Source organism: Vitis vinifera, chromosome 7 (genome assembly GCF_030704535.1).
Source record: "Vitis vinifera cultivar Pinot Noir 40024 chromosome 7, ASM3070453v1".
Taxonomy (NCBI): domain Eukaryota; kingdom Viridiplantae; phylum Streptophyta; class Magnoliopsida; order Vitales; family Vitaceae; genus Vitis; species Vitis vinifera.
This window is the reverse complement of record NC_081811.1, coordinates 10,238,574-10,310,662: the sequence shown is the minus strand read 5'-3', so window position 1 is coordinate 10,310,662 and position 72,089 is coordinate 10,238,574. Positions and strand designations below refer to the sequence as shown.

The 72,089-nt window shown below is 35.9% G+C and overlaps 2 protein-coding genes across 3 annotated transcripts; both read right to left on the bottom strand.

The window, feature by feature from the left end:
• Positions 1-33,675: 33,675 nt before the first annotated feature.
• LOC100252818 (protein SULFUR DEFICIENCY-INDUCED 1) lies at positions 33,676-36,945 on the bottom strand. Its single transcript, XM_002265712.3, has 4 exons — positions 36,753-36,945; positions 34,714-34,926; positions 34,480-34,635; positions 33,676-34,214 (listed from the first exon to the last, which is right to left on the bottom strand). Exons 1-4 carry the CDS (start codon positions 36,864-36,866, stop codon positions 33,804-33,806), a joined length of 894 nt encoding a protein of 297 aa, XP_002265748.1. The 5' UTR covers positions 36,867-36,945; the 3' UTR covers positions 33,676-33,803.
• A 2,539-nt stretch (positions 36,946-39,484) lies between these two features.
• Positions 39,485-47,832, bottom strand: LOC100257974 (uncharacterized). Of its 2 annotated transcripts, none has more exons than XM_010654179.3 (8): positions 47,604-47,832; positions 41,293-41,373; positions 41,088-41,176; positions 40,926-41,000; positions 40,508-40,614; positions 40,348-40,425; positions 40,164-40,241; positions 39,485-39,946 (listed from the first exon to the last, which is right to left on the bottom strand). In XM_010654179.3, exons 1-8 carry the CDS (start codon positions 47,724-47,726, stop codon positions 39,843-39,845), a joined length of 735 nt encoding a protein of 244 aa, XP_010652481.1. In that variant the 5' UTR covers positions 47,727-47,832; the 3' UTR covers positions 39,485-39,842. The 2 variants fall into 2 exon arrangements, with proteins under 2 accessions (XP_010652481.1, XP_010652482.1); XM_010654180.3 differs by lacking the exon at positions 47,604-47,832 and adding an exon at positions 45,644-46,829.
• Between the last annotated feature and the right edge of the window lie 24,257 nt (positions 47,833-72,089).

Genomic DNA, 72,089 nt, shown 5'->3' with positions numbered 1-72,089 from the left:
TAAATCTATGTGTAGCTATTGTGGACCCGCATTTTTCACGTGCGTCCCCACTCGATCGGCAAGACTCGTTTTTTATTTGTGAAAAATTAATTTTAGGAAAGTTGGAGTCGCCACCTATTTTATTTTTATTTTGAAGGGAAAATAAAACAAGAAAGAAAAACCCTAAAAAGTGACTCCATAGTTTTGGAAAAAGCATGTCTTTGAGAAACCCGAGTTTAGGTCCGGGGATCAGGTTACCTATTGGGAAGGTACCTTTGAAAGGTAGCACCCCTCTAAGCCCTATAAAGGTCTCTACTAACAAAGTTAAGGGAAGTGTGGCCATTAATCAGTTAATTATGGATACCTAAGTAGGCTAGGTGATTTCAAATATTGCATGCCTAAAGAGAAAACAAACCATAAGAGAGAGTCGAAGTGCGTACCTGAATGGCTTCTCAAGCGCTATCATGAAACATAAGAGATTAGTTTGGAAATATGACACAACATTTGTTTTATCTAAGCAAATCAAGCATATATCAAAACACCCAAAAATCACATCATGTATGGATATAGTCATCAATAACACATGTGTCCATGGAATTCTCAAAAATAGGTGTGAAGGAGCGTACCTGGATAGCAAGCTAAAACGCCACTATGGGAAACAAGATTGCTTAATAATAGGTGCATAATAATCTCACGTATCTCAAAGAGAAAGCACAATTAATCAAATGTCAAACAAACATTATTGAAGAGGATATCATGAATGTCGGGCCCCCACCAAAGCCCTAATTAATTTCGCATGAGTTGATTCTATGAATTCCATTATTTGGAATCATGAAGTTTATTCATGCTTGAGAAAATCGAGAAAATCATGAAAATAGTTAAAAATCGGATAAAATAGTGAAAGTGCATGCCCGGAAGAAAATGGCAGCAAATAGCATGTTAAAATTGGGATTTCATACCTAGATGCTTCTAAGATGGATTTTTCAAAGTTGGGAATGTTTAGTTGAACAATGGTTTTGAAATTCAATTTAAAACAGTAAATTCTCAATCAAAGAGGTAAGTAAGGGAGAAGGTGTATGTAGCAAGGTAACCATGATGGAGTGGAGTTTGGGACTGTTTTTTACTGGATTGCTAGGGTTGCCTGAGGATGATTTTATAGGTTGCTGAAATAGAATTCTGCATACTGGCATTAGGTGTCACTGTCAGCAAACTCATTTCACTCAAAACAAATGTGGAGAAGCGAATTTCATTGCCATCTCTTCCGAAAGTTTCTATTCTCATATTACTGCCATCACAACCCAAACCATATTGGTACACTCCAACTGATGTCTTCCAATATTTCTTCTAATTCAGATTCAGAGAGTGATGAGAAGTCATTTTGATTTATTACATTGGAGAAAGCAGGACCACCGTTATCATTCTAAGGGTACTTCACCATGGCGGAAGAGAGGGAATGCGGGCAGAAAGGCAATTTCAGCTTCTGATCTGGAAATGTGTATGAACAATTTCTCTTACATTAACATTTGAGTTCTGTTTTCTGTTGTCAACTTGCACAGACATTTTCCTCAACTGAGTACTCGTGTTTTTAATTGATTCTCCAACATTCAATTTACTGAAATAACTTCTCATTCTCTAGGCGTATCGAATTGCTCAGAATCAGAAATTTACCCTCAATCAACGAGATTCAGCAACTTCGTTACCTGGCGGGATCTAAAATCAATGTCAGCATCTTGATAGTGCCATATTAAGGCATTCTCCTTAGTCTCTATGTAGGAGCCATCAATTGCCTCAGTGTATAATTGCATCACAGAATCTGCAATTCTTTTTCAGTCAAAGTCCATGAGTAAAGGACTTGATTCCCGATTAAAATTCTGATTCCACTTAATGAAGTATCCATGCTCTGATGCTGTTCCTAAGTCCTCAAGGCCAGGAGTTTTAACAATGGAAGATTGCAGAACTACAGTCCCATCATGGTCCAGAAGCGTCGCCCTTCTATTCGCCCTCTTATATGTTTTGACAAAATGGTCCAAGGAAAGATTCTTAAAACTGGGAGAAAGAGCAACAATTCTGAAACTCAGGCTAAAACCAGTGCTCCAGCAACGTTTACTGTAGTGATCTTTGCATGCCCGCTTCAAATCCGGCATAAAACTACGTGTCCAATGTACCACATCATGAGAGCTGACATACCGATAGCGCTTCCCATGCCTCAACTGCTTCCCTAAACCAGGCATTGTGATGGCTCTGTTTAACGTATCAGCGACACTAAACAACATACTTGGTTCACCACATTTGTAATCGGAAAGGAGATCGTTCCCAATAATGTCATCATACATGGAGTTCCCATCAATGGATGGGCCTGCAACAATCATATCAGAATTTTTTTTAAAAAAAAAAGAAGTCTGGTACATTGCAAGTTTGATAGCCAAATGAGCTTCTACTGTTATTCATCACTATCATCAGTTATTAACTGTGCCAAATTAGGTTCATTGTAACTCTTCCTGTTGTTAGATAAGTGCCTCCAGCTTCTTGTAAACTCGTAGGTTTCAAACTTCACACTTGGCAGCTCAGGAATTAGCATTTCCAGCTGAAACACCAACTTTCTCAGTATGCAATCGAGCCAAAAGAAATCACTTCTCTTACAGCAAAGGGTTTAGCTACAGATTCAGAAACAGGATCATTTCCGGTGTCAAATAAGACCTCTCGGGAGCCATAACAGAGGGGAGAAATATGGTGATTCGAGTTTCAACTTATTCAACTCCTATTGGACGGATTTGGGGACAGGTCTTTCTGAAAATTTGTGGATCTCAGTAGCAAGAAAAACTAGAGCGCTAGCATGAAGAGTATGACCATCACCTGCGTTGGGGATTTCTAAACCAGAATTCACCATCTCACAATTATTGGACTCATCATCCATTCCCGAAGATATATCAGAATTCCTAGGCTCAAATGGTGAACTGTACAGATTTGCAAGTATTTAAAGACTGCCTAGGCATTGCCAACCACTATGCAAGTCTGTAGACAAAGTGACCAATTCTGGCATTCTTTCCACCTGTCCACTGGAAGTGCCAATTCTATCACTGATTTTTGTACCATCATGCACATTTGATGTCTCATTTGGCACAAGAATTTTCCTTATGTTCTTATCTTCTAGATGTGAGTGACCGGGAGCCATGGCGACAGCATGCATGTATGCCTTAGGTTCAGATTTTAGTGAGGGAAAAATGAGATGGCAAAGGTCTTTAGTTGCTGTCAACCTTCCTGCTCATAGCGATTGGATTGATTCAGATAATGGAAACTTCCTGCTTTTCCCAATCTGGACCTTTGAACATTCTCCGCTGATGCATCACAAAGCATGTAGAAGCGATGATAATTTTTCAGGACTAGGCACTTGACAAACACAGGATCTTTCCGGAAAATAAGTCCTGATAGTTGCTCTTGAAATCCTTCTCCTCTGATCAAATTGAATCTCCACAAACTTACCAAACCGGTCCACAGCAAGAATTAATGAATTTTTGAGACACCAAATTCCATACTAAAGATGACGAACTCTCTTGTAATGAAACTCACCGATTTCGCCTTTCAATCTAGAATGATCAGATAAAAAAACAATCTCCAGAACTTTCATGAAAAGAAATACCCTCCGGAAGCAAACTGTTCAATGTCCTCGGTGCTGATTTGACCTCCTTCAATTTTAACATCTAGCATGTACAACACTGTTTGTCACACTTTCACTATTAAAAAAAACAGAGTCATTCAGAACCTTGGCTTCAGATATGGCGTCTTTGTTGCTTCCAACAGACATTTTTCTTTTTCAACTTCAGATTTTGATTTCATCTTAGCGATGACATTCGTAGGCGGGTTACTTGTAGTTGACCATATACTGGCATTCCTTTCCTCACTAGTTTCTGCAATCAGCAAATCACTAGACTAGGTGTACTCATTGTATTGATAAGCAATTCTATCCGGATGAAGAAGAGAATGTAAAGTGGCTCATGAGAGCTTTGCTTTCATGCCAACTCTGTGATCAAGAACTCCTTCCTCAACAGCATACACCCCAAGCTTAACAGAGATGTAAAAGGCTTCAGGTGCAGCTGCGAAGGTGGATAGGGTGGCAAGGGGTTGAATCTCATCATTAGTATATTCAGAGACACTGGTAGCTTCGCATGCCCTTGCTGTAACGTAAAGTGGACTGTCTCTTAGCTTCAGCCCAAAAAAAACTGGAATTCTGGACCTTTGCGATCTGGATGGCAAATCGGCTCACGGGATGTAAGTCTTCAATTTTGCTTTAGCATAGAATTTTAATTCGAAGAGTCCTCATGGTAATGGAGTTGACAGAAGGTTACTGTCATAGGGTTGCTTGTCCTCTAATGGAGCATCTCGAGAGATTCTCATCTGATTGATTATTATATAGAGAAGGCTCTCCCAATCGAAGTATTTGAGACTTGCTTATCCACAGAAGATACATCAGTTTCCTTCTTTCTGCTGTTGACTACTTCTCAAATCAAGTGTGATATGACATGGAAACGAGCACCATCATTTAGCATTCCATATTGTGACTTGACAGTCACCAGAGCCCAGATGAAAAGCTGAGATCAGCTCCTGCTAATTATTCATCATTCAACAATCTCTTAAATAAAAGAAAAACGCCAAGTTCTACAACTATGCTGATATCAGATTGTATCAACGATAATAAGGGGTTCTATGCATTCAGAGGCCATCAGCAAAGCTCGAATTTTGGAATTTTAAATAAAGCAAAGCAGAGTTGTGTAGCATTTCCCTTTAGTTCCAGAATTCTGCATCAATTAGTTTCCTAGCTGGACAAACGGGCAAAGTCTGTACGTGATTCTCATTTATTCGTCAAGAGCAGACTGAAAATATCCTTGATGTCATATTCCAAACCTCATCCCATCCAAATCCTGCTTTTATGCGTTGAAAAGTATCTCAATATCAATCTCTTCAGCTTTGAGACCAGAAAATGCACCCGCCTTCAAGAGGGAGTGAATATTTGCAATAGAGTGGCCTAAAATGAAAGGATAATGCGTGTTCCCATTGTTTTCTATATCAGTCCTAACAGTCGATGACCTTCTTCTAAGCTCCGATTTCAACACTTTCACCTTAATCACAACTTCACACTGACATCCGAGTATCACCATCTGCATCTATAAACTGATAGGCACTCTACCACACAACTGGACCCAGCAAACCTCAGTTAAGACATCAACACTGCATCTTGACATTCCAATTTAGACAGTCTAAAGTCTTTCATTCCATTTAAAAATGTGCTTTTCATTTTCCGAAGGTCATATCCGCGTGCCCAAATGTTTGGAATGCATAATTCTGGTCAGAATGTCTCTACTGACAGCTGCAGAATCTGAACCAAGCCATTTCGAAAACCAGGTATCTCTTGGTCCCCGATTAAACCATGTCTCTTTCTATTATACAGAAGTTTGAGCAAGTCTCATAAAGCCTAAATTTTTGCATGTAGCCACTGCCTGTGTCGGGTTTATCCAAGCGTGCTGCCTCATTTCTGATGCCAAATTTCAGATTCCTTCTACACGTTGACAGACCAATATGTTATCCTTACCAAGAAGCTGATATTCGATAGTATGAGATCGATTTGATGTCTCCACTGAACTCACTGTTCCTCAGTAGTCTTTAGTTTTACTGCTCCCCATAAGAATCTCAAAAGTACTGTCCTTTGACCCAGATGGTACAGTTCGACCTTGGCGAGCAAGGCGACAAGCGTGAGTGATTTAGCAATGATAGGCCAAAGTTCATCTCCAATTGAGTCTCATATCGAATCCTTGAATCATGTCACTGGAAGCACAACAATCCTTGAGACATTCTCATCTTGTGGGCAGCTGCTCTAAAAGTTGTGAAGATAGGCTTATGTGCTTTGAAATATGAATTTCTAAAGTCCCAATCCTATGTGCAGCAGAAACTGTGAAACTAGAAGTAACATGATCACCAACATCGAGATCCTGCGGGATGAACTGCTGCAATGAAGTAATCTGGCTGACCTGCTCCCCATTCTGACTCGCATCGCCATTCCCTTTAAATTTTTTCCATCAAGAGTATCCATTAATACCATTGAATCCCACCCACGTATGCAACCACTTGAACTCCTTTCAATCCTCTACTGAATTCATCCATAAAAGTCGTCTTAAATAGCCACTGAATTCTTTTAGATTTTCCATTGAATTTTTAACTACCCAGATTTTCATCCAAGCCACGAAGATAAGAAACATTTACAAAATGACCTACATAAAGAAGAGTGCACCAAGAAGAGAAGACGAATCCGGCTTGAGTGGAATTTCAGGTTTGGGCATTTCTTTAATGAAATCAAGTATCCTTTTGACACCATCTCCTTGCAGGAGCTGAATATAACTCGATACCTTTCTTGACCGCCCACAATACGCATATCTCGAAATCATTGCATTCCACACAACAGGGTCTTTGTGGGGCATTTTATCAAACAGCTTCCGAGCAAAAGCAAAATCTCCCGTCTTGGCACATGCACTGACCATTGCAGTTTGATCCATCGAATCTGGCTCACCAATTGATGAAAACATCCAATGGCGAGCAGCCCAAACCACCCAATCCTGCGTATGTATAAATCAAACCACTTTGACCAAGTGGGTCATGCTCGAACCCGTATTTCAGAACAGCACCATGTACAGACGAATTGAAACCTTCACACGGACAATACGAAGCTGGATACATCGCTCGCCACTGGTCCCTGCCTCCAATCATCCTCCTCTGTTTTTCTTCTCAAATTTAACCCCTGATTCACTCGGAGATAGTAAGCAGAGGTCCTCATGATTCTGTGATAAACGGGTGCAAAACTCATCCACCATATTTACTATCATTCCCAAATTCGTCGGAAAACTCGGCACCATTAAACTCATCCCTTATATTGACTCTTCCGTCATATTCCAATGTAACCCAAATACAAGGGCAAGGCTCGAACACCATGCGAGGAAAAGAATATAGATAAAAGATAAAAAAAAAAAGATAAAAAAAAAAATTGAAGTAAAACTTGGAGAGGGAAATGGCAGAAGGTGTTGATCAGTAAACATGGATAGCCCCCACTTCAGATATTAATCCATGGGCTAAAAACAGAGGGACAAATGCAGGATATGATTTAAATGAAGAACAGAATATGATCACATTCAGGCATGGAGTTATACGCTTCCGAAGACATCAATGACATCCAAAACCAAAACAAGGTAAACAAGCAAGCAACCAATCTCAACAAAACAAATTGTGGCCCCTTTCGTCCACACAAAATCAACAATACCATTAAATATTCACGTGGAAAAAAAATCAAATATAGGTCAGAATTCCAAAAGCAACGAGGTGCATACTTGGACAGCCTTGGTTGCAATTGCTCTTTTCGTTTCCTCTGTTCTTTTCCCCGACAAATTTTCCTCCAATGCCTGCTGCTCCAAAAAGAATCTTCTCCTCCTCCTCAAAAAAGCTTTTTCCACATATATATATCACCTCCTAAATCCTAAATCTGTTCCCGAAAGGAAAAAATCCCCTATTTTCTCTCTTCTTTTCTCCTTATCCTTTTTTAAATCTTCACAATTTCAAATTCCTCTCCCAAACCTTCCAAGGAGAGTCCCGCCTTCCTTAAACTCCAATAGTAAGTTTCCTGGACAGCCTTGGTTGCAATTGCTCTTTTTGTTTCCTCTGTTCTTTCCCCGACAAATTTTCCTCCAATGCCTGCTGCTCCAAAAAGAATCTTCTCCTCCTCCTCAAAAAAGCTTTTTCCACATATATATATCACCTCCTAAATCCTAAATCTGTTCCCGAAAGGAAAAAATCCCCTATTTTCTCTCTTCTTTTCTCCTTATCCTTTTTTAAATCTTCCAATTCAAAAGCAATCTTCACAATTTCAAATTCCTCTCCCAAACCTTCCAAGGAGAGTCCCGCCTTCCTTAAACTCCAATAGTAAGTTTCCTGGACAGCCTTGGTTGCAATTGCTCTTTTTGTTTCCTCTGTTCTTTTCCCCGACAAATTTTCCTCCAATGCATGCTGCTCCAAAAAGAATCTTCTCCTCCTCCTCAAAAAAGCTTTTTCCACATATATATATCACCTCCTAAATCCTAAATCTGTTCCCGAAAGGAAAAAATCCCCTATTTTCTCTCTTCTTTTCTCCTTATCCTTTTTTAAATCTTCCAATTCAAAAGCAATCTTCACGATTTCAAATTCCTCTCCCAAACCTTCCAAGGAGAGTCCCGCCTTCCTTAAACTCCAATAGTAAGTTTCCTTGCAAAAACATGAAAATTTTCTAAGTTAAATCATTGAATGAATAAATAAGCAAGTAAATAAATTAGGAAACGGTAAAAATAAATAAATAAATAAATAAAAATAAATAATAAATAAGTTAAGGAAAATAATATAAAGAGGAGAATAACTAATAAAAAGTGAATGATAATCATAAAATTAAAACTAAAATAAAATAAAATAAAATAAAATAAAAATAAACCAATAAACAAAAGTCGAGCCCAAAAGCCATGTAACCATGCAAGTCATACAAGTCACGCTAAGAATGTCCAAATGGGCCAAGTGTGCCTAAACGGGCCTATGATGAGGCTAAGTGGGCCTAGGGTGGTGCCTAATGGGTCAAGTGTATCTAAAAGCTATCCTAAAAAAAACAAGAAAAGCCTAAGTCTAAGTTAGGACTGCCAAGGGTCACAATAAGGGATCAAATAATCCCTCAACCAAAGTCTCCGAGGTGACTCAAAAAAAGGTAAGTGGTATGAGTAGCCATGGGCCACCAAGGAACTACTGTGGAGCACTGAAAACGAATTTAAAGACATGTGCTAAAGGGACAAAATTGAGGGTCTACAAATATGCCCCTCTTCGGTATAGATCACGAGTGTAGAGAATGTGAGTAGAAACACGAGTAATGAGCAGACTGAAGTGAAATATACCGAAGAATTAGAGAAGGACCAGAGATTTTGTCCTAGCACATGAAGAGATAAGGTCAAAAGATGGGGTCTCAATGAGATGGAAATAAGTGAAAAGGGTAACTCAAAGTCATGAATGAGATAAATGACTATGGGTCAAGGACAAGATGAACGAATCTAGATTTAAAATAGGATAAACGAATCTGGTTCATAGGCTTAAGGCTCTAAGTGAAAAGAAATGACTCTGGGTCAAGATAGAAAACAACTCTGGGTCGAGGGCTCCAGGCTCTAAATAGGAAAGAATGACTCTGGGTCAAAATGGAGAGTGACTCTGGGTCGAGAGCTCCAAGCTCTAAAATAGGAAAGAATGACTCTGGGTCAAAATAGAAAGTGACTCTGGGTCGAGAGCCTTAGGCTCTAAAATAGGAAAGAATGACTCTGGGTCGAAATGGAAAGTGACTTTGGGTCGAGAGCCTTAGGCTCTAAATGGAAAGGAAATGACTCTGGGTCGAAATGGAAAGTGACTCTGGGTCGAGAGCTCCAAGCTCTGAAATAGGAAAGAAATGACTCTGGGTCGAAATGGGAAGTGACTCCGGGTCGAGAGCTCCGGGCTCTAAAATAGGAAATAATGACTCTGGGTCGAAATGGAAAGTGACTCTGGGTCGAGAGCTCCGGGCTCTAAATAGATAGCCGATCAGGATACTTTCCGACTGAAGATGTCGGGTCGAGGCCACTCACAAGTGGCTAGAATGATGAAAACGAAACATCTCAGGGATGTGAATAATGCAAATGACTCCGGGTCGTGAGCTCAGGGCTCGGGGTGCTATGAATGACTCTGGGTCAAGATGGAAAATGACTCTGGGTCGATGAATAGCTCTGGGCTATGAGCTCCGGGCTCTATGACTGATCGGCTAGAAGGAGAATGCGATACGCAAACTCCAGGTCAAACCACTCATGGGCGACCAAGTGATGAAAGCTCAGCTAAGAGCTGGAAAGACTCTGGGTCTATAGGAAATGATATCTCAGGGCTAGCGGGCTCAGGGCCTAAGGGAAAAAAGATAGCTCAGGGCTACAAGACTCAGGGTCTAGAAGGAATGGATAACTCATGGCTACGAGGCTCAAGGCCTAAAAAAGGGATAGCTCAGGGCTAGCGGGCTCAGGGCCTAAGGGAAAAAGGATGCTCAAGGCTATAAGACTCGGGGTCTAGAAGGAATGAATAACTCAAAGCTATGAGGCTCAGGGCCTAGAAGGGAATAATAGAGAAGACCAACTCGGAAGTGGACATGAAATAAATTGGCTCAAAGCCACATACTCAAAATGTCAAGGGTCGGACTACTGAAACCAAGAAGGGAAATATGCCCCAGTATCCAGGGTGCTCGCACTGCCGAAACAACCAGTAAATCAATCATCCGCTGAAATCAATAGGTCAGAAACTGATGCATCGTGACAAACCTCTGAAAAGTCTAAACTGAAGGAACCCTCTATGTCTGAAAAGCTGCTCTGTCGATGAATCTCAAAAGGTAAATCTCAAAGAGTGTATATCATGGCTCATCTAAAAGTAAAACCTCAAAGTGCGTAAAATGCTGCTCATCTGGATAATCCAATCTGCAAGGTAACAATGACGAAAACAAATCTGTCTCATGAACATCTGGCTAAAGGATCTACCCACACTCCTCGGGTGAAACCTGATGCGATCCATCTCTATCTCAACAAATCCATGTAGGGAGGCCCTGATACAGTCGATCATCGGAAGCTCTGGGCTAGTGCTCAATCTAAAACCAAGCTGGCCACTGTCTCAATCTCAAGGATACTCAAAGAAAATGGGGGAAATATGCCCCAGTATAAGATCCGATATCAAAATCATGATGTAAACAACCGACACTAATCATCCATCCTCATACCACTGCCCAAACGCAATCTCATCGAGGAGAGGGGAATATGCCCCAGTGTGGATAATCTAATGTCGAAGTCATGGGATAAACAACCAACAATGATCATCCATCTATACACCGCTGCCCGAACATAATCTCATCATGGAGAGGGGGATATGCCCCAGTATGGATATCTGATGTACAATAAAGAATCCGTCAAAATCCATCAAGCATCTCTATAACCATGAATGAAGATAGTCATACCGCCCAATAACAGATAGGAACCTCGGAGGAAGGGGGAAATATGCCCCAGTGTGGATATCTAATACACAACCAAAGGATGAATCCAACATCATCAATCAACTATCCTCAACTCAACAATAATCTGCTAAGAAGTCAAAATGAAGTATCGACCAATGCCTCAAGGGGGACATGCTAAATCTAATCTCAAATGGATAGCCAAAATGATGAGGGACGTGGTAATCTCAGGAGTAGAAGCATGTCTCTGATGAAACCCTAACTAAATCTGATAGGAATCCGGTAACCTCAAAATGGGGAAATATGCCCCAGTATGCCAGATCTATACACTGCACTGAAAACTGCCTCCAACTCAGTAATAATCCACTAGTTTATCTCAGAAATACTCCGCGAATGGAACCGCTAGGGGCTCAACGATGCTCCACTAAAACTGATATAGTCTCAACATACCCTACTAGGGATCTCTGATCGGTGAAAATGCTCAGACTCAAAGAAAGTGCTCCACTAGGGGCTCATCTCAACCAAATGAAAGGGGAATATGCCCCAGTATGGATATCTGATGTGCAGTAGAATGGGAAGCCAAACAACGTCAAATATCATCCATAAAAATGAAGCAATCGTCTACATCCAACACTAGATCACCTCCAAGCATCAAAGAAGCATCTCCTAGAAGAAGAAACAGAACGACGTCTATATATCAACCAAATCCCAAACACCAGCCTAAGTAGAGGCTGTCAAAGATAACATCTGATCTCATAGCCTCAGGGTGGTCTTAAGACACGGGACGTAACGTAGGCCAGGGTGATAGGGTGAAAGAAATGAAGGGAAACTAGGCTCAAATACCCAATGATCAAACCCATACCCTCATGTATAAGATGTAATGCATAGAAAAAATCTCATGAGCCATGGACCTAAAGGTAACCAAAGGAAATGTCGATGGCGAAATGAGAGAAAGATGAGTAGTCAAACCATCAATGAAACATGTGAATGATGTGAAGAAGGTATCAAAACAAAAATGTGTATCAATATGTAGGAAATGGATAAAAAGTGGAACGAAGATCTGGAAATGGGTGAGGAGATACAAAGTAAGGCAATAAGAAAGGGGAATGAATGATGATCAATCCATATCAGTACAATAAGGGAAAGTCATATCGCCAATGATGGAATGGTGGGTATAAGACAATGATCCGGAGACCCTAGTAAAAGGTCACTCATCTCTCATACCTAATATATATCAAACATGATCCAAGAAGCATAGGATCTCATAGAACTCTCATATAAACCCTCGGCACTCCAAATGCATAACAAGAGTGGCTCAAGGAGTGAAAAACTCATAAAAAACTCACAAAAACCCACAATGACAAATATACCCAATAAATGAACCTCAAAAGGTGGCATAAATGCCCAATGGAATGAGATACCATACATGAGCATATCATTGCGCTTTTCTTTTCTTTTCTTTTCTTTTTTTTTTTTTTTTTTTTGATTTTTTTTTTTTTTTTAGCGCATGCTCTAATCATCAATAAGTCAAACTCCAATGGAAAAGATACAAGAAATGAATAAACCCTCTCAAATCACTGATGAATACATGAACCCCAACCCATGAGACAACCTCTCAAACTAAAATCTCCGAATTAATGTCAAATGATGGGATGAGTGGAGTGATATGACTGCCCTCTTTGCACTAAGATGTGAAGAATCATCAGCCCAAGGAAGAAAAGAGATAAAATGAAGCAAATAATGATAAAAGCAAGAAAGAGAATGGAAATGTGATGATAGCAAAATAGAACAAACGGGGTGATAAGGAAATGATGACAAAATGAGAAGATAGGCCTATAAGTCTAAAGCTCATGAGACTTTCATAGCAAAGCATGCATATACACCAAAGGGTCCCAACCCGAGTGTAGAAATGGTAATCAAGGCTATAAGAAAGAAATAAGGCTATAACATACCATGTGAGGCTCAATGGGCTAGCAATGGTTTAATATATCAATAAAGGTGATAAGGTGTAAGGCTAACCGAAATGATGGCCACCCATCCTGCGACCATGGTCTCAAATGTAATACTTCTTCAACTAATCCACATTGGTGGGGTTTGAGAACTGGTCTCTATCCAGATATGTCAATCATATTTCCTCTCTGGGGTCAACTCTCTAATGACAAGTGGTGTACTCCAAGTAAGTCCCTAGGGTCTCCTGGAATAGATGAATCTCCATGACCATAACCGGGCTAATATCGTCCTCGAACATATCATCAACATGAGTGGAATGTCCTAACATAAATAAAGTGAATCTCTCCTGAACTCTCAACGATGAAGATCTCAAGCATATCAAGAGAGTGAACTATCTTTGGCTAATCTGTGCTAACCATCCAACTATCATCTGACATGTCCATCTCAGGCCCATCGTGAAGAAAACCATGTCAATCAAATCTCCCATATGAGAAAAACTAACGTCCTCTATAAGAACTCTCATCTGATAAACTTTGACTCATAATCCACTAAACTCATCATATGTACGAAGTCACCCTCAACAATGTCACTGGCTAACTGGGTGGTGGGGGTGGGTGGTAATGAATCATACGACATCTCATCCTGAACTGGATGCTATCTATCTCACTGTCCATCAATCATCTGGCTCAAACCTGCTAATGCATCCTGAATAGAGTCATGGTGACTGTAAGTCGATCAACTGTATCATGCTGAGGATCCATACCTGACTGCTTTGAAACCTTGACCAATCTATCTCCAACTCTAATATAAAAAGTCAAATCCAAACTGAAGCGAGTAACATTCCTATAAGGTACAAGGACGTGGAAAGAGAAATGACATGAAGGAAGCTCAGAAGAGGTGGAAACACACTAATCACAATGTAGAAAGGTGGCCCAACTGAGACTCAAACATGTACCAATCTCTGAGCACACCAAAAGGAGACCATGAAGAGGACAACTGAACCCAATTGTGACCAAGGCAGCTTTGAAGGTCCACAGATGCACCCACGTGTAGGAATGAAATCTTAATTGGGTCTAGGCTAACCTACAAGGTTAAGGTGGCTCTATAAGATAAAATGGGCGGGTCAAAGGATCCCTAGCAGAAGCGATCGTACCCTCCGGCGGTACGCAACCCTCTGCACGCCTCCAAGGAGACGGGGTGCTTCCATGCAAGGTGGTCATCACCTCCACACATGCACTTCCTCGCGTTCCCAGGGGTTTTCTTAATGGTGAAGGCTCTCCCATCTCTCAACACTCAGGGATAATCTAAAGTGCACAATGAAGGATGTGGGTGCATCCGAAAAACCTAAGATCTAAAGTGAGATAGTGAATGAAGACAAGCAATCATACGAACATGCAAGAGAAAGGGTTGTCATGCAACAAGCAGCCATGCGTAGCAGATAAATATCAAACAATCAAAGTCCTATCTAGCATATGTGAGAGTGAATCATGCTAAGTGAGCAAAACAATCAAGTGATCACTTCAAACAGTCATGCGAATCGAATAAATATCAAACAAACAAAGTCCTATTTAACATATGTGAGAGTGAATCATGCTAAGTGAGCAAAACAATCAAGTGATCATCCAAGGCAATCAAACATGTTAAGATAGCAAACCAAACAAGCAAGCAAATCGAACCACCTTGCTTAGAAAAAAGGAGTACCCTCTAATAAACCAATTAAACGCCACATTTTCCTTAACTAGTGTTCAAGCTTGATCCTCAAAAATCCCCAGTGGAGTCGCCAATTTGTGGACCCGCATTTTTCACGTGCGTCCCCACTCGATCGGCAAGACTCGCTTTTTATTTGTGAAAAATTAATTTTAGGAAAGTTGGAGTCGCCACCTATTTTATTTTTATTTTGAAGGGAAAATAAAACAAGAAAGAAAAACCCTAAAAAGTGACTCCATAGTTTTGGAAAAAGCATGTCTTTGAGAAACCCGAGTTTAGGTCCGGGGATCAGGTTACCTATTGGGAAGGTACCTTTGAAAGGTAGCACCCCTCTAAGCCCTATAAAGGTCTCTACTAACAAAGTTAAGGGAAGTGTGGCCATTAATCAGTTAATTATGGATACCTAAGTAGGCTAGGTGATTTCAAATATTGCATGCCTAAAGAGAAAACAAACCATAAGAGAGAGTCGAAGTGCGTACCTGAATGGCTTCTCAAGCGCTATCATGAAACATAAGAGATTAGTTTGGAAATATGACACAACATTTGTTTTATCTAAGCAAATCAAGCATATATCAAAACACCCAAAAATCACATCATGTATGGATATAGTCATCAATAACACATGTGTCCATGGAATTCTCAAAAATAGGTGTGAAGGAGCGTACCTGGATAGCAAGCTAAAACGCCACTATGGGAAACAAGATTGCTTAATAATAGGTGCATAATAATCTCACGTATCTCAAAGAGAAAGCACAATTAATCAAATGTCAAACAAACATTATTGAAGAGGATATCATGAATGTCGGGCCCCCACCAAAGCCCTAATTAATTTCGCATGAGTTGATTCTATGAATTCCATTATTTGGAATCATGAAGTTTATTCATGCTTGAGAAAATCGAGAAAATCATGAAAATAGTTAAAAATCGGATAAAATAGTGAAAGTGCATGCCCGGAAGAAAATGGCAGCAAATAGCATGTTAAAATTGGGATTTCATACCTAGATGCTTCTAAGATGGATTTTTCAAAGTTGGGAATGTTTAGTTGAACAATGGTTTTGAAATTCAATTTAAAACAGTAAATTCTCAATCAAAGAGGTAAGTAAGGGAGAAGGTGTATGTAGCAAGGTAACCATGATGGAGTGGAGTTTGGGACTGTTTTTTACTGGATTGCTAGGGTTGCCTGAGGATGATTTTATAGGTTGCTGAAATAGAATTCTGCATACTGGCATTAGGTGTCACTGTCAGCAAACTCATTTCACTCAAAACAAATGTGGAGAAGCGAATTTCATTGCCATCTCTTCCGAAAGTTTCTATTCTCATATTACTGCCATCACAACCCAAACCATATTGGTACACTCCAACTGATGTCTTCCAATATTTCTTCTAATTCAGATTCAGAGAGTGATGAGAAGTCATTTTGATTTATTACATTGGAGAAAGCAGGACCACCGTTATCATTCTAAGGGTACTTCACCATGGCGGAAGAGAGGGAATGCGGGCAGAAAGGCAATTTCAGCTTCTGATCTGGAAATGTGTATGAACAATTTCTCTTACATTAACATTTGAGTTCTGTTTTCTGTTGTCAACTTGCACAGACATTTTCCTCAACTGAGTACTCGTGTTTTTAATTGATTCTCCAACATTCAATTTACTGAAATAACTTCTCATTCTCTAGGCGTATCGAATTGCTCAGAATCAGAAATTTACCCTCAATCAACGAGATTCAGCAACTTCGTTACCTGGCGGGATCTAAAATCAATGTCAGCATCTTGATAGTGCCATATTAAGGCATTCTCCTTAGTCTCTATGTAGGAGCCATCAATTGCCTCAGTGTATAATTGCATCACAGAATCTGCAATTCTTTTTCAGTCAAAGTCCATGAGTAAAGGACTTGATTCCCGATTAAAATTCTGATTCCACTTAATGAAGTATCCATGCTCTGATGCTGTTCCTAAGTCCTCAAGGCCAGGAGTTTTAACAATGGAAGATTGCAGAACTACAGTCCCATCATGGTCCAGAAGCGTCGCCCTTCTATTCGCCCTCTTATATGTTTTGACAAAATGGTCCAAGGAAAGATTCTTAAAACTGGGAGAAAGAGCAACAATTCTGAAACTCAGGCTAAAACCAGTGCTCCAGCAATGTTTACTGTAGTGATCTTTGCATGCCCGCTTCAAATCCGGCATAAAACTACGTGTCCAATGTACCACATCATGAGAGCTGACATACCGATAGCGCTTCCCATGCCTCAACTGCTTCCCTAAACCAGGCATTGTGATGGCTCTGTTTAACGTATCAGCGACACTAAACAACATACTTGGTTCACCACATTTGTAATCGGAAAGGAGATCGTTCCCAATAATGTCATCATACATGGAGTTCCCATCAATGGATGGGCCTGCAACAATCATATCAGAATTTTTTTTTAAAAAAAAGAAGTCTGGTACATTGCAAGTTTGATAGCCAAATGAGCTTCTACTGTTATTCATCACTATCATCAGTTATTAACTGTGCCAAATTAGGTTCATTGTAACTCTTCCTGTTGTTAGATAAGTGCCTCCAGCTTCTTGTAAACTCGTAGGTTTCAAACTTCACACTTGGCAGCTCAGGAATTAGCATTTCCAGCTGAAACACCAACTTTCTCAGTATGCAATCGAGCCAAAAGAAATCACTTCTCTTACAGCAAAGGGTTTAGCTACAGATTCAGAAACAGGATCATTTCCGGTGTCAAATAAGACCTCTTGGGAGCCATAACAGAGGGGAGAAATATGGTGATTCGAGTTTCAACTTATTCAACTCCTATTGGACGGATTTGGGGACAGGTCTTTCTGAAAATTTGTGGATCTCAGTAGCAAGAAAAACTAGAGCGCTAGCATGAAGAGTATGACCATCACCTGCGTTGGGGATTTCTAAACCAGAATTCACCATCTCACAATTATTGGACTCATCATCCATTCCCGAAGATATATCAGAATTCCTAGGCTCAAATGGTGAACTGTACAGATTTGCAAGTATTTAAAGACTGCCTAGGCATTGCCAACCACTATGCAAGTCTGTAGACAAAGTGACCAATTCTGGCATTCTTTCCACCTGTCCACTGGAAGTGCCAATTCTATCACTGATTTTTGTACCATCATGCACATTTGATGTCTCATTTGGCACAAGAATTTTCCTTATGTTCTTATCTTCTAGATGTGAGTGACCGGGAGCCATGGCGACAGCATGCATGTATGCCTTAGGTTCAGATTTTAGTGAGGGAAAAATGAGATGGCAAAGGTCTTTAGTTGCTGTCAACCTTCCTGCTCATAGCGATTGGATTGATTCAGATAATGGAAACTTCCTGCTTTTCCCAATCTGGACCTTTGAACATTCTCCGCTGATGCATCACAAAGCATGTAGAAGCGATGATAATTTTTCAGGACTAGGCACTTGACAAACACAGGATCTTTCCGGAAAATAAGTCCTGATAGTTGCTCTTGAAATCCTTCTCCTCTGATCAAATTGAATCTCCACAAACTTACCAAACCGGTCCACAGCAAGAATTAATGAATTTTTGAGACACCAAATTCCATACTAAAGATGACGAACTCTCTTGTAATGAAACTCACCGATTTCGCCTTTCAATCTAGAATGATCAGATAAAAAAACAATCTCCAGAACTTTCATGAAAAGAAATACCCTCCGGAAGCAAACTGTTCAATGTCCTCGGTGCTGATTTGACCTCCTTCAATTTTAACATCTAGCATGTACAACACTGTTTGTCACACTTTCACTATTAAAAAAAACAGAGTCATTCAGAACCTTGGCTTCAGATATGGCGTCTTTGTTGCTTCCAACAGACATTTTTCTTTTTCAACTTCAGATTTTGATTTCATCTTAGCGATGACATTCGTAGGCGGGTTACTTGTAGTTGACCATATACTGGCATTCCTTTCCTCACTAGTTTCTGCAATCAGCAAATCACTAGACTAGGTGTACTCATTGTATTGATAAGCAATTCTATCCGGATGAAGAAGAGAATGTAAAGTGGCTCATGAGAGCTTTGCTTTCATGCCAACTCTGTGATCAAGAACTCCTTCCTCAACAGCATACACCCCAAGCTTAACAGAGATGTAAAAGGCTTCAGGTGCAGCTGCGAAGGTGGATAGGGTGGCAAGGGGTTGAATCTCATCATTAGTATATTCAGAGACACTGGTAGCTTCGCATGCCCTTGCTGTAACGTAAAGTGGACTGTCTCTTAGCTTCAGCCCAAAAAAAACTGGAATTCTGGACCTTTGCGATCTGGATGGCAAATCGGCTCACGGGATGTAAGTCTTCAATTTTGCTTTAGCATAGAATTTTAATTCGAAGAGTCCTCATGGTAATGGAGTTGACAGAAGGTTACTGTCATAGGGTTGCTTGTCCTCTAATGGAGCATCTCGAGAGATTCTCATCTGATTGATTATTATATAGAGAAGGCTCTCCCAATCGAAGTATTTGAGACTTGCTTATCCACAGAAGATACATCAGTTTCCTTCTTTCTGCTGTTGACTACTTCTCAAATCAAGTGTGATATGACATGGAAACGAGCACCATCATTTAGCATTCCATATTGTGACTTGACAGTCACCAGAGCCCAGATGAAAAGCTGAGATCAGCTCCTGCTAATTATTCATCATTCAACAATCTCTTAAATAAAAGAAAAACGCCAAGTTCTACAACTATGCTGATATCAGATTGTATCAACGATAATAAGGGGTTCTATGCATTCAGAGGCCATCAGCAAAGCTCGAATTTTGGAATTTTAAATAAAGCAAAGCAGAGTTGTGTAGCATTTCCCTTTAGTTCCAGAATTCTGCATCAATTAGTTTCCTAGCTGGACAAACGGGCAAAGTCTGTACGTGATTCTCATTTATTCGTCAAGAGCAGACTGAAAATATCCTTGATGTCATATTCCAAACCTCATCCCATCCAAATCCTGCTTTTGTGCGTTGAAAAGTATCTCAATATCAATCTCTTCAGCTTTGAGACCAGAAAATGCACCCGCCTTCAAGAGGGAGTGAATATTTGCAATAGAGTGGCCTAAAATGAAAGGATAATGCGTGTTCCCATTGTTTTCTATATCAGTCCTAACAGTCGATGACCTTCTTCTAAGCTCCGATTTCAACACTTTCACCTTAATCACAACTTCACACTGACATCCGAGTATCACCATCTGCATCTATAAACTGATAGGCACTCTACCACACAACTGGACCCAGCAAACCTCAGTTAAGACATCAACACTGCATCTTGACATTCCAATTTAGACAGTCTAAAGTCTTTCATTCCATTTAAAACTGTGCTTTTCATTTTTCGAAGGTCATATCCGCGTGCCCAAATGTTTGGAATGCATAATTCTGGTCAGAATGTCTCTACTGACAGCTGCAGAATCTGAACCAAGCCATTTCGAAAACCAGGTATCTCTTGGTCCCCGATTAAACCATGTCTCTTTCTATTATACAGAAGTTTGAGCAAGTCTCATAAAGCCTAAATTTTTGCATGTAGCCACTGCCTGTGTCGGGTTTATCCAAGCGTGCTGCCTCATTTCTGATGCCAAATTTCAGATTCCTTCTACACGTTGACAGACCAATATGTTATCCTTACCAAGAAGCTGATATTCGATAGTATGAGATCGATTTGATGTCTCCACTGAACTCACTGTTCCTCAGTAGTCTTTAGTTTTACTCCTCCCCATAAGAATCTCAAAAGTACTATCCTTTGACCCAGATGGTACAGTTCGACCTTGGCGAGCAAGGCGACAAGCGTGAGTGATTTAGCAATGATAGGCCAAAGTTCATCTCCAATTGAGTCTCATATCGAATCCTTGAATCATGTCACTGGAAGCACAACAATCCTTGAGACATTCTCATCTTGTGGGCAGCTGCTCTAAAAGTTGTGAAGATAGGCTTCTGTGCTTTGAAATATGAATTTCTAAAGTCCCAATCCTATGTGCAGCAGAAACTGTGAAACTAGAAGTAACATGATCACCAACATCGAGATCCTGCGGGATGAACTGCTGCAATGAAGTAATCTGGCTGACCTGCTCCCCATTCTGACTCGCATCGCCATTCCCTTTAAATTTTTGCCATCAAGAGTATCCATTAATACCATTGAATCCCACCCACGTATGCAACCACTTGAACTCCTTTCAATCCTCTACTGAATTCATCCATAAAAGTCGTCTTAAATAGCCACTGAATTCTTTTAGATTTTCCATTGAATTTTTAACTACCCAGATTTTCATCCAAGCCACGAAGATAAGAAACATTTACAAAATGACCTACATAAAGAAGAGTGCACCAAGAAGAGAAGACGAATCCGGCTTGAGTGGAATTTCAGGTTTGGGCATTTCTTTAATGAAATCAAGTATCCTTTTGACACCATCTCCTTGCAGGAGATGAATATAACTCGATACCTTTCTTGACCGCCCACAATACGCATATCTCGAAATCATTGCATTCCACACAACAGGGTCTTTGTGGGGCATTTTATCAAACAGCTTCCGAGCAAAAGCAAAATCTCCCGTCTTGGCACATGCACTGACCATTGCAGTTTGATCCATCGAATCTGGCTCACCAATTGATGAAAACATCCAATGGCGAGCAGCCCAAACCACCCAATCCTGCGTATGTATAAATCAAACCACTTTGACCAAGTGGGTCATGCTCGAACCCGTATTTCAGAACAGCACCATGTACAGACAAATTGAAACCTTCACACGGACAATACGAAGCTGGATACATCGCTCGCCACTGGTCCCTGCCTCCAATCATCCTCCTCTGTTTTTCTTCTCAAATTTAACCCCTGATTCACTCGGAGATAGTAAGCAGAGGTCCTCATGATTCTGTGATAAACGGGTGCAAAACTCATCCACCATATTTACTATCATTCCCAAATTCGTCGGAAAACTCGGCACCATTAAACTCATCCCTTATATTGACTCTTCCGTCATATTCCAATGTAACCCAAATACAAGGGCAAGGCTCGAACACCATGCGAGGAAAAGAATATAGATAAAAGATAAAAAAAAAAAGATAAAAAAAAAAAAATTGAAGTAAAACTTGGAGAGGGAAATGGCAGAAGGTGTTGATCAGTAAACATGGATAGCCCCCACTTCAGATATTAATCCATGGGCTAAAAACAGAGGGACAAATGCAGGATATGATTTAAATGAAGAACAGAATATGATCACATTCAGGCATGGAGTTATACGCTTCCGAAGACATCAATGACATCCAAAACCAAAACAAGGTAAACAAGCAAGCAACCAATCTCAACAAAACAAATTGTGGCCCCTTTCGTCCACACAAAATCAACAATACCATTAAATATTCACGTGGAAAAAAAATCAAATATAGGTCAGAATTCCAAAAGCAACGAGGTGCATACCTGGACAGCCTTGGTTGCAATTGCTCTTTTCGTTTCCTCTGTTCTTTTCCCCGACAAATTTTCCTCCAATGCCTGCTGCTCCAAAAAGAATCTTCTCCTCCTCCTCAAAAAAGCTTTTTCCACATATATATATCACCTCCTAAATCCTAAATCTGTTCCCGAAAGGAAAAAATCCCCTATTTTCTCTCTTCTTTTCTCCTTATCCTTTTTTAAATCTTCCAATTCAAAAGCAATCTTCACAATTTCAAATTCCTCTCCCAAACCTTCCAAGGAGAGTCCCGCCTTCCTTAAACTCCAATAGTAAGTTTCCTGGACAGCCTTGGTTGCAATTGCTCTTTTTGTTTCCTCTGTTCTTTTCCCCGACAAATTTTCCTCCAATGCCTGCTGCTCCAAAAAGAATCTTCTCCTCCTCCTCAAAAAAGCTTTTTCCACATATATATATCACCTCCTAAATCCTAAATCTGTTCCCGAAAGGAAAAAATCCCCTATTTTCTCTCTTCTTTTCTCCTTATCCTTTTTTAAATCTTCCAATTCAAAAGCAATCTTCACAATTTCAAATTCCTCTCCCAAACCTTCCAAGGAGAGTCCCGCCTTCCTTAAACTCCAATAGTAAGTTTCCTGGACAGCCTTGGTTGCAATTGCTCTTTTTGTTTCCTCTGTTCTTTTCCCCGACAAATTTTCCTCCAATGCCTGCTGCTCCAAAAAGAATCTTCTCCTCCTCCTCAAAAAAGCTTTTTCCACATATATATATCACCTCCTAAATCCTAAATCTGTTCCCGAAAGGAAAAAATCCCCTATTTTCTCTCTTCTTTTCTCCTTATCCTTTTTTAAATCTTCCAATTCAAAAGCAATCTTCACAATTTCAAATTCCTCTCCCAAACCTTCCAAGGAGAGTCCCGCCTTCCTTAAACTCCAATAGTAAGTTTCCTTGCAAAAACATGAAAATTTTCTAAGTTAAATCATTGAATGAATAAATAAGCAAGTAAATAAATTAGGAAACGGTAAAAATAAATAAATAAATAAATAAAAATAAATAATAAATAAGTTAAGGAAAATAATATAAAGAGGAGAATAACTAATAAAAAGTGAATGATAATCATAAAACTAAAACTAAAATAAAATAAAATAAAATAAAATAAAAATAAACCAATAAACAAAAGCCGAGCCCAAAAGCCATGTAACCATGCAAGTCATACAAGTCACGCTAAGAATGTCCAAATGGGCCAAGTGTGCCTAAACGGGCCTATGATGAGGCTAAGTGGGCCTAGGGTGGTGCCTAATGGGTCAAGTGTATCTAAAAGCTATCCTAAAAAAAAACAAGAAAAGCCTAAGTCTAAGTTAGGACTGCCAAGGGTCACAATAAGGGATCAAATAATCCCTCAACCAAAGTCTCCGAGGTGACTCAAAAAAAGGTAAGTGGTATGAGTAGCCATGGGCCACTAAGGAACTACTGTGGAGCACTGAAAACAAATTTAAAGACATGTGCTAAAGGGACAAAATTGAGGGTCTACAGCTATGTCTTCCTTTTGACAAAATGAATTAAAATCATTTGATAGGAATTCAAGCCCATTATCCGTTCTCAACTTCTTCACTTTTCTGCCTACTTGAGTTTCAACCAGAATTTTCCACTCTTTGAACTTTAAGAAGGTTTCACTTTTATTTTTAAGAAAATAAATCCACACTTTCCTAGAGTAATCATCAATAAGAGTTAAGAAGTACCTTGCTCCACCTATTGACGATACCCGTGATGGTCCCCACAAGTCAGAGTGTATGTAGTCCAGCTGGTTTTGTGTTTCATGTACTACTTTGGCAAACTTCACCCTTGTAGTCTTGCCAAACACACAATGTTCACAAAAAGTCAAATTTGTCAGCTTGTAGTTTCCCAGCACTCCTTGCTTCTCCAACTCTTGTAGTCCCCTGTGGCTGATGTGACCAAGCCTCTGATGCCATAGCTTGGTTGTCCCCATATCCTCCTTTAGCACAGTAGAAACTTTGCTTGTCACAGTCTAGCCTATAAGAGTATACAACCCAATTTTTATTGTCCCTTTCATGACAGTAAGTGAACCTCTAGCCACTCTCAAAGAGTTAGGTTCTAACTTGAATGTATATCTTGACTTGTCCAGCATTCCAAGTGAGATAAGGTTCTTTTTTAACTCGGGTATATACCTGACATCTTCAAGAACCCTTTCAATGCCATCATAGTGCTTGATCCTGACGGTACCAGTACCAAGATTCTTGCAATGTTTATTATTGCCCAGCAGGACATGACCTCCATCAACTTCTTTAAAGTCTTTAAACCAAGCTTTGATAGGACACATGTGAAAAGAGCACCTTGAATCAAGTATCCACTCCTTGCCCGAGTCCATCTCTGCCACATTCAGCACCTCAACACTGTCATATCCATCCAAAATCACAGTAGCATCACCCTCATTCACGGTTTTTTTTACTGTGTTTTGTCTCCTATCCGAGCAATCCTTCTTGAAGTGTCTTTCCCTATGACAAATAAAATACTTGAACTTCTTGGTCTTGGATTTTGATTTGGAATTTGAATTATTGCCCTTCTTTTCTCGTTTTTCATATTTGCCCCTAATGTTTAAACCCTCACCCGACTCCTCCTTGGATTCTTCTTGTTTTTGTAATTCTCTAGCATGCAAAATGGATTGCACCTCGTCAAAGGCCATGTTATCTCTCCCATACATTATGGCCTTTTTCATATTAGTATATGATGCATCTAAAGAAGTCAGTAATAGAATTGCTTTATCTTCATCTGATACTGTAATATCAATATTTTCCAAATCCAAGATTATCTTATTGAAGTGATCAAGATGTTTTTCAATTGACATACCTGGGATCATCTTGAATGTATATAACTTGATTTTCTTATGTAATCGATTTGCTAATGACTTGGTCATGTATAGGCTCTCAAGCTTAAGCCACAACTCAGCTGTAGACTTTGCTTTGGCCACCTCTCTCAGCACAGTATCACCTAAAGAAAGAACGATAGCATTGTGAGCTTTCTCCAATAGCTCTATTTTCTGCTTTTCTTGCATGGTACTGGGCAGGTTTTTCTCTCTAAGTAGGGCATCTTGGAGCCCCTGTTGAACCAAAAATGCCCTCATCTTTAGTCTCCATAACCTGAAATCATTTTTGCCCATAAACTTTTCTACATCGAACTTTGCAGTCCCCATTATGACCCAAAGGCTCTGATACCAATTATTGAAGAAGAACCAGCCTTGAACTAGGGACTATTAGAGCAGAAACTAAAAGGAAAAACAACCAGTTTGCAAGAACTTCTCTTAGGAATAAAATCAAATAGTTGGTACGCAATCAACCAAGATCAAGAACACAAGAGAATTTTTATGGTTCAATCAACTTGATCTACATCCACACTGATTTCCTAAAGCCTTTATTCAATTGTGCCAACCAGAGATTACACAAGAATCAAAAACAAAGAAATTACAGTTTTTCCCCAAGAACCCTCCTCACCTCTGTTTCTTTCTATACAAGATAACCTAAACAGACCTATGGTTATGGATTTGCAAAGCTCTCTTGATTTCTTGCTCTTTGTTCTATACAACCGAATGCCCTTGTTTTGTTTTCCCGAGACTACACCTTTTATATCAATCACAAACCTCTAACTAAATAACAATACTCCCAGTCGTTATTTTCTACTTAGGTCAGCCAGCTTTATTGTTTGCTAGTTGAGCTTAGTCAACAGCCTTGCAAGTGTCACTTGATAGTTGGCAAACTCTACAATCAGTAATTCCAATGGGGATAGTAAGAAAGCTTTAAGACTATATATCCACTCAAAACCCTGATATAGATAATTCCGAACTCTCCTTTTGTTAATGCAGCCAGCCTCATTTCTATCATTCTGTTTAACATATTATGCAGCATCCAGATGGCCTATTAATTTTCCATAGCTAGTTAGGAGACTATAACCTTTGGAATTCCATCATTTCCATCATTCAAACACCATAGATCATTAACAATAGATACGATTAATGTTACTCGAAGTGTTCTCTATCTTTCCACAGGTTGTTGGTCTGTCTTCTTCCAGAATCCGAGTACATGGAACTGTTGGTAACAATGAAGGCCATGCAGACATGGAAATAGGAGAGGTGGTAGAAAGTCTTGATAAGTTCACCAACAAATGACAAGCCAAAAGTCTCAGTGATAGGCTTTCTCATATCCATTATGTTTCAACATCAGTAACACATTTCAATCATCTTCTTGTGGAGGTCAATGGCATAATTCACAGCTTCTAAAGGATCACCCATCTTCTAGTGCAATCTATCTGTCATAAGAGAAACAAATTGTCTTTCCCACAATCCAATCAAATAATTTAAAATACACGATTCTGGCCAAAACATCTCTACTGACAGCTGCAAAATCTGGACCAAGCCATTTCAAAAACCAGGTACCTCTTGGTCACTGATTAAACCATGCCTCCTTCTACCTTGAATCGAGACCTTTCTCTTATACGGAGCAAGGAGTCCTCTTTATAAGACCTTAATAACTACCTTTAGCAAGGCCATTCCCAAAATTGAGAAAGCACCTTCTAATTCACCATCTGAAGAAGTGTCTAAATCTGAATCACTTGATGAAGAGCCTAAATCACCATTGGAGGTACTAGGACTACTACATCCATCTACTCTTGAACCTGAGACTAAAATTATCGTCTTGCATGGTGCACACATGAGTTGAAAGTAGATACTCCACAACATCATTTCTCAATTCAGAAAGTAAGGTTCGGAATTCAACATCAGAAGCTTTAAAGGCTAAAATGATTGAATGAACATGAGGTTGGATCAAACGGGTGGCTTAAGAGAACCATCTCATTCCAGTAATAATTGTCCCGACAACTCAACCAAAAAGTAGCAGATGTCACCACCAGATTTAAACACATGGCAATAGAGCAATTGCAGAATCTAAATGACACTCTTGGATTTCGTTACGTAGGGCAGAGTATTCCCATCAATAAACAATTTTGTATCAATATTCCCTTTGTGGCATTCATTTCCTAGACCACTTGGAAGTGATTTTCTCCCTAGATTCCTCAATAATATAGACCACCACAAAATCTGACATAGCTGAATGTTTCAAACCTTCAATAGGTTTAGGAAGGTCAAGTGCAACCCTGCCACTATAGCATGAACAATAGGGGAGACGGAGAGCTTCATACTATGATTGGATGGGCATCAACTTCCTTCTCATTGATGTCTCCTTTGAACTTCTTCTATCACAGGGCCTCTCCATCTTTATCCTCCCAAAATTTCAACTCATATGAAACGTTTATAAAACAGTCACCAAAAAATTAGGAGGAAGGAGCAAAAACAAGCATAATGGAGAACAGAGAAAACAAGGGGAGAACAAACATACAGGATTGAAATCAAATAAAGCCACATCTCATGATCTTTCAATGGGCTCAGGCTAGTGGGGAAGATCATAAACAAATTCAAGGCAAACAAGTAAGCAACCAATATCAACAAAACAATTTGTGGCATTTTCTGTCCACACCAATCAATAGTATATTAAATATTCAAAAACAAACACGCAGAGAAATCGAATATGGGTAAGAATTCCAAGAGTAACAAGAAGCATACCTAGATAGCCTCGGCTACAATTGCTCATTTCCCATTCCTGTGTGCTTTTCCCCAAAAACTCGTCCAAACCCCAATTCTTTTTCCTTTTCCCTTTCTCTCTTCTCCTTCATCCCGCAATATTTCCAAAATCCGTCTTTTGCGTATTTGTATCAGCCTCCAAGAACTCAATCTGTTGAAGAAAATCTACTTTCCTTTCTTCCATTTCCCTTCCTTTTTTTTGAAATTCAAAATACCTCTCTTTTTCCTTTGGGGAATCTTTTCCTTTCATACGTATGCATCTAAGTTGATTTCTTCCCTCTAAAAATTTTTTTGCTTGTCTTCTTTTAGTCTACATGCCTTTGTAAGAGGTCAATAAATAGTTGAGATTTCCTTGCAAAAATAATAAAATAAAAATTAAAATAAAATAAAATATAAGTTAGAGATCTTGCAATATATATATATTATAGATAAATAAAGCAAAACTATCAATCCCATGCAAATTTTTTTTTTTTTTTAAGGATAGGTAAATTTGTGAATATATAAATAAATAGATCAGACACATGCAGACTGTACAAATTATGTGGGCCATGCAACCATACAAGAAAGTGAGTTAAAAAGTGCCTAAGTGACCTAGGGCAAACTTAGTGGGCTTATATAAATCTAAGTGGGCTTAGGTGGGCCTAAATGAGTCTAACCTAAAGTGCACCTAAGTGAAACCTAATCTAAACTTGAAGGAAAAGCCTAAGTCTAACTTAAGGCTGCTAAGAGTCACAATGGGAAGCCAGATAAACCCCTCAAACAAAGTCTCCAAGGTGGCCAAAAAAAGGTAAGTTGTATGAGTAGTCATGGGCCACCAAGAGACTACTATGGAGCACTGGAAATGAACTTAAAAACATGTACCAAAGGGACAAAATGGAGGTTCTACAATTACCAAGTGAAGAGTTTCGCCTTTAGGACTGGCCACTTCCACTACAAACATATATAGTCTTGTCCATAAAGGATAGTTCATATCCCTTGATTCCTTGGGTCACCCCATCTTTAGAATGCTGATGGGCCCAAAATCAAGATGGGGTCGATCTTGGAGGCTATGGGCTTGCCTATGGCTCGTTCCCACTTAATATTTTGGAAGAGAGACTTTAAGATAATTTTGGTAATCATCTTAAAATAAATTATCTATCATGAGAATTTCCAAAACTTTTATTTATTGCTTGAATTGGGACTCCTATGCCAAATAAGGATATCTTTCATATTCCTTATCCTTGAACTTTCCTTTTCAAACTAAACGGCTTCCTCCTTCTCTCAGAGTGGGAGAGCCTGGAAGATCAATTTAGGTGTCATTCTCCTTCTCTCTAGGGGAGAGAGCCTAGAGAACCACCTAACCCAAATAAAAGAAAGTCCGAAAAGGAATTCGAAATTTCAAATAACAACAACCAATTTCTTAAATAAATAATAGTGGAAATAAAACTCATGAAAATTTATTCTTTTAAGAAAATCCAAAAGTACCATTTTAATTTATTTTATTTGTTTCCAAAAATAATTTATTTCTTTAAATTAGAATCTTGTGCTAAATAGGAAAGATTTAATTTCATAAAGACTTGAAAAAATAAAACTTCTTCCTTGAAATAAAAAGATTCTTGGAGATCTAAAATCTAAAAAGATTTATTTGATAAAAAAAATATCTCTAAGAGCTTAATTTTGAAAAGGAAGTAAGTTCTTTATTTCTTTCCAACTTGTCTCTACCTAAAATAAAATTTTCCTAATTCTTAACACATTTCAATTTAATAAATTATCTAAAAAAAAAGGGGAAAAAATACAAAAATTCATTAACTTAAGACTAAAAATATATATTTTATGCCAAAAATAAATAAATAAAACATGAAAGACATAAAAGGAAATTAAATAAATAATTCACATGGTCTTAGGGATCTTGTTGCAAATTTGGTAACTAAAACTTAGATAAAATCCAAATTACCAAAATGGCCTTACTACCAAAGATATGGTTAGTGAAAAAAGAAAAATCCAACGGGCCCAATTGCCACAAAAAGAGGCCCAAAAATTGAGCCCAAACAACCAAAAATAATTTGGCTCGAACTCAATCCCGTAATTGCATGCCCTTTGAGCAGTCTTGCTTCAATCAACCATATCTCCCTCGTTTCGACTCCAAATTGGAATCCATTTGAAGTAATGGATTTTTAACTTCCTAAACTTCAAAACCATATATGGTTTTCCCTAAAAAATTCACAGGAGGTAGCCCCAATTTTGGGTTGAAGTCAACATCATTGTGCTGCCATGCTCTCTGCTCAGCCTAGCTTCAATCAGCTATAACTCCCTTGTTTCAACTCCGAATTGCGATCCGTTTGAAGCATTGAATTCATGACTTCCTAAGCTTCAAAATCATAGTGGATTGCTCCAAGAAACTTACTAGAAGTCATCCCAATTTTAATTTAAAGATGAAGAAACTATGCTACCAAGGATCTCAAATCAAAAACTTCTAAGATTCTTTTTTTTTTCCCTTAAATCACCATAGGAACTCATGAAAGAAACTTCAAGAAGCCTTATTTTCTCTTTTCCAGCAAGGGAATGTACACAAACACTTTGTGATGCTTTGGATTGCTTCCATACTCTCCATAGGTTACAAAGAATGATAAAAATAAAAATAAAAAATAAAAAAGTGGATTTTTACAACAAAATCCTATACTCCAAAGATTTGGAGTTCACATATCAGTCTAAGATATATATATATATAAAGGATTTTTACAAAAACAAAAAAAAAAAAAAAACAAAAATCCTATGCCTCTTATGAGACTTATAACCCATCTAGGAAAAGTAAAAACCAATCCAAGTAATTGTTACATCCCCAGTAAAAAAACAATCACAATTATAATCATCATATTATAATAAGATCATAATAAAAAAAAATGCACATTAATTATCCCTGGGGCCATGGGATAAACAAAAATCCTGCAAAAACAAGTTAGCACACCCTAGAATGGTTCTAGCATGATTACTAACCTATGGCTCCAATACTAGTTGATGGGAAAAAAACGGATCTCTTTGTTTTCCAAGTCCGAAAGGTTAGGAACATGCATAACTATCCTAGGCTTTTTCTAAATCCTATGCACAACGGAAAAATAACACATTTATACTTTAAAAGGATTCAAAAAGTGCTAACGAAAACCATACCTGAGATTTGGATGTTCCCGAATCAAATCCACATGGTGAAAATAAGGATCAAAATCATAGAATTCTTGTAAACCCAAAGTCTTCTGCCCAATGACTCAAACCTTGATCTTGGCACATTTCCGGTGGAGAGGAAAAAATAGAGGCTAAGGCTCTCAATCTCTCTGGATGGTGAAAGATAAAAGCTATTGGAACCCTAACCCCTATAGGATATTTATGGGGTTCCTAAGTGGGCTTAAGTGACTTGAGCCCACATGGGCTTGGGTCACTTAATCTAGCCCAAAATGGGTTCTAATTCATTAATTAACCCAATAGGGTTTACTAATTAATCAATTAACCCAATCTAGAGACCTTGTTCACTTACCCCTATGCAACCTTGCACAATTATCAAAACATCCTTATGCACAAAAGTGAACGTAGAGCCAATCCGACCCTTATAACCCATGCCAACAAGGTATATGAGCTCAAAACAGGAACCATTGGGACCCATAGGAATACTGGTTCCATCATAATCTAATTCTAAAGTTGATTCAACACACCATTACAAATAATCAACCGAACTCTAATATCCTATGTAAATAACAATGAGACACCAAGTGTTCAGGTCTATGACCTGCTATCCATTGTGTTCAGTCTCCCTATGAACTGGTGTCCGTAATCTAACAAGGTGAAAGTTATCAGTCTTTCAAAACTCCTCTACTATCCTTGAGTTATAGATCCTCCTATTGTGTGTTCAATTAACATGTCTTAGTTTTCAAAAAGCCTATGTCAAGTTCTACTTAAGGAACTACTATGGTCATAGTTTCCATGAACACACCTCTTTAGGATCACCCAAGGGGTCACACTGTCTCAATCCCAAGAGATATCATGGTGCCTTTATTGAGAATACCTATTGCTATCGGCTTCCATCAACAATGACCTAATCCATAGGGAATATATAATCAACTTACGATCTCACCCGTAAGTCAAAGTAATTGCTAACTTTAGCACAAGCTCAATATTCTCTCAAGGTTGAGAGACAACAAAATGAAGTAGTTGGGTGAGGTCATGACTACTTGATAGCCTTAAGTCATGACTCACTATAGGTCTTGTCCAATGTGTAACCATACACACTAGTGCACTCACCATGAGAAGCCCATCCCGATAACCAAGACTAACCATCCCTCCAATTAGGAAGTGGTGCACTATAACCTCTAATGGATTGCCTAAACCCATGAACCGGTTGTGAACAAGTCATCTATTTGCAAGGAACCCATAACTTAAATATTCTATGCAACTCCTAATACACTTAATTCATGTACAATGCAAAAGATGCAGGCAAGAATGCTCATAAAGTATAATACATGGAATAAGGATAGATAAAAGTGACATTGGAACATCATTAAATAAATAATGAATTCTAAATTTATTCCATCATGTCATGCTTTTAAGGGCTCTATCCTAACATGTTGAATACTCCAAAATTGCATATGATCTCATAAACTCAACAATCTTCCACTTGATGACTCCTTCTTAAGTTTGAGCATCAAGATGGTTGAGATCTTTAGGTTGGAAGCTAGGGATCTCTCTTTGGACTCAAGGGAGAGAATGGTTAGCCTAAAGCCCCTAATAAGGGTATTTATAGGCTTCTTATTGAGCTTAAGTCTAACATAGGCTTGAGTTGCTTAATTTAGCCTAAAAACATTGCTAATGGATTAATTAATGTAATAGGGCTCCAATTAATCAATTAGCTCAATCTAGAGATATTGCTCACTTACCCCATGTAGCCTTACATGATTACCAAAACACCCTCTTGCACACAAGTGAAATAAGAACCAACCAATCCTCATAAATTGTGTCATCAAGGTATATGAGCTCGAGTGGGGACCATTGAGATCCATAAGACAATTATTGGTTCCCTAAAAATCTAATTTTGAAGTTAACTCAATATTGCACTATTGTTGAATTAATTAATAAATTAAGACCCAATTTGGACTAGATTAAAATGGTGTTTTTTTTTTTTTTTGTTGAATAGAAAAAGTTAAAATATTTGGCTTTTTCTATTTAGTTAAAAGTAACATGTTGATATCAACCAACCTAATTAAAATGATTAATTAATTAAGACCCAATTTAGACTAGATTAAGGTGTTGTTTGTTTTTTAACTTAATAAAAAAAGCCAAAATATTAGGTTTTTCTATTTAGCTAAAAGTAATTTGTTGATATCAACCAACATAATTAAATTGAACTTATTGATAATAAGTTTATTTTAATTATGTTGGTTGATATCAATAGGTTACTTTTAACTAAATAGAAAAAGTCAAATATTTTAGTTTTTTCTATTCAACCAAAAAACAGACACCACCTAAGTTACCTTTCTTGTCATGTAAAAAGTGCATTGTTTCGCATTTTTCTTGTAGTAGTCTATTAAATCCTTTTAAGAAAACATTTCATTAAATTTTCATTTAGATTATTAAAAAAAATGGAGGAAAAATAGAAGAAAAATAAAATAAGATAAAAAAATGAAGTATGGTAAGTTTAAGATCATTAATAACTTTTTATCATATTTCTTAAGGAAAAGAAAATAAAAAAATTGAAGAACAAAGAAAAAATAATAAGATATTTAGACTTAGTGGTAATTTTTTTATCATATCCCTCACATTCTATCCATTTTCATACAAAGAAATAGCAATCTAAATATATGTAAATTCTTTTATCTTTTTCTTTTGGTATTTTTTTACAAAACAAATAAAAGCTTTTTCTTTATAAGTTTTTTTTCATTGATACTTCTTTTCCATGATTCAAAGTGATCATAAAAAATTATGAATGCACCAAACATAGGGTTTATTGTAGAAAAATGACCTTTATTTGTAAGAATTTACGTCTTCTAGTCCATTATTTATACTAAATACACCCTCCAATTTATCATCTCCATATATACTTTATAACCCAACTAGGCTTAAACGAAACCTTAGCATGCTAATTGGTTTCTATATGAAGATATCTCTTCAAAGATTGGAAGCCTCTTTGTTCTAGATGGAGCCCATTCATTCAATAACTTCTCAAGCCCATCAATAAGATCATCCTCAAGATCAAATCTTGCAATCTTCATCTTCGTCGATGGCGGTAGCCACCTAGGCTCTACCTCTACCATCAATTCTTGGGCTCGATTTTGGGCCTTGCAATCTTCGGAGCCTGGAATGTTACCTTGCAATACTTCATTGAGAATCGAACGGGCCTCGCTGTTTCGGGCCTGCTTGATGAGGCAAAGGGCCAAGTTACAAGCCTTGTTCGCATCCGGATCTATCATTTGGGCTTTCTTATACACCACCTCAGCTGCCATATAGTTGGATTTTTGCATGTAGGCCCAACCCAAATTACCCTGTGATATAAGCCAAAATGCTGTTAAGTATAATATATTTGTTATATAGTTTTGTTGCACTCTTTGGTTTTTGTTCATTTCCATGAATAAAGCTATCAAGTAATAGGCCAACCATGCCTTACCTCACATGGCCTTATATTCGGGCTCCATAAATAAGGGAAATATATAGACAATAAGGTTCCAAATTCTGAGGCTATAACCCTAAAAATGTAAATGAAGCTATAAACTTGATTAGCAAAACTTACATTCATTAAAGGGGACTTACTAGTATTCTAGAAGTTTCTTGTTTAATAGAAACTTGGAACTTCTTGCCATGGGAGCGAGCAGTCTTGGTGGGTTTTCCATTGAAGGCCTCTCCTTGGTATATCAACCTCAGCTTCTGCTTTAGCAAATCAATTTGTTCATCTATTCTCCCGCATTTCTACACGTATCATACAATATTGACTTCCATTATTAATATATGAGAAAGTTTTTGTGGAAAAAGACTTAGCTAGTGCACCTTGTATAAGTCAATGAGGACGTTATCCAGTGATTCTTGTGCCTGTTTGGAGCAAAGGCTTCTAAAAGACTTGATGGCTTCAATGGCCTCTTCAGTTCGATCTAGCTGTTTCATCACTACTGCCATGTCCTTAAGCGCACTATCTACTCTATCTCCTGCATTTATTGCCTTCCAAAACAATACTATAGCTACTTCAGGATCCTTCTCAACCAGCTGTCCTACCATGAAAACAAAACAAAATTGTATATATTAATCCATAACACATATTGCTTTCGCTAGATAACGAACAAATGATGCATGTCAAGTTAATTTGGATCGTAAGAAGCAACTTCAAACTTTCACTGAATTTATGAGTTATGGCAATGCTAATTGCAAGGTTGAAATTTGACAACTTATTTCAAAAATTTATGACTATGTTTAGCAAGAATTAGCATTTTGGTAGACCACATTTTATGCCAAAGTTTACTAGATGCCATATTCTAAAGAGAAAATTTAAATATTTTTAACATTCTTTTTCAAGGAAGTAGCGTTAATGTATTATTTTTCACATAGCACACTATGATATAAAAGGAAGCTTGTCAAAATGAGAAAGAATAATATCCACAAATTCTAGAACCCTGCATGAATATCTTACAAGAGAAAAAAAAAAAAAAAAAACAAGGGTATCAAAAATCTTGATTAATCATAGGGAATTTTGGTCCATTTTTTATTTTTATTATTTTTTAATAAATAATCCAAATAAATTAAAAATAAAATAAATATTTCATTCTCATTTACTATTCAAATGTAATGTATTTACTCAGGTGTAAAATAAAACTCTTGGTTTCTTGATTATATAAACATATTTTTTAATTTATATTTTCCATTCCACCATTATTTTGTTAATAACTATTTTTAAATTCAAAAAATTGCTAAACTTTGAAATTCAAAAACCTACTCAATATACCAAAATGGCAATTGGGTTGTTGAAGTGAAAACATGTTTGACATAATATCTTAAAACAAGGACTAAGTATGATTGACAACGATTTTAAGAAATATTTTTACCTTAATAAGTGATTTTAAAAACAAAAATAAGATGTTTAGTCAAATTTAGGAAACACTTTTAAAAATATGAAAAATCATATATAGCGTTGAAAACACTTATAATGTTTTTCAGATAAACACTTGACAAGTGATTCTTTTAAAAACACTTTCAAATAAAACACTTTCACTAAAATCCGGATTTGTAGAAAATATAGGTGGAGATAAGTTTTCTTTTCTATATATGATTGGGCACATTGCCCTTTTCTTCCTTCTCTTGCTCAGCCAAATGAGTTTGATGAATATGTGATGGGTGTCACGTTCAACAAAAGGAGATTCCTATTAATACCACCAATCTTGTTGTTGTGACCCACTCATGTCCATATTTTGGATATTCCAACAATAATAGAAAATTTAATTAATATTTGGAATTAAAGTAAACAAAAATTCATTAAATCTTCTTAAGCCTAATTAGTTTGAATATGAGGCTTGTGCTACTCTTCAACCTTAGAAATATTTAAGATTTTTTAAATAAATCTTCTATTTAAAGTATTAAGTGAAATATATCAAACAATAAATTTTAATTTATTATTACATATATTCGAAATAAAACCCATTTTTCTTTAATTGTTAAATAAATTTTTTTTAATAATTAAAAAAATTATAAAACACTCAGATTAGATCGACTCTGATACCAAATCAAATCATGACGATTTTTTTTCTTATAAATCTTTTTAATAAAATGATATTAGAATTATTCAAATTTATTGCTTTCTACAAAATCATATCAAATCTATTCTACAAGTATCCATTTATATAGAACAAAATGAGTTAACTTTGGCAGAGATCTTTCTAACTTTTTGATATCACAGGCAAATTTTATCCATCTACAAGAAAATAGACATGAAAATAAATAAAAATGGGCAAATTTTCATATTAGTATGCAAATTACATCATTAGAAATGAAAAATCAATTCATGCACCCAAATAAAAATAAATAAATAAATAAAAACAGACCTGAGCATGTTTGGCTCGAACATAAGGAGTATCGCCAGAAGGAAGCTTATGAAGTACACAAAAAGGGTCCTTGTCTCCTTTTCTTGAGCTCTTCCTTCTTGAGCTTTCTTCCATTTTCTCTCACTTTCTGGGGAAAGAAAATTAGGAGATGATTGTCTGCCTCCAACTCTGTACGTTAAGAGAGAAAGACGTAGAGAGAAGAGGTCAATATATATACGCTAATCTGATGGGAATATTCAATGGATTGGGACAGCGCGAATGTCTACCTTCATTCAATCATTTAGGCCTCTTACGGTGAGAATTGGCTAAAAGCCCTCTCATACGTGGCTTCTCATTGAATCCTTTTTTTTATCCATTTATATAACCATTATCATCCACCCCTCCACGCCTGCCCATTTTTTACAAAAAAAAAAAAAAAAAAATCCAAAATCTATGTAAATAAAAAAAATTCTTAATTTCTAATCAAATAAAGATAAATCGTATAATTTTATTAAAATTTAAAATGATAAGACAAAAATTGCAAATCATTCATGAGATGTTATTTGGATGATGAAAACTGCAAAAACAAATGATAGAAAAACAAAAATAAAAAATAAGTTAAAAGGGAAGAAAATTGAAAATTCATAAAAGTAAAGAAAAATAAAATTTTCAATTAAATAAATTTTTTATTAAAATTTCTACCAATATATTATATTATAAAAATATATAATTTTATAAATTTTTATTAAAATTTATTTTTTTATTTTAAATAAGAATAAATTATTAAATTTAACGATGTAATCATCTCAACTAACAACCAATTAATGCTCGATATTAAGTTAAATTTCTTTATACTAAGGTATATTATCATGGGGCATAATAAACACCAATTTTAGGACAATAATTACAATGTACACACACCAATCTTGGAGGTCATATCTTAAACCATTATTTTTGAAGAGATTGAATTGTTGTACACCCAATACAAATAAGCTACAAATCTCCCACCACAAAACATGATAAAGGTAAATCCTTTCTTTAGTTTTTTCTCAAAAGCAAAATGAAGGGTTAAGAACATGATGGAAGCAATGGTGGGAGGGGGCGTGGGTGAACCTAGCCCATAAATTGGGACATATTCAACTCTATTTTCAATGCACATTGGACTTTTTTTAATTAAAAATAAATACTTATTTCTTGTCTAAAAATTATATAGAATTATTTCATACTCTTTTGGCCCTATTCTAACTCGGGCGGTCCTCGAAAGATTTTTCTCTTATAACATGTTAGAAAAATGTCATAGGAAGGAAATGTCGCCTAAGTCAAATCCCTTTCTGACAATCAAGTCAACAATGATTCTAAATGAGAAAATTCGAAGAATAAATTGTTTCCTTAATTGGCTTGTGACATTAACTTCATTTTTATGGTTGTTTTTTTTTTTTAAAGAGTGGATGTTTAAAGTGTCTATTATTTGAGCGTTAAATGTTATATATTGACTAATTAGATCTTTTTATTATTAACGAGGGTTTGCCTATTATAGGACGATCGATCTAAACAAGGAAATGAACTTTTTTATAATATACTGATAATTATACTCATTTCATATTTATAGTGACAGCATAACCGACGATCGTGTCTATATTGTAAACCGTCCTATAATATTATCTAGACATTTCACATACAAACAGTTGATTTTAATCATAATCTTATTTAGAAAAGCATTTTTTTTTCCATGGAAAACTAAAAGGCAAATCTATTTGAAATGAAAATAAGAATCAAACACAATGGAAGAGGATTTTGTGGGCACCGAGAATTGGAAAGTGAAATGGAAAAGAGTCAAATAAAAATGTAAGGGCATTGAGGGCAGGTGCGGGGCATAATACCGTGGGCATGTTGCCTAGTTGGTTGTATGGGATGTGGACCACAGCTGACTCTTGTCAACGTTTGAACAATTAAATAGGCTTTACCGAAAATGTCAAGAGTTACTATTACGTAAAGTTTCATGGGCTTTGAAGAGGAAGTCGAGTAAATTTTGTGTGTTTTCAAAGCAACGATGAAGGGCGATGGACATCATTTTGGTCTCGGCTTTTTTTTTTTCCTTAATAGAAAATATAATTACTTTAATAATCCTTAAAAATTTATTTTAAAATTTAAGGTAATAAATTCTTTTAATACCATAATTTTTTTTAAAACAATTTTTAAAAATCATTACCTTTCCAATATGAATTCTCAAAAGGTTTTATATTTTACAAGTCATCACTATTTTCTCTTTTTTTTTTAAAAAAAATCCAAAATTCATAGGGACACTAGCCATTGAGTAAGAGATAAAGTTGGTGAATTTTGGCTACATTATAAAATGAATAAATGGGATTTATCGTTTGAAGAGGGCTTGAATGAACCTGGACACGTTTATAGGACAAATAGACACGAGTGTGCTTCTAGATTGAGTAGGTGCCAAAACAAAATGGGGTATGACATCATACAACTCATGGGTTTTCTTGTTTAGAATTCTCACATTCTCGCTTTCAAATACAATTCATAGTCAAAACATGGGTCTATTTATTACCTAACAAAATGCTTGTTGATGTTTTATGACCAGTATCATTATTTGTACCTACTGATCAACATTTATCCATATGTCCTGCAACTGGGCCAATGCTGGCCCCATGGGTAGGTTTGTAAGTGTGGATTAGGCCTTAATATTGGCTACCAAGCCCATAAAGATTGTACCAAATATGAGACTGAAAGAGAGCATAAATGCATAATATGAGCAAAATGCATTTAAGGAATAAAAAAATTATAGGAGGTCTGGCTATATAAATACAATAGGGAGATTGACAAACCTGAAGGTGAAAATGATTTACAGAGCAATCAGAGAAGTGGCCAACTTTGCTCTCGCTTTAGAAGGGAAAAGAAAAACGAGACAATACAAAAACAACCCCTTTTGCCCAAATCCACATCATCAACAAGAAACAGAAGGAAATCACTTCTTAACAATGCGCCACAACCCACATTTTTATCACGCTTTTTATAAGTTTTCCATTAACATTAACCCTGTGTCTCGCTTAGGCAAAAGCATATTCGGCTAGAGCAAAAGGCACACTGATCCCCTGACTATGCCTGGTTGCCACCACCCCTGCCACGCCCACCACCCATCCTTCCTCGACCTCGGCCATACCCTCTGCCCCCTCCACCCCTGCCTCTTTCATATCCAGCACCTGTTATACACATAAATAAACACCTTAAATTTATTTCCAATTTCCCACATGCTCACAATTCCGAGAGGAATTCCCTTCTGTGCATAAATACAAAGACTCCTAATCCAAATGAATTTGTTTCATTCTTTTCTTCTAACATCTGAAGTAGGCCTGGATGCGTCCCTCTGAGCATAACATTATGCATGTGCTAATGTTTGTGCATAAAGAGGAAACTTACCACGATAGGGCCCCCAACCCCTGCCTCGGCCTCCACCTCGGCCCCAGTTGGGGTATCCACCATTGTAACCGCCATTGTCTGCCAGAAAAAAGAATATAGAAGTTAACAAGGTTAAATAAGAAAATACTTCCATATAAGATATATCCAATTACTAAAAACCAGGGCAATGCACAAAAACCAATACCTTGATAATTTCCATACCCACCCCTACCCCAACCACGCCCTCTTGCTCTGCCACGACCCCTTCCTCGGCCATATGAATCTAAAAATCACAACATTTCCAAGCATGTTATGACAAATAGCAATCTAATAATAACTGAATTTCAACTTGTCATTGGCATCACCTTCATTCACAGCATTATATGGTGGGCGAGCAGCTTGTCGAGGTTGATTCTGTGGCTGATAATGGTACTGCGACTTTGGTTGCTCCACATGATATGGAGCTTGGTACCTATGGACAAAAAAACTCTATTTATAGCTAGGCAAACAGAGTCCAGTTGAGGAACCAAGAAAGGAAGGGAATTTAGGCAGCACATGAAGCGGGCAATGGGTTTGTGCAAAATCCAGGTGTGCAAGAACAGTAGGGACAAACTAAATCCTTGGCCAGCAGCAAACAGGCATTTTGTGCAGGCAATTTCCAGATTTTCTGGAAGCAGGCACCATACTGGTGGCTGAACAAACAGCTCTTCCTGACGAAGTTCATATCATCTGCTTTCCAAACAGCAACTTAGCCACATAACATACAAAGGAATTCGAAATTACCCTGGTAAGTTTTTGTTTAGCTCTCTGGTTGACAAGGTGATTGAGATCATTGAGACATGGCGAGTCATCTCCAAACTGCATTAGACATTAAAGCTCACATATAAGTAGAGTGTCAAAATATAAATTTATTTGGAGATTGGAGAGACGAGGCTAGGAACTTACGGTACAAGCCCTTCTTCAATGGGCTCCCATACATCAGTTATGCTTACTGAGCTGATGGCAGTATCTTGATGCAACCTTGGGATCCTCTTCTGCTTGGGATACAGAAATGGGATTAGACTAGGATTTGTAGGTGATTGAGAAACAAAACACACAAGCAGGAGGAAAAATAATCAGAAAAAACATTTTGAGAAGCAATGATTGGAACCTTTATAATCTCTGCAATTGCAACCGTCTTGCTGATTGCCTGTCCCATTGCCTTCAGCACAATCTCCCTCACACGTTTTTCCTGAATATAACATCACAACCAATCATAGTGCAAAGCAGAAGTTAGTTTCAGACTTAAAAAATGAATAAAAATATTATCACCAGATATTATGAAAATCTATTTGTGCAGACAAATCCTAAAATCTAGCCATTATGATCATGATACAAATGGCAACAAACAACAGAATGAAAAAGTAGAGACATTCATCCACAAAAAACCAGAAAAAAGACCATAAACATGATACTATTGTGTTTATTATTTTTTTGATAGACAAAGAGAACCAATAGATTAAAAAAACGCCAGAAAACAGGGGGCGCTCCCTAAGTACACAGGTTGTATACAAAGAAGGCCCAAAAACAAGGCAACAAGGGAAAAATAAAGACTAAAAAGGATTAGCTAAGCAACAACCCTATCACCCATCAAATTCCGAAAAGATAGATAGTCCAAGTCCAAGTCCACAAATTGTTGAGACCATTCAAGCAGGGACCGAAGAAAAAGTTTCCTCAAGTTCGTGTTTGTCATCTCTTCCTCTAGGAAGGTTCTTCGATTTCGCTCTCCCCAAATACACCAAAACAGACAAATAGGCGCCATTTTCCAAACTACACTCCTTTTCTTCCCCATGCCCTTCATTTTCCACTCAAGAAGCAAATTTCTTACGGAATCCGGGAGCACCCACACCACCCCAAACAAAGAAAACAATAAGTTCCAAAGATCCCTTGTCTTACCACAATGAATTAGGATGTGGTTTGCCGTTTCCTCATTTTCTTTGCACAGGTTGCATCTATTAGCCATAGACCAACCCCTCCTCATCAGCATATCTATAGTGGAAATTTTACCCCAAACTGCTTCCCAAGCAAAAAAAACGAGTTCTTAAAGGGGCATACGAACCCCAAACCTCCTTTACTGGAAATAAAGGGCTATTGTCTTCCTTCAAAGACCTATAATAAGAGTTTACCTTAAACGTTCCTTTTCTCTCAATTTTCCAAACCAGAAAATCCTCCCCTTCTTGCACCCTTACTGCAGAAATGTAACTCAAAAAGCGGTTCACCTCCTCTAACTCCCAATCTTGAAAGGGTCTTCTAAAGTGCACCTCCCAACCCCCATCTCCACCTTCTTGTCTTCCCCACAGATCAGCCACTATTGCAGAATTATTAGCTGCAATTCTGTTGTGTTTATTATCTAATGCACATGTCCAGAACACTCTTTCAGGTTTCAAATTTGACGCAAATCATGCCCATCAAAGGTCTTCCCCTGAGCTTAGCCAACCCTTGGTGATGTTTAACAAAATATAAAGATGATAGCTCATCTCTAAGAAACTCAATCCCCATGTTTGTGTAAACATATGTCAAGAAAATAAAGAAGCAGTTTCAGCAGAAAAACAGAAAATGTTTTGAAAAAATGGTCCAAACAAGCAGGTTCACAATATATAGAATTAAGATGCAAGCACAAATTCCCGTGTTTGAAGATCCCAAAGTCACCACATGGCGTCCAAAGAAAATACATGCATTATACCCTCCCCAAAATCTTGACCACAAGCTAATTCCACATGATGCATCATAGCACCACTGACTTGCGGCTATGCAAGGTTCAGCTCTCAGCCCAACAAGATAGGTCCTCCCCAGTGTTTTGTGAGGGCATCTGAACCTGTGAAGTGAACCATAATAGCTTGGCCACTTGTGCTCCAATTGTAAGATCTGAAGAGGATAGCAAAGATCTTACACTCTTACACTCTTTTTTTTTTTCTTCTTATTGAGGATCTTACACTTATGTAACTATAATTTGCAATCAATTATATGTTACATATAAATTGAACCATAATAGCTAGGCCACTTGTGCTCCAATAGTAAGATCTGAAGAGGATAGCAAAGATCTTACACTCTTTGCTATCCTCTATAAGAAGGAAAAAAAAGTGTAAGATCTTTGCTATCCTCTTCAGATCTTACTATTGGAGCACATGCTGCCTACCATGAACATGCATGGAAAACCCTGTTAATCCTGAATCTGTGTTCCATCTATTTTAAAAATATCTTTGGTAAGGCTGTTGAGCTCAAATCTAGATTCTAGCGCTACTTGTTGGTTGAATATGAGTAATTCCACATTCGACAGGGATATCGACAACCAAGAAGGAAAGTGAAGATGCAAACAAGAAATCACTCCTCTTTAAATTTGAAATCTCATCAAGGTTTACTTATTTAGGATAAAATAATGCATAACATAATCTACAACTGAATGGTACACAATGGAAGTTGAAGTTCTTTCATCCCAACTCTTGCATCCTCAAGTTATTTTTCATCAGCTTTCATCCCATTTTCAAGTCGAACCAAACCCCTGTTGAACTCCATAAACTGCCAGCAACTAACTCCACTTCCTGAGCAACCTGAGTTTTGTCCATTGCCAATCCTCAAAATATTGGTAACTTTCTTGACTAGAATTAATCATTCATATTCTCCCATGTTGAAGCTAAAAGTATTAACTTGAATGAGCATTCTTCATGAGAACTGGTTTAGGATGTGAAATTCCACTACAATCACCTACCCTTTTAAGGAAGCATGGGTCCATGGCCCTACTATCATCTTAATATCTTTGTAGATGCTCATTGTGGTCATTGGCATAAATTTTTCCTTTCTCTTACATCATTCTAGAATGAAAAGTTGGATAAATCAGCATTAACAAATATAAACCACCAGCTAGTCCACCATCAAAGGTTTACCAGTATCTCAGTCTACCAACAGCACATATTGAAAAAATTCCTTCTTATCACCATCATTCTCAAAAGAATAACAACAATAACCATACTTAACCTTCTCATCCTAACAACAAACCTCAACATGCCACAATTTCTTTGATGCAACTCTAAGTTGGAAATAAACACAACGAATGATATGGTATCATACCATCCACAGATGATAATAGGCAAATAGGCCTCACGTCAGTTGCACATCTATGTGGAAAGAAGTCCAGACACAAACTACCATCTACAGTAACAAAATGCATGTCTGACCAACCATGTCATCACATCAGTCACAAAAGATCAATTCATGCAAGGTAATAGCCCAAAGACTTTGAAGTGCATTTGAAAAGGATGCCCAATAATCAGCTTTTCTCTTCCTATCAAAAAAAAAAAAAAAAATAATCAGCTTTTCTCTTGATAAGAGATTAAAATGTCTCTCCCTTGCTTATCAGAAAAAAAAAAGAGAGAGATTAAAATGGCTACTTCAATTAAGGCGATCATACTATTTTTAGGACCCTAATCTGCATTAAATCAGCAGTGCATTTTCCAAGCAATTGTGCGAATTTTCCCTGCTAATATAACTTTTTCATAAACCAAATTGCCTCATCACCATGCAATAATCTCAGTCTATACCTACATTGCAGATTACAAGATCCAACTCAACATAATTCGTTGTTAAAAACCATGTTGCATTGATATAAGGTATTTGTGCCAGAATTAGAAACAAAAAATTGCCAGATTTGACAATATTAGGAATTACAAAATGGTGGGACATGAGGTACATTTGAATTTTTACAGTATATTGCAACTAAATTCCTAAAATGGTTAAGATTTAAGCAGAAACACAGTTAATGAATTTCAATTTATGCACAAGCAAAACCATAAAAAGTATTTGATATAAATCTGCCACATACAAGTACTGTATGACCTTGGGCCATGTTCTCAACACATAATGCCAATGATACCAATCACTTATAGTCATAGTGGTGGATGTAGATAAGCAGTGGTTGTTTTCTAGGTATAGGGTCGAACTGATGTGACATAATAATGTGCCCCCCCCCCCCTTTTTTTTCTTTTTTTCTTGATACAAAATTTAACCCATATGTCACATGATCAACACTAGAGTTGAACATGCTAATGTCATTAATTATTTCAGTAAGTTTTATCAACCTATAAACACAGTATGATGTGGAAAATACTCTCTTTTTAAAAACACTCTTCATTTTAGGAGCTAATGTGCAATCAGAAAAGACAAATCATTCAAATAACTATAGTAAGTAAAACATATCCTTAGATGAACACATGGCTGAAAGGTGTGTGATTGATATCATCCCATTCATAGTTTTATTAGATTTCATTAAATTTCCAAACTTTATGTTGCTTTAATCATAGGTTGAACTAAAATTTTGCTTGTTACATCAATTATGGTAGGTACCGGTTAGAAATAGATTTTGAGAGATCCTCAAGAAGGAAAACTGGGAAAGAAATTAGAAATTTGAATTAGTTTTCTTTTCAAGAGATGCCATAACAGCTATGACAGCTGTGGTGGCTGCAACCCACCTTCATACTTTCTGCCATTAAGATGGGACCCATAAGCAGATTGTTGGTGATAAGAAGGCGAGAATGATGCCAGATCTTCATGTCCCTTATGCCTTGCAATACATGAGCAGAAGGGGCTGAACTGAGACTTGGAAGCAGCTGATACCATTAGCTGCTTTTAAGAATTACCAATCCACCACATAATGTGTACCCAAAGGCACATATCCCTATTGCCTTTAACACTAATTGCTGACCCATAGATGCCAAATGTTTAAAACAACAATCAATCATGTCTCCAGTACATATATGGAATCACAAAAGATGTTCTGTTAACAATGAAGTTCACAAAAATCATCATGTGTGGCCAGGCATTTTATCTAGGTGTGTGCTACCACTGTTTGATTCTTTCTTGTCTTATATTGATTATTGAAGGAATCTGGTAATTTATGATGAAACTAAATAGCATGTAATGCAACAATTTAGGTTTGGTCCAAACTAAGCAACCACATGGCATCATCAACTAAACTGCACAACTTCACATGCAAACCTAGCCACGTCTTAAATGTCTAATAACCTAGCCATATATCAAGTGATGCATAGAACATGTAACATGAATTTGTAGTCTCTTGGGTTTTCTCCTTTTCCTTTTTATGTCTTGCCCTCATAAGAGGAAATTTCCTCTTCACTTCGCTGGTGATTCTCTCTCCTGCTCTAATAAATTTCATTTTCTACAAAAGGAGATATAATTGCACTTTATATGCTAATGATTCACACCTATATCATGTGTCATACCCATAACTCACCACCAAGGACTTATAATGTCAATAGTGCACTTAAATACTGAAATCACTTTGCCCATCCCATGCAACAAATACAGGCAGAAGATCAACATGTCCACATGTTATGCATTTCTTGACTTTATTGATCACAAGTACCATCAGCCACATTTGATGATAAATGGACATACCAATTGATAAGGTCCCACCCAAAAAATGCCTGAAAAGTACAAAACAAAATGGAGAACGACAGAGAACATCCCACCTCCATGGGATCAAAAGGTCAAGCCCCCTGCAAGCTAATGCCAATTTTACTTTTCATGCATTTTCTGTGCATGAAACATTGTAGACAAAAGTAATAAAAAACAGTATCATCACAGGTGTGTCTGTGTGTGTGTGACTTCCATGAAATTGTTGATTACTTAAACTTATTTTCAAAATCTAAACAAAATTATGTTCAAACTATTTAACAAAAGCCGCTATTACCACAATCCCTAATCAACACCTGGAGCAAAATAGCCAGAAATTAAACAAGAGCACCACAATATATAACCACATTATTAGAAGATTAAAAAAATTGGATAACCAAAAGATGTGAAGCACACAATCATTACAATGATCCACAAAATGCATCAACTATGAAGGCGAGTACTACCATAAAAATCAGATGCACTACAGTATGATCAATCAATTAAAAGATTCAACCACAAAGACAATAACAAAAGGTTGATAAAAGAACTGAATAAAATTTTCATATTGTCAAAAACTCATCAAAGGGAAAATAGAGGAATACCATATATCTATCATCACAAAAATAAATCAAAACCCACCAAAGGGAAGCATGAATTCTACCAAACAAATAAAACAAACAAACATATACACATCAGTCAACCATTATTTAAAATAAATAAATAAATAAAAATCGTAGAAAACCCATCAAAGAGAACAAACCTCCCCATACAAGAACAGGCCGAAAATGTGAGAAAAATCAAACACCTAACAACATACTCATATTATCCAACCATTAAAAAACCAACCAAAACCCATGTAAGATAAACATATCCCACCCACAAAAATTATAAAAAATTTTGAGAAAAATGAAAACCATAAGATAAATACAGAAATACAAGCCAAGGGAACAAGGAAACCACTACAAAATGATCAAAAGGTAATAGAAAAACCCTGATATTATACATATAAAACACCTGAAGAAGAGTGGAGGCATAGCTGATATAGTTCCTAATGACACCCTGAGCAGTGATTCTGATCTCGTTCTCGTTGATGGTGGACTCAGGCCTTGGTTTCTCCACTCTCTGGTACCTGTCCATGCTTCTTGAGCTCTAGAGAGAGAAAGCTCTGGAGAGAAACCCTAAACCCAAGAGTAGAATGAGAGCAGGAGGGAGAAGCTAAAACCCTCAGGGCCATACGGGTCACATTTTAAAGTTCGAATCCGATTTCAAAGCCGGTGCCCTCTCGAGGTGCGTAAACTGCACTCGATTCTGGGGCGCGTGGACCACACGGATGGTGGAGATGGTTTATGTGGGTTTAATTAATTAATTAAACATAACCAGCTTGAATTGGGTTGGGTTAGGCCCAGAGACCACCTAACTCAATTTAAAGATTTTGGTACACCCCAAATTGAATGCGCTAAAGCCTAAACGAAACATGGCCCAATAATGTGTTATTTTCACTTCTGTCATGGATTTATGATTTTATTTATTTATTATTATTATTATCAAATTTTAGAATTAATTGAAAAATATATATCTAAGGACTTAGAATTCGCTTGAAAGGGCTAATATTATAAATTTTAGAAAAACTACATCAATTATGTGAATCTGTCTGTCCAATAGATTTAATTGTTCAAGTTTATTTATGGCATGAAACAACTTCCCATGATACCTTTTTTTTTGTGTGTGTAAATGCATAATTGTTTTAAAACATTTTGTAGGCCCCCTTGGATGGAGGCATTTTTTTTTTTTTTCCTTCTTTCTTCTTTTTTTTCTTTTTCTGACTGCCTCAGAAGTAAGTTGTTTTTGGGGCAACCAAAGAGGATTGATGGGTGAGCTATTAGGCTCCCAGATGGGACGGGATACAGATATAGCTTGGAGGAGAAGCAAGCTGGAAGGACAAAGAGAGAGATTTTTTTCGTTTTTCTGGTGGTTATGAAGCGGGCTGAGAAAAGAAGAAAAACCCAGCTGAGAGAAGACGTGAAGGAAGGGAAGTAGAGCTAGCTGAGTGAGATAGGAGAAAAAGACATTCCGAGTTTGAGCAAAGGAAGAGCCTGTTGTTTTAGTCCAGGTATGATTTCTAATTTTCCAATTTCCGAATTTAATTTCCAATTTTCAAAATTCTAATTTTCAAATTTATTTATTTAATCATTGTTATCTTCATTATAATCAATATTTAATTAATTAATTTATTTATTTTTAAAATTTCATCTTTAAATAATTTTTCAAAATTCCGATTCCCAAATTCAATTCCCAATTTCCTAAATTCCAATTTTCCAATTTCCAAATTTAATTTCCAATTTCCAAAATTTCAATTTTCACATTTATTTATTTAATCATTATTCTCTTCGTTATTATCATTATTTAATTAATTAATTTATTTTTAAAATTCCATCTTTAAATAATTTTTCAAAATTTTGATTTCCAAATTCAATTCCCAATTTCCTAAATTTCAATTTTCCAATTTCCGAATTTAATTTCCAATTTCCAAAATTCTAATTTTCACATTTATTTATTTAATCATTATCATCTTTTTTATTATCATTATTTTATTTATTTATTTATTTATTTATTTATTTTTAAAATTCCATCTTTAAATAATTCTTCAAAATTCCGATTTCCAAATTCAATTCCCAATTTCCTAAATTCCAAATTTCCAATTTTTGAATTTAATTTCCAATTTCCAAAATTCCAATTTTCACATTTATTTATTCAATCATTATTATTTTCGTTATTATTATTATTTTATTTATTTATTTATTTTTAAAATTCCATCTTTAAATAATTGTTCAAAATTTCGATTTCCAAATTTAATTTCGAATTTCTGAAATTCCAATTTTCACATTTATTTATTTATTATTATTACTATTATTATTAGTTTGTTTATTTTTTCCATCTTCAAATAATTTCCAAGATTCCAATTTTCATAATTTAATTTTCATAACTCCAATTCTCAAATAATTTTGCTAATTTCTTTCAAATTTAATTTCTAAAGTTCCAATTCCTTAATATAATTTTCAAAATTCTAATTCTTAAATAATTTTAAAAAATTCCAATTTCTTTCAAATTTAATTTCCAAAATTCCAATTCTTAAATTTAATTCTCAAGACTCCAATTTTCAAATAATTTTCGAGACTCCAATTTTCAAACAAATTCCAAAAATCCAGTTTTCTCTCGAACAATTTTAATTCCACTCCGGTTTTCAAATAATCTTTTATTTCTTTTGATTTTTCATAAAAATGGATTTTTCATAATTTCGAAATAATGAAATTTGTGAGACTAATGCATACAAAATAAATTGGGCTTTGGTGGGGGGCCCTACATATGAGATTTCTCTTCTGATTGTTAATTGCTATGCCTAATGGATATTTTTTTATTATTTTTGTTATGACCTTTGACATGCGTGCGATATATTTTGTATTTGTTATTGCGCACTAACTCTGTTTTATGATAACGCTTTATTACCTGCTGCCAAGGTACGCTATCGCTCTCATTTCGTTCATTTATTCATTATCATGACTTGCTTCTGATTTGTGATCACTTATGTATCCATTGATTTCCTTACCAATTGTCATGTTTGTTTCATCTTATTAGTAGAGACCCGTTTTTAGGGACTTAGAGGGGTGTTACGGCTCACCACTGTACATTCCCAATAAGTAACCTGACCCTCGAACCCGACTCGATTTTTCATATACCTGCTTTTTCCAAATAAGGAGTCACACTTTTTTCTTTCTTATTTTGTTTTCCCTTTAAAAATAAAACAAAAATAAGTGGTGACTCCAAGTCTTTTCAAAAAAATCATATTTTTCACCAAACAAATGGAAAGCGAGTTTTGTCATCCAGTGGGAACGCATCGGTCAAAATGCAAGGTCCACACATTTATAAAAATAAAATCAATATTTTCATCCTATAAATTAAAAAAAAAATTCTTTTAATTATTTTCTATACATTAAGTTAAGTTAGGTGACTTTTCAAAGCTAGTAGTAATTAAGTTTTTTAAGTCTAATTATTTCAAATTGACATCCTCGCTGATGGGTTGTTTTAAGCTTTGAAAAGCATTATTAGAAAACTTGATTAGAAGACAAGAAATTCAAAAGATTTCAAAGACTTTGTCCAAAATTTTGTAAGTTTTCAAGTTTGAAATTCTAAGTTCAATATTGGAATAGACAAAATTGAAAAGAAGAAAAGTTCAAAAGATTTAATGGAAGAATATTTAAGTTTCCAATTCCTTAAAAAATATTATACAATTTCAGTAATATCTCTATTTTATATCACTTATATTATTTTAATTATATCTCTATTTTTATAATTATTGATGAACTCATATATGGATTCAAATAAAAATATTTTGCTATATTAATTAATAATTTTTTATTTTTTTTAAAACTATCACACAAAATTTTAAGATGATGTTTGTTTTCTAGCGGAATAGAAAAAAATCAAAATAGTTAGTTTTTTCTATTAAATTAAAAGTAACTTATTGATATTAATCAACATAACTAAAATTAACTTATTATCAATAGTTTTAATTTAGTTATGTTGGGTGATATCAACAAATTGCTTTTAGTTCAATAGAAAAAGCCACATATTTTAGTTTTTCTATTCAACCAAAAATCATACACCACCTAAGTGAATTAGAAAGATAATTTAGGTCATTCCAGTAGTTATGTATTGTTTTAGTTTGTGTGGAGATTTCAAATAATTAATAATGGTTGTTCATTTTATTTTTCAAGCAAATGATATTGTTAATTAATTTTGTAATAATGGTTTATTTATTTTTATAATTAAATTTATTGTCAGCTTGATTTTAAATATAAATGATAAATATTTAAATCATTTAAAATATGATTAACATATAAAATAGTAAAATAAATTATTTCTTTTCCACATGATACCAAGGATGAAAATATCTATAATCCCGAATAGATTGATACTTTGATTTTACATATATATCGATGGATATTTTGGAAAAAAAAAATATATATATCGATAAGGCTATATCAAATATATATCGATAATAGATTAGTAGTTAGATTTTACGCATATATCTAAGATATATCAAAGAACATTTTGAAAAAAAAATCAATAAACCTAAAATTTTAAAGTTGTTTTATTCAAGAATTTAATATATGTATGATATAATTTATCATATTTGTTAATAATATTGTATTGGTCGATAAAAAAAATATGGATTTTATAAGTTTACATTTATTATTAAATTATATCAAATATTATTCCTCAATAATATTGTGATATTTAATTATAATATGTCTAATTTTAAAATATATTTAATATTAAGATTATGATCCATTTAATTCAATTGTATTAAATGATATAAAATAAATAATGATATATGTATAATTTTTTAATATTTAATTAATATAATATTGATATTAAAACACTATGAAAAAAATTAACATGATAACTTTATTTTTTGGTAATCAATTAAATGAATTTTTTTATTTAATTATAAAATAATTATAATTATAATTAATTTGTTCTTTAAAATATTAATTTTATATTTTATATATATATGATTACTTATATATATATGCATTATAATTAATAAGGAGCCAAGTTGCCTTAGTGGTTGACTAGGTGCAAAGATTAAATTTTTTTAGAGGTTTGGGTCCCCTCAGCGCAAAGATTAAATTTTTTAGAGTTTTGACCTACATCGTTTCGAAATTTAGCCGATTTTTGGTGATATTTGTCAAAATTTTGTCTAGTCAATATTTCTCCACCAAATTTCATTTCCATAAGCCTTGATACATGATATATCGTCAATATATAACAAATTTTTCATCCATGCATGATACCAAAATTGGGTAACCTATCATTTTTATTATAATTCTCTTACACAAAATAAGATAAAACTGAAATTCAATCACTCGTTTGAATATATTTTCTATTTTAAAAAAATAAAAAATAAAAATTTCTATATAAAAGTATAACATTACATTTGAAAGATATAGATTTACCTTATATATTTAAAAATTATTTTTAGAAATTTTAAAGTTTGAGATAGTAAAAAAAATTTATACCTCAATTTTTTAAAAATAATTTTTTAAAACCATTATTATTTTCAATATAAGTGTCTAAATTTTTTTGATATCTTATGTAAAAGTTATTATTATTTTATAACATTAAAAAAAATGATTTGAAATCTTCAAATTTTGTGTTTGGAAAAGAGAGAGCTCATGGAGAAAAAAATATTTCAAAAAATTTGGTGTTTGTTGTTGTAAGAAATTTAGATGTTCTTGATGTAAGAATGAATGGAAGTCATATATTGTTGCTAGAATCACGGGAAGGGAATAATAAAATTTTAATTCAAATACAACAACATATCCTTATCAACTGGTAATCTTATCATGCCCCTCAAGATGGGTCTTCTTGGTTTTTGTTGGTGTAAGAAAAGGTAGAATTTTAAAAAATTGGAATGTATATATATGGATTGTGATTGTTACTGGAATCATTGGGAAGAAAATAATGAAATTTTAAAAAATACAAAATTCTTATCATGACCCCTCAAGATGAGTCTCTACTAGAGACACGTAGCTATTGAGGGTGTTACCGAGACACAAGTTTGGTAAGTGCATTTGCAAGTTGGTCAAAGGAGGAAACATGAGACTCAAAGCTCTTTATTTTGAACCCTGTCATGAACAAAATGGAAGTCCATGACAATATGTTTCATTCAAGAGTGGAAGATTAGATTGGTACAAAGATACATGGTACTGATATTGTCACAATAATGGACGGGTTATTTGAGTTAGGAGATGCCAAGTTCGTGAAGCAAAGATTAAATCTATATGAGTTTAGAAGTAGTTGATGTAACAACACGATATGCTACTTTTGTTGAAACAAAATATTGTATGCTACTTCTTAGAGCTTCAAGAGAAAGGATTGTGGCCCAAGAACACTAGATAGGCACTCATGGAGGTTCTATCATTTAGGTTACCTACCTAGTCCACATCTAAGTAGGTGTGTAGAGAGAAAGAGGAAGCTTGTTGAAGTAAGAGACCATGGTGAAGAATGTCATGTAGATAATGAAAGAGGTATTAACAATTGTCTAGTGGCTAGTGGTTCGCTTGTGCATGAATTGTGAAAGTTTGGTGATGGAAAATGCATTATTTGGTCATGTAAAGAAGATGTATTCAAGACTGCCCCATAATGGTATGATATTTTAATGCATTTGTGTGTGAGGTATCATTATCAATGGTGAGAGACTAATTGGTTGGAAAAGGAGTGCGAACTTCCTTAGCATTGAGATGTATGTTTGGACCAATAGATTACTGATGTAAATTAATTAAGAGAGTAGCTGTCCAATTGAAGTAGGAGTGACCTCCATGCTAAGGAAATAGGAAAACAACAGAAGATTCTTTAGTGAGAACAAAGTGGCAAGCTTTGTTATGAATGTGTGGAGAAGCATAGAACTATTTCCTATGAGGATAAAATTAGCAACACAAACAAGAAGATATTGATAACAATTGGCATTATTGTATATATATATATATAAGAAGTGTTGAATTGAGATTTGACAATGCTTGTGGAGATGATCTATTTTGCTTGGTAACATGGTTTGGATAAATAGGATCATTTAAACTTAGGGCTAAGTTTCCTCACTAGGATTTGAAAAAGAACCCCTTTTAGCTGCAATCTCAAGCTCTAATTTAGGTACTACAACTCTTACAAGAGTTTAATAGGAGTTGCGACATGTATACCAGGAGCACGATTGGGTGCAACATCAAGCATGGGTTTTGAAGGAGAAACGACAATAGCAGGTTCATCCTCAAGCATGGGAAGAACCAAAGTTGCTTCATCTAGATCGAAGAAATTATGATACAAGAAATCTTTACCATTGGTCTTCTCTTAAAGATGAGTGTTACTAAAGAAAGGTCTTGATTAAAAAAAAGTCATGTCTATGGTTACAAACAATATTTTTGAAATAAGATCAAAACAGTTATACCCTTTCTATGTTAGGGAATATGAAAAGAAAAAAAAACCATACTTCCTTGCTCTTGGATCAAGTTTCCCTTGATTGTGATTATGGATATGAACAAAGGTTGTGCATCCACAAATTTTCAAAGGAATATTTGAAGAAAGTCTTGATGTGGGATAGTGATTTTGAAAAACTTTTAATGGTGTTTGAAATTTCAAAATTCTTGTAGGTACGCTGATAAAACAAAGGCTATGAATAATTAAGGAAAATACCCAAAAGGGAGGGGGGGGGGGGGTGAATTGGGTTTTTCAAAATCTTTTTCCACACAACAATATATGCACAAAATAAATAAAGGAAAGAGATAAAGGTAAAGGATTCAAACTCAGATTTATAGTGGTTCGGCACTCCCTTGCCTACGTCCACTCTCCTCAATCTCCTAACCGAGTGAGGGTTCCACTAGCTTGAAGCTACAATCAAGCTTTCAATCGTCTTACACTTGGATTCCGGCTCCAATGGGCTCTTACACAATCTCTTCAAGATTTGAACCACTTGAAGGCTTTCACACTCAGTTTACACAAGGATGAAACTCTCAACCTAGCTTAAGGAAGGCTCAAGTACAAGAGAAAGCTAGGATGAATTGCAAGAGTGCACTAAGAATATGCAATTGATGGTTTAATGCACTAAGAAAGAGGATGAGAGCCTTTTTGATCAAGAACAGGTAGGTAGGCTTTGAATGCAATTGTTCTCTTAGTCATAAATGAAGAGGAGCTCTCAATATATAGGTTTCTAAGCTCGGGAGACAAAAACAGCAGAAAGTAGCCTCGACCGGACGAGCAAAGGGTCGACCGGATCACTAGCCATTGGAGCATTTAATGCATAGCAGGTTACCGTTGCCTCGACCGGACTTCGACCGGACATCGACCGGACCTCGACCGGACAAAGGGTGAGGCTCGACCGGGAAGAGGAAGCTACTGGGAGAGAGAGAAAGTTTTTGTCTCCCTCGACCGGACCTCGACCGGACAAGGGAAACCGGTCGACCGGTTCCCCAACCGGTTGAGCCGGTTGGCCATAGCCTCGACCGGATGAGCCTTTTGGCCCTGAAAACCTATCCTTTTTTATTTCTTTCTTTTCCAATACTTAGGCAAGGTCTTTAGGAGAGTTAATATGTCAATTTTGAGTCAATTTGCCTAAGGTATATTTAATAAAACTCGGGTTTTAAAGAAAATCAAGTTTTAAAGAATAAATCGAGTTTTCTAAGATGCATGAAAATGTATGAACATCCTAAGTGCACTCATGCTATCATCTTACATTCATTTCCTATGATCACAAGTCTTCCAAATGGTCTTTACCACGTATTCGTTTGGTCCTTGAGATTATACCTGAGATTCTTAACAATTTAAAGCAATTAGTCACTTAACCACGGTTTGTTATCATCAAAACCTGATTAGAAGAACCCTTGGGCTAACAATCTCCCCCTTTTTTATGATGACAAACCTTGGTTATCTAGGAGACAGAGAAATCTCCCCCTCAAATCAACCATGGGATAATCAACACAAAATTTAGGAAATTTAAAGCGAGAAGACAATGTAAATCAATAACAGTGTCATATCATATATAAGCAAGAGCAAGAGTACATGAAAGCGTATGATATGCATGGAAATGAAAAAGTCTCCTAAGGTCCCTATCCAACATATATATCTCCCCCTTTGGCAACATAAAAAAGAAACGAAGGGGGATCCCAAACAAAATCAAGGCTGAGGAGGTGGTGGTGGAAACACAGAACGGAGATAAGCCATCATCTCCTCGTGCTGACTCTCCTGGCGGCTCTCAAGACGCTCCTGGCGGCTCTCAAGAAGCTCAATCCTCTGTGCAAGCTGCTCAAACTGAGAGGTGAAGCCGGCCTGATACTGATCGATGCGATCCTCCACGGAATAAAAGCGAGTATCATGAACAACAGCTAACTCCTCCATACGAGTCCCGAGAGAGCTAATCTGTGCCGACAAATCCATCCAAGGTGGATGCTCAGGAGCATGAGGAGCCTGAGATGGTGGCTCGGTAAATGATGGCTCAGTCATCATAGGCTCTGAGAAGGTAGCCTCAACATGAATGCCCCCCGACTGATGTGGAGCCGGAATGTCAAGCTCTGGCCCTCTCTGCTCAAGATCCCTCTGAGGGTCCAACCCATCCTCCATCTCTCTAATCTCGTCCTCCCCCTCTACTCCGGGGTGTAGCTGATCATGTCCCCGGGCCTGTCGCTCGGCTTTCCTAACCCAGGAGCCGTCGGGGGCCTTCTCAAGCTTCATGCGCCCCAGAGAATGCTCGTCATAAGTGTCATAGATGCTAGGTGCCTCAAACTCTGTCTCTCTACTCAAGTCTACTCCAGCATCCTTGAAGACACGAGTGAGGAAGCGGCCGTAGGGAAGCACTCGTGTAGTGCTCTCACAACAGGACATCATATGCCGCATCATCACATATCCTACATGTATCCGCCTCCCGGTGAGAAGTGAGTCGACAAGAAAGGCCTCATAGTAGGAGACCTCGTCCCGATGTCCACCCCGTGGTAATAGGATGGAGCAGATCATATGATGAAGGACTCTGCTAGGCACGGTCAGGCTATGTGCTGAAGGTTTGCCCATCCCATGGGCATCTGCAAGTCCGCACAGCCTCTGAATGGCCTCTCTAGGCTCGAACCCGGGGATAGTAGGCCATGCCTTAGCCTCATATACTCGAAGACCAACGGGGGGAACGTCAAGGATGCGACAAATGCTCTCCGGACTCAGCTCAATCTCAACTCCTCGGACAGTAGTCCTAATCGGCCCTCCAAGTCCATAGGTCATCCTGGAGTAGAATGCACGCACTAAGGTTGGAAAGATAGGCTCATAGACCGTCACAACTGGCAGCCATCCCATCCTGGTGAAGAGTCCCTCAAACCCGAGACTCTGAAGTTGGAAGAAATTGATGTTTCTCCCTGGAACCACCTTTCTCTTGGCGAAATGCGTCTTGTACCTCTGATAATCCTCAACTGAGCCGAAGAGGGCGGTGTCATACCTCGCCTTTCGGCGAGCCTCGGTCTGCTCGGGCTGCTGAGAGGGCTCAGCAGGGCGCTTGCCCTGACCTCTGGAAGTACCCGTCTCCTTTCGAGGAGCCATCCAAAATCCAAAAATGGAGATGTGTACTGAAGCGAGTAGGCAAAGAGAGAAGACTAACCCCAAGAAGCCCTTGGCGCGCGGGAAAGGAGAAAAAATCAGAAGATGGCACGCAAACAGAGAGGAAACGTCAAAATCTGAAGTCCAAATCCGTCCAGAGATGAAACCCTAGCCTCAAATCTCGTCAAAGAACACTCCAAAACCTGAAATCGGTCCAAGGAATAGCCCAAACTGATCTCTGAAGGCGGGAAGATGAAGGGTCTTCGAGGAATGCCAAAGAACAGTGGAAAAAACTGACGCGCGGGGGCCTTTTAAACTCCCAGCCCCGACGAACCGGTCGACCGGTTCATCAACCGGTCGACCGCCTGGTCAACGGTCAACGGTTTCATTTTCCAATTTTTTTTTTTGCGTATTCTTGTCTCGTGATCCTCCCCCTGCTCTTTTCAGTTGAAATCCCCAATTTTTGATGTCCAATGCCACGGGAATTTTGATTTTTGGTCAAAAATTGACCTATTTTCTAAAGGATTGCTATATGATGCGTATGAGATGAAATTTATGCAATCATAATGCATTTCCAACAAGAATTCATTATACAAACATCATATCAAAGAGAAATAACCCCTAGTTGTCTTCTAATATCGGAAAATTGTTCTTCACTTAGAGGTTTTGTAAAAATATCGGCAAGTTGATCTTTTGTGCTTACAAATTCAAGTGTAATGTCACCCTTTTGTGCATGATCTCTAAGAAAATGATGTCTAATTTCTATATGCTTGGTCCTAGAGTGTTGCACGGGATTTTTTGAAATATTTATGGCACTAGTGTTATCACATTTGATAGGAACATGCTCAAAAGATAAGTTAAAATCACTAAGTGTTTGTTTCATCCAAAGGATTTGAGCACAACACAAACCGGCTGCTATGTATTCGGTTTCCGCCGTTGACAAAGCTACTGAATTTTGCTTCTTACTATGCTATGAGACAAGTGAGTGCCCTAAGAAATGACAAGTGCCACTAGTGCTCTTTCTTTCAACTCTACAACCGGCAAAATCGGCATCCGAGAACCCAATCAATTCAAAATTATCACCCTTAGGATACCACAAACCAATATTCATTGTCCCTTTCAAATATCTAAGAATTCTTTTAACGGCACTTAAGTGAGATTCTTTAGGACAAGATTGAAATCTAGCACACAAGCATACACTATACATGATATCGGGTCTACTAGCGGTCAAATAAAGCAAGGATCCTATCATGCCTCTATACATAGTTGAGTCAATAGATTTACCTTTTTCATCCATGTCAAGCTTGATGGATGAGCTCATTGGAGTTTTCATCACCTTGGCTTCTTCCATGTTGAACCTCTTGAGAAGATCCTTTATATACTTTGCTTGATTGATGAAGGTTCCTTCCTTTAGTTGCTTGATTTGAAGTCCAAGGAAGTAATTGAGTTCCCCCATCATGCTCATTTCAAACTCACTATGCATACACTTAGAGAAATCTTCACAAAGAGAGTCATTAGTAGCCCCAAAAATAATATCATCAACATATATTTGAACTAGAAGCATATCCTTTTCTTTGGTTTTAATGAAAAGAGTTGTGTCGATTTTTCCCATTTTAAAACCCTTTTTCAAAAGAAATTTACTTAGTCTTTCATACCAAGCTCTAGGTGCTTGTTTCAAACCATAAAGTGCCTTTTTAAGTTTAAAAACATGGTTTGGAAAGTTGAAGCTTTGAAAACCGGGTGGTTGTTCAACATATACTTCCTCATTTATGAAGCCATTTAGAAAAGCACTTTTCACATCCATTTGATATAGAATAAAGTCTTTGAAACATGCAAAAGCAAGCAACATTCTAATTGCTTCCAATCTAGCTACGGGGGCAAAAGTCTCTTCATAGTCTATTCCTTCTTCTTGATTATACCCTTGGGCCACCAATCTTGCCTTATTTCTTACTATGATGCCATTTTCATCCATTTTGTTTCTAAAGACCCATTTAGTTCCAATAACACTTTGATTTGAAGGTCTTGGTACTAGTTCCCATACTTCACTTCTTTCAAATTGATTTAATTCTTCTTGCATAGCAATCATCCAATTTTCATCAACTATAGCATCTTTTATGTTTTTAGGTTCAATTTGAGAGATGAATGCAAGATTATTACAAATATTTCTAAGGGATGATCTAGTTCTTACCCCACTTGATGGATTACCAATGATTTGATCTTGTGGATGGTTGATGACAAACTTCCAATCTTTTGGGAGGTCTTGGCTTGATTCTCCTTGCACTTGTTGAGGAGGAGGTAGTGCCAAAGGTGAATCTTCTTTCTTGGGATTCTCTCCACTTTCTTCTTGTTGTCTTTTGTCCTCAATTTGCAATTTTCCCATGGAGGTCTCCAATCCTAACTCATCATCAACACTTTCTCTTTCTTGAAGATAATTGTTAGATTCATCAAAAATGACATGGATGGACTCTTCTACAACCATGGTTCTTTTGTTGAAAACTCTAAAAGCTTTACTTGAAGTTGAGTAGCCAAGAAAAATTCCAACATCGGATTTTGCATCAAATTTTCCAAGATTATCTTTGGTGTTTAATATAAAACATTTGCACCCAAAGACTTTGAAATAGCTAATGTTGGGTTTCTTGTTTTTCCAAAGCTCATAGGGAGTTTTCTTAAGAATGGGCCTCAACAATATTCTATTTAAAACATAGCAAGAAGTGTTTACCGCTTCGGCCCAAAAATACTTTGGCAAATTGTTTTCATTTAGCATGGTTCTAGCCATTTCTTGAAGAGTTCTATTTTTCCTTTCAACTACCCCATTTTGTTGAGGAGTTCTAGGAGCCGAAAAATTGTGATTGATACCATGCTTATTGCAATATTCCTCAAAGTCAAAATTCTCAAATTCTCTCCCATGATCACTTCTAATGCAAGTGATTGAAAAGCCTTTTTCATTTTGAACCTTGTTACAAAATTTTGAAAACTCATAAAAAGCTTCACTCTTTTGACTTAAAAACAAGACCCATGTGTATCTAGAGAAATCATCCACAATGACATAAGCATAAGATTTTCCTCCTAGACTAGGTGTCCTAGAAGGACCAAATAAATCCATGTGTAGCAATTCAAGAGGTCTAGATGTTGAGATGAAATTTTTGTTTTTAAAAGAGTTTTTGATTTGCTTTCCCATTTGACAAGCTTCACAAATTTTGTCTTTTTGAAAATTAATTTTGGGAAGGCCTCTAACGAGTTCATCTTTGTTGAGTTGGGAAATGAGGTCCATGTTAGCATGTCCCAACCTCCTATGCCACAACCAACTTTGATCATGCATGCTTGAAAAACATCTATCATGGCCATCATATTTTGAAATATTTATAGCATATACATTTTCACATCTATGGCCCATGAAGATGGTTTTGTCATTTTGAATATCCTTGATGATACAATGAGATGCTTCAAAAATTACTTTAAAACCTTTGTCACAAAGTTGACTAATGCTCAAAAGATTGTGTTTTAAACCATCTACTAATAAAACACTTTCAATAAGGGAGGATGTACCATTACCTATGTTACCTTGACCAATGATTCTTCCTTTTGCATTGTCTCCAAAGGTGACATATCCTCCTTTTCTCTTTGTAAGGAAGGCAAACTTGGATTCATCTCCGGTCATGTGTCTTGAGCACCCACTATCCAAGAACCACTTATCTTCCTTTGAGCCCTACAAAATAGAATTCAAGTTGATTTAGGTACCCATGTCTTCTTGGGTCCTTGAGGGTTAGTGACTTTGGATTTTTCAATCCAAACCTTTTTAACCTTAGCTTTTGAATTCTTTTGAGCACCATTTCTTAAGGGACATGTACTACTAATGTGCCCTCCTCTTCCACAAAAGTTACAAATAGTGGAAGGACATTCACTTGAGGATTCTTTTACAAAATAGTTTTTAAAATACTTTTGGTTCTTTGAAGATTTGAATCCTAGTCCTTGTTTGTCAAAAACACATTTTTGGCTTGCTAAGATCATTTCAAAGGACTTTTGTCCACAAGAGAAAATTGAAAGAGAGGAGGTCAACCATTCATTTTTCTTTTTCAAATTTTCATTTTCATTTCTTAAAATCTCATTCTCTTTTTCAAGATGAGTTTTTGAGATTTCATCAATTGAAAACTTTTCTTTCACTTCCTCAAGTTCTTTTTCAAGTTCTTGAATTCTCTTTTTAAGAGAATTATTTTTCAAACTAAGTTTTTCAAAATCCTCATATAGTTCTTCAAAAATAACATGCATATCTTCATCACTAGAGTTAGAGTTTACCTCATCAAGATCATCTATTGCCATGAAGCACATGTTTGCCACTTCTTTTTCCTTTTCTTCCTCGGAAGATTCTTCACTCTCACTCCAAGTGGCCATCATTGCCTTCTTCATTCTTCTTTTGGCTTCAATTTTGTAGAGAGGACAATCATATTTAATGTGTCCCGGCTTTTTGCATTTGAAGCATATCAAATCTCCTTTCTCTTCCCATTTATCTTTGTCACCATGTGATGAGGATTCCCTTCTTGAATTTCTTCTAGAGGTAAACTTTTTCCCTCTAAACCTTTCACCTCTCATGTACTTGTTTAGCTTTCTTGTGATGAGAGCTAAATCATCATCTTCTTCACTTGGTTTTTCTTCTTCAACATCTTCTTCTTCCTTGGTTGTGGCCTTGAGAGCTATGCTTTTCTTCTTCTTGTCTTCACTCTCTTGTAGTTGCTTTGTCAAACTGATTTCATAGGTCATCAATGACCCTAAGAGTTCTTCCATAGGTAGCTTGGTCAAGTCTTTAGCTTCTTGAATAGCGGTGACCTTTGTATGCCACTTTGAGGGTAGAGACCTCAATATCTTCATCACCTTTTCGGATTCATTTATGACCCTTCCCAATGCTTCAAGGCCATTGACAATTTCAGTGAACCTAGTGATCATCTCAACAATAGTTTCAGTTTCTTTCATTGAAAACAATTCATAGTTATGGACAAGTATATTAATTTTTGACTCTTTCACTTGATTTGGTCCTTCATGAGTTATTTCAAGCAATCTCCAAATTTCCTTAGCAGATTTACATTGGCATATTCTATTGTATTCATTCCTATCCATAGCACATTGCAAAGTAAAGACGACTTTAGCATTTAATTGAAAATTTCTTCTATCAAGCTCATTCCATTCTTTCTTGGGTTTTGGAACCAAAACTCCATCAACTAATTTAGTGGGAAAAGTTGGGCCATCTTCAATGACATCCCATACATCTAAATCGGTTGATTGTAAGAACCAAGTCATTCTAGCTTTCCAATAGGGATAGTCGGTTCCCGTAAAGAATGGAGCTCTATGTTTTGAAAAATTTTCAGTTTGAGATGAGCTTGATGGAATAGCCATTTTCCTCTTAGACGATTAAGTCTTAAGCAAGAGGTCTAGCTCTGATACCAATTGATAAAACAAAGGCTATGAATAATTAAGGAAAATACCCAAAAGGGGGGGGGGGGGGGGTGAACTGGGTTTTTCAAAATCTTTTTCCACACAACAATATATGCACAAAATAAATAAAGGAAAGAGATAAAGGTAAAGGATTCAAACTCAGATTTATAGTGGTTCGGCACTCCCTTGCCTACGTCCACTCTCCTCAATCTCCTAACCGAGTGAGGGTTCCACTAGCTTGAAGCTACAATCAAGCTTTCAATCGTCTTACACTTGGATTCCGGCTCCAATGGGCTCTTACACAATCTCTTCAAGATTTGAACCACTTGAAGGCTTTCACACTCAGTTTACACAAGGATGAAACTCTCAACCTAGCTTAAGGAAGGCTCAAGTACAAGAGAAAGCTAGGATGAATTGCAAGAGTGCACTAAGAATATGCAATTGATGGTTTAATGCACTAAGAAAGAGGATGAGAGCCTTTTTGATCAAGAACAGGTAGGTAGGCTTTGAATGCAATTGTTCTCTTAGTCATAAATGAAGAGGAGCTCTCAATATATAGGTTTCTAAGCTCGGGAGACAAAAACAGCAGAAAGTAGCCTCGACCGGACGAGCAAAGGGTCGACCGGATCACTAGCCATTGGAGCATTTAATGCATAGCAGGTTACCGTTGCCTCGACCGGACTTCGACCGGACATCGACCGGACCTCGACCGGACAAAGGGTGAGGCTCGACCGGGAAGAGGAAGCTACTGGGAGAGAGAGAAAGTTTTTGTCTCCCTCGACCGGACCTCGACCGGACAAGGGAAACCGGTCGACCGGTTCCCCAACCGGTTGAGCCGGTTGGCCATAGCCTCGACCGGATGAGCCTTTTGGCCCTGAAAACCTATCCTTTTTTATTTCTTTCTTTTCCAATACTTAGGCAAGGTCTTTAGGAGAGTTAATATGTCAATTTTGAGTCAATTTGCCTAAGGTATATTTGATAAAACTCGGGTTTTAAAGAAAATCAAGTTTTAAAGAATAAACCGAGTTTTCTAAGATGTATGAAAATGTATGAACATCCTAAGTGCACTCATGCTATCATCTTACATTCATTTCCTATGATCACAAGTCTTCCAAATGGTCTTTACCACGTATTCGTTTGGTCCTTGAGATTATACCTGAGATTCTTAACAATTTAAAGCAATTAGTCACTTAACCACGGTTTGTTATCATCAAAACCTGATTAGGAGAACCCTTGGGCTAACATACGCAATTAATAAAAAAAAGTAGTTAGTATTGCTTCACCCCAAAGATATATATATAGGTGTTTTTTTAGAAAACATTAAAGATCGAGCTATTTCTAATAAGTGTTTATTTTTCCTTTCACCTACCTCATTTTATTGTGGAGTGTTATTATAAGAACTTTGATGCACAATCCTATTTTCCAAAAAATATTTTCCCAAAATGTTATTAAAATATTCCATTCCATTATCACTTTGGAAAACTTGAATTTTAGTTTAAACCATGTTGTGAAAATTTTTAAATACTTGTGTTGTCTTATATTTCTCCTTTGATAAATATACACAACAAATTTGTGTGTGATCATCAATATATGTAATAAACCATCTTTTGTTGAAAAAAGTAATAACCCGAGAAGGCCCCCAAACATCACTATGAATAATTGAAAAAGGTTTTGATGCTTTGTAAGGTTGTGGAGGAAAACATGCATGATGATATTTTGTTAATTCACAAATTTCAAACTGAAACAATGACAGATTTTTATTTTTTAAAAAGTTTGGAAACAAATATTTAAGATAATGAAAATTAGGATGACCTAGCCTAAATTGTCATAACATTATTTCATTATCACTAGCAATAAAAATATAAATATATTATAAACAAGTAGTCTAAGTTTGTTTTCCTAGTTCAATTTCATCTTCAAGGTAATAAAGGCCTCCACTCTGTTTAACATTGTCAATCCTCCTCCTCGAGTTTATTTCCTAAAATTCACATTGATCATGGAAAAAACCAACTTGACATTTTTTTTTATCCTGAGTTAATTTGCTAATAAATAGAAAGTTACAAGACAACTTCAGAATGTAAAGAACATTATGGAGTGTAAAGGAGTGAGATATAATAATTTATCATTTTCCAACAATAGCTGAAAGAGAATCATATGTTATTTTTACTACTTGATTCCCTAAACAAGGATTGTAAGTAGAATATAATTTGGAACAATTACCCATATGATATGTTGTGCTTGAATCTATGATCTAAGGGCAATTTGAATTGACGCTAAGCAAGGTTACAATGAAGTAATTACTTTTATAAGCTAATAAATAAAAATAAAAGGAATTTACAGAGTTTTGGAGAAGTTTGCAAAGATGATCTAATTAATCATTTGTGAATGGAAGAATCTCTAAAATGATTTGGTGTCCTTGAGATTCCTCAATAATCATTGAGAATGCCTTACCATCACTACATGCCTTTTTATTCTAATTTAGCGGCTTGCCATGCAATTTCCAACAAGTTTCCTGAGTATGCCATGACTTTTTTTTTTGTCTTCTTGTCATTTCATTTTTGTCCACTGGATTCAAAACTCTTGGATGCAAGCATTGAATTCTCCATTGACAATTCAATGTTGGTTAACATGAGTGTACGACATGTTCCCTCATTACAAACTTTGGAAAAAACAGCTTGAAAATTAGGTAGCAACTCTCTTTCGATTATTCGTCCTCTTACATCGTCAAGTTTCTTGTTTAGACTTGCTAAGAAGTCCACAACACACTCATTCTCGAGCAATTGTTGGTACCTTGTGCTATCAGTAAGATAACTTCATTCCATATTGGTGACTAGATTAATTCATGCCAAAGAGATTTCAAACTGTTATAGTATTGTGTAACAATTTGATCTCCTTTTTAGGCCATAGAATTGAGGTATAATCTCCAATTTTTTATAGAATTTCCAAGGTTAGAGTACACCACCTTTACACTATCCCAAACTTCCTTCACCATTTGGTAGTACATGTAGTGTTGAAAGATTTTAGTCTCCATGGAGTTAAAAAGTCATGTCATCACTAGAGAATTCTCAACATCCTAGTTCGCAAAGGTTGCATTTATCTCATTCGATTGGTTAATCGCTTTAGTTAAATAACCTATCTTCTTCCTTCCTCGTAGATAAAATTTGACTGCCTAGGACCATTGCAAAAAATTTGAACCATTTAATCTATGGTTCATAATTTGTTGGTTCAAATTAATGTCGTTGTGGTCCTATCCATTCAATGATTTCTCCAATGGTGAAATAACTTGATGAGTTTTTTAGGCATCCCCTTTATGGGTTCCTATCATAGTTGTCTTCACCATGAACACTAGTTATAGAGTCCGCTACTTTAATATTCCATAAAGGTTTTTATGGGGAAAATAAAATATGTTCATTATTTAGTCAATCAAAACAATATTAAATAGGCAGAAAGATGTTAACCATTCTCCCTTGAAAATAAGAACTTAAAAACAACCTTAAAAAAAAAATCATAACAAAATCTAATCTAAAATTCAGTTTTATTTTGAAATCTAACAAATCCTAAATCAATATTTGACATATATATATATATATAAGATTTGATAATGGTTTTATTTCCCCTTGAAGATGTTTTCTTAATCTTCTTGAGATCAAACCTTAGTTTGTTCATTTTGAAACCCTTTTGACACTTGCAACCTTAATTCTAACAACTTTATGTTGAAAGAAATAAATAATCAACAACCTTGTTTTCTTGATCTACATTTTCAATGGTTTTTTTTCTTCATATTTTATTTTTATTCATCAGTTTCCATTTTGGTTTCTAAAAACATGTAAGTTTAATTTTTATTAGTTTTCTAAATTTCCCGATTAGGACTTTGGTTGTTGGGAAAATGGAGGAATGATTGTTCTCTATTTTATAGATTTTCATTTCAATGTTTGGTTGCAAAGAAAGCGGAAGAACATTTTTTATTTTTTGTTATCCTAATTTTCACTTTTAATATTTACTTTCAGTATATCATTGTAATATTATCATCTTTCATTTCATCCTTACAACCTAGGTTTTTTCAATTTCCTCATTTCTTTTTTTTTTTTAGATGTGATAGTATTGTAAATCAAATATGTCCAAACCTCTTCCTTTCATATCATGAATCTTGATTCTTTCTCAAGTTATTATGAAATTTCAATTACTTCCTAGTTTGAAAATGCATTGAAAAATCCCTCAATAAAATGTTATTTTATCTACAATGTAAAATTGATATACACTCCACCAAAGAACAAAAATTGTTACTAATCTTTTATGTTTATGTAAGAGACATCGTTGAAGGTCGAGCTAAAAGGTTGAACTTATTTAAGAACTTAAAAAAAGAATTTGAATTTGGCTTGGTCAAAACTTAGGATGCACAACATGTAAGCTTCATTAAATTCAAAACCTAGGCCTAAAGTTAAATTGAAGTCTGCCTCACATTGTGGTTTGCACATTTTTAAGGAAGGCCATATTTTTTTGTAAGCTTGTTTCACCTAAAAGTTTAGGTCAAATTCCCATGGTGTTGGGAATTGGTAGACTAGAATGACACTAATAGGAATTATGGAGTACTCTATGGTTGTGCCCACAATTTCTCATCGTCATATAATTTGGGTGTAAGTGGATATGTTTTTTTTTTTTTTTTATCAATATGTATTTAATACAATCATATCACCTAAATGCATATAAGAATTGATTTCCCTTTTTTAAATTATAGCAACTAGAATTGACAGATTGAAATGTATTATAGTGTCTATTTTCCTTTGTATATTTCCTTTCTAGTAGGTTGGATAAGTTGTAGTTCTTTTATCCATTATCAACAAATAATTTTTTATTTATTTTTTACTTCATCCATATTTAGTGAAAAAATAAAGCATTAATTCATTGCGTGCATGCACATGCACATGCACACACACACACAAATCGAATGAAATATTATTAAGAGTCAATGTTTTTTTTTTCTGTGTTATTTTAGATTCTAGTCAAGGTGCATAGGATCTATGCAAGCCAGAGGAAAAAAAAAACATCCTTAAGCATAGTAGGATAAAAACTATTCATTTGGCCAAATATGTATTAAGCCTCTAGAGCACCTCATTGTATTCCTTCACATTTCTTCACCACCCTTAGTTTAGAATGATTAAATATCATTTAGACTTCTTGTGTGCATGACTCAACATCGAATCTAGTATTGACTTAAATCTCACTAATGGAAAAATAAAGGATTTAGAGATTTGTCTTTTATTTATTTGAAGGTGAGTTATAAAATCACTCATTTAGTTTTCCTTGTATTTCAATTAATTTAGCATTTAACTTTCTTGTTTAAGTAATATTAATCTTAAAATATATTCAAATTTCTAACAAACTTTTACATTAAAATTTCTCATTACAAGTATCTAATAAACTTTTACATTAAAATTTCTCATTGGAAATTACAATATATACAAGATATTTACAAGTGTAAAGAAGATGTTATGATGTCGGTACTCATGATAAAGGTTACCAACATTGTAGATTATTTCCCTCTAAACCTTGTACATGGAAAGTAACGGGGAAATGTTATTGAAATTTTCATGGTAATTTTTAATTGTACATCTTTATGTAATATTTTAAAAATATACAATTCTTAGACAAGATAAAAACAATAATCTTGTGAAGACAAACATGTTCATGGAATCTATATGCATTAATAGTATTTTAATTTTAAGAATCTACTTAATAAAAATGTATTTCTTTTAGTAAGAGTTCATACTTGGATTTGATACACTACATATACAATTGGATCATATTCAAATAGTGAGCTATATTAATTTTCTACTACTACTTTGTTTTAATGAATACAATAAAATAGGACACTTTGGATTTAGTTGTATGATGCTAAATTAGCTAAATTCCTAATCTTCCTACATTGGTTTACTATTTATATACATAATGAATTATCATGATATATGATATATCATCAAATACTAATTATGATATTATCCCTACACACTATTGATAATTTTCATTTTATGCTACAAAATGAAGTTTTGCATTTATTTAATTCAAGTTGAATGAAGTAATATATAGTATTTAAGATTCATAATATGCAGTTGGTTGCATGTGATATAACATAGGTACAATTTTGATGCTATTGTATTTTTTAATATTTTCTTTAGTAGTTGCATAGCTCAATTTATATCTTTGTTTAGTTTATGAATTAGTAATTAATAATTTATGCAACTTGTGTTATATAGGAATTTAGTTGAATCATCCTAGAAATGGATTGATCTTGGATGTCTAAGGATAGAATATCGCGAGAGTATGACGAAGGGGTTGAAAGTTTTATTCAATTTATAACTCTAAATGTTAGATATTTGAATTATATTATATGTCTTTGCTTACAATATGACAACTTAATGAATCATACTCCTTAAGTGATTAGAGATATTTCAATAGAATTAATCAAAGTTACCACACATGATATTGGGATGGAGGGACAATTCCTAGTAAGGAAGCAATGACTATGAAGGAATGTCATGTTGATCAACTTAATTTTGATAATTTAGACAATAGCATTCAGATGGTACAAGCTGCACAAGATGACCAAACAAAGGATTCCTAATCATTTGGAAGACTATTTGAAGATGCCAGAAAACCTTTATATCATACATGTTCAAAGTTTACAAAGTTATCTATATTGGTAAAATTGTATAACTTGAAAGCAAGATATGCATGGTTTGACAAAAGTTTTTCACATTTACTTCAAATGTTAGACAATATGCTATCAATGAATAATGAAATGTCCTTGTCCATGTATGAGGCCAAAAAAAAAAAAAAAAAAGAAGTTAAATGTGTTAGGAATGAAATATGAGAAAATACATGCATTTGTATTCAATGAACATTGAAACATGGTAATTTGAATTTATTATGGGCATCATATTCATATATTGATAAGTGATATGCAAATGAATCGAGTTATTTGTTCCTTTATCCAAGAAAAGGTATTTCTAGTTTGCATGGTCCAATCATTAATCTCGAAAATTTCTATAATAAATTAAGTAGGTCATTACTAGAACATTTAGATGGAAGGTAAATAAAAAAGGAAACAAGAGGAGAATAGATGTTCTTATAAAAGTCTTGTTGTATTTCCTACTTATCCTAAGGTTTAAGAGAATGTTTCAATTCTCAAAAATAGTAAAAGATCTCATATGGCATGCCCAAGAAAGATAATTTGATGGGAATTTGCATCATTTGTTTAATTCTCCATCATGGAAGTTAGTTTATATTTGTGGCATGAGTTTGCTTCTAAGACTAGAAACATTAGACTTGCTATTTGAGTAGATAGTATAAATCCTCACAACTCTCTTAGTAATCGTCATATTTGTTAGCCAATTATAATGATCACATACAACCTTTTACCATGGTTGTGCATGAAAAGGAAATTTATGATGTTATCATTATTGATATCATGTCCACAAAAACCTGATAATGACATAGATTTTTACTTGGCACCATTAGTGGAAGATCTTAAAACTCTTTGGGAGATACGAGTCGAAGTATATGATGCATATTAATAAGAGTTGTTCAAGTTAAAGGTAGTCATGTTATGGATAATCAATGACTTTTGACTTGTTTTCCCTATAATTATCTTCTTTTTTTCCTTATAGTGGAAGAGAGTGATTGAGACATGAACAAGTATCAACATGTTGGTAATAGGCAAGTTGATTGTTACAGGGTACATACTTGAAGGTCAAACAACATTGAGCAATGTGTCTTTGTTGTGCACATAGTTGACAATATCCTTTATAGGGTTTGAGCATGGGATTGCAATGTTGAGGAGACTCATTGGAGAAGGTTAAGTCATGTTTATGTTAGCCATGGTTTTGGGTGTTGCTATATTTCGAACCGTGGGTATGGATTTTATTGCCATGTGCTAGTATGTGGGCAAAGTTGGTAGTGGTTGGAAGGCAATTACTATTTTTAGCCTCCTTTAGATGTGCTCCAAAGTTGATATGTTTTTCATGTCACCTCTAAAAGGAAATAGGATTTTCTTAGGTTTGTATTGTAGTTGCAAGATCCTTGAATTCATTTTTAAGTCCATTCAGAATTTTGATTGTTAAATCCTCATTGTTGACTAGTGCATTCATCATGGCAAGCTCATCTACTTAACTATTAATATTTTGCGTGTATTCAATCACATTTTGGTCACCTTTGATGAGGTAAGAAAACTACCCTTTGATTTGCACAATATGCCCTCATGAAGGTTTAGCATACGTTGTTGCTAAAGCTGTCTAGGCCTTTTTTTGTCTTTGTAGAGGAGATAAACGTGATAATGGTATGTGACAATGAGCTAACTATAACATTAAGAATAAGTTGACCTTGGTAAATTCATATAAAATATTTCAGGTTTATTGATTCACTAACATCAGTGTTTAGAACTGGTGAAGGGCAAGGTTGACTTCTATTTATGAATCCCATAAGGTCATATCCGACGAGGAGTGTTTAAAATTGAAAATGCCAAGAAGTATAGTTTATGAAGGTGAGTTTGAGTGGTGTTTGAACTTCTACATTTATGGAAATGAGAAGTGGGTTATTATCAAATGAATTAATAACAAGTGAAGAACAAGAAGAGGTAGGTTCATTAGGGCAAAGGCTCGATTTTATGAATTAGCCATTGAGAAGCTTGATGGAATAGGAAGCTTTGATACCTTATAAAGTAAGGAGTATGCATAGAAGAGTGGTTAGGGAAAGGAGCTTGTTTCTTATTGTTGTGAAGCAATATATATATATATATATATATATATATATATATATATATATATAACAAGATTTTAAAAACTACAAGAATATGGGATATATCCTTATCAATGGAAAAAAAGTTGAGTTATAAACATTGACCTTTATCTCTCTATCTTCTCTTCTACAACTTTGTTTTGTTTTTCTTGCACTCTATTCTCT

Bases quoted from the DNA above. Each gene is read 5' to 3' on its own strand.
- LOC100252818 (XM_002265712.3), bottom strand. From the start codon at position 36,866: ATGGAAGAAAGCTCAAGAAGGAAGAGCTCAAGAAAAGGAGACAAGGAC. The intron at 34,927-36,752 runs GTCTGTTTTTAT...ATGGTAGGACAG, and splicing joins TTCGAGCCAAACATGCTCAG to CTGGTTGAGAAGGATCCTGA. The intron at 34,636-34,713 runs GTGCACTAGCTA...TGATACGTGTAG, and splicing joins TCCTCATTGACTTATACAAG to AAATGCGGGAGAATAGATGA.
- LOC100257974 (XM_010654179.3), bottom strand. From the start codon at position 47,726: ATGGACAGGTACCAGAGAGTGGAGAAACCAAGGCCTGAGTCCACCATC. The intron at 41,374-47,603 runs GTGTTTTATATG...TGTTATATTCAG, and splicing joins ATGCCTCCACTCTTCTTCAG to GAAAAACGTGTGAGGGAGAT. The intron at 39,947-40,163 runs GTAAGTTTCCTC...TGTGTATAACAG, and splicing joins GGGTTGGGGGCCCTATCGTG to GTGCTGGATATGAAAGAGGC.